Source organism: Hemitrygon akajei, chromosome 25, assembly GCF_048418815.1.
Source record: "Hemitrygon akajei chromosome 25, sHemAka1.3, whole genome shotgun sequence".
Taxonomy (NCBI): domain Eukaryota; kingdom Metazoa; phylum Chordata; class Chondrichthyes; order Myliobatiformes; family Dasyatidae; genus Hemitrygon; species Hemitrygon akajei.
Window position 1 is genome coordinate 17,513,788 of NC_133148.1, and position 72,089 is coordinate 17,585,876.

Sequence of the window (72,089 nt, forward strand, 5' to 3'; positions counted from 1 at the left end):
AATTATGATTTTAGGAACATTGGAAAATCAAAGTGTGCCATTAATGAAATAACTCAATAGACTCATTTGAAATGTCATCTAATAATCATCCTATAGGCATCAATCCAGAGGGCCTGATCCCACCCATTTTTGGTTCAACTGCTTGCTATCTCGCTGTCAAATGAGCTGAAATTTCATAAGAACATAAGAAATAGCAGGAGCAGGCCATCTGGCCCATCAAGCCTGCTCCACCATTCAATAAGAATCATTTTGAAGCCACGCTTTCCCGTTTTCTCTGTAACAAACTCCATTCTCCAAGTGTGGTGTCTCCAATCCCTGTTAGGACCATTGCACTGAACGCTTCTCCAAATTTAACAGCAAGCTTCATCATGTGTTCGGTGCTAGGTTTACTTCCAATGTCTTTCCAAAAACTCACCCAGCTTACAGTTATTTTGGAGATTGGTTTAAAATGTCATTTCGTGATGAGATCAGTTGCACCTTAATAATTAACTCCGATGTCTTCCAATGACTAAAGGCTAAATGGCCTTTCTTCTGCCTCTCTCCTTTCTTGAAGAACAGAGTGATGTTGTGATTTTCCAGTCCTCTGGTATGATGCCAGAATCCATTGATTCTTGAAAAATCATTACTAATGCCTCCATAATCTCTTCGGCTGCCCCATTCAGAACTCTGGGGTGTAGTCTATCTGGTCCAGGTGACTTATCTACCTTCACATCTTTCAGTTTCTCAAGCACCTTCTCCTTACTACAGGTTACATCACGGACTTCTGGCCCCTGACACTACTGAACTTCCAGCATACTGCTAGTGTCTTCCACACTGAAAATTAATGCAAAATACTTATTCGGTTCTTCAGCCATTTCTTTGTCCCCCATAACTACGTCACCAGCATCATTTTCCAGTGGTCTGATATCTATGCTTGCCTCTCTTTTACACTTCATACATCTGAAGAAACCTTTGGCACCTCTTTAAAATTATTGGCTAGCTTACCTTTGCATTTCATCTTTTCTTTCTTTTATGGACATTTTTAGTTGCCTTCTGTTGATTTTTAAAAGATACCCAATCCTCTAACTTCCCATAAATTTTTGCTCTATTATACATCCCCTCTCTTTGGCTTTCATGTTGGATTTGACTTCTCTTCTCAGCCATAGTTGCATCCTCCTGCCTTTAGAATATTTCTTCTTTGGGATTTATCTATCCTGTGCCTTCCGAATTGCTCCCAGAATTACTAGCCATTGCTGCTCTGCCATCATCCCTGCTAGCGTTCCCTTCCAATCAATTTTAGTCAGCTCCTCACTCATGCCTTTACTCCACTGTAATGCTTATAAATCTACTTCAGCTTCTCACTTCTCAAATTTCAGGGTGAATTCTATCATATCATGATCACTATCACTTAGAGTTCCTTTATCTAAACTCTCTAATCAATTCTGGTTCATTGCACAACAGCTCACCAAAAATAGCAGATCCCCTGGTGGGTTCAACATACAAAAAGCCATTTAAAAAGCCATCTTGTATGCATTCTACAAATTCCCTCTCTTGGGGTCCAGCACCAACAAAATTTTCCCAATCTACCCGCATATTGAAATCCCTTGTGGCTATCATAACATTGCCTGCTTGACATGCATTTTCTATCACCCATTGTAATTCATAGACCAAATTTGTACTACTGTTTGAAGGTCTGTATATAGCCCCCATCAGGATCTTGAAGTTTCTTAGCTCTATCCACAATGATTTTACTTCAGATACTATGTCACCCTTTCTCATGATTTGATTTCTTTCTTTCTTTTTTTTTACCAACACAGCTCCCCACCCCCCCCCCCCCCAACCTGCTTGACCTTTCAATACCATGTGTATCCTTGGATGTTAAGTTCCCTGCTATAATCTACTTTCAGCAATAATTCAATGATGTCTACAATGTCATACATGCCAAACTGTAGCTGTACTACAGATTCATCTACTTTATTCCATATACTGCGTGCTTTCAAATATAACACCTTCAATCCATATCCATCACCTTTTTCAATTTTGTCCCACTTTTACTACAATGTTGCCCCATCATTAGCCTCTCCTTGCTAGTAGTCTTGCAACACACTGCTTCTCTTTGTAAACCAACTACCCCATCCTCAGCCCCATCACTCTAGTGCCCATCCCCCGACAAATTAGTTTAAACCCTCCCAAACAGCTCCAGCAAACCTACCCACAATGATATTAGACTCCCTCAGGTTCAGGTGTAATCTGTCCATTTTGTACAGTTGTACCTTCCCAGAAGAGATCCCATATTCAGAAATCTGAACCACTGCCTCCTGTACCATTTTCTCAGCCATACATTCATTGGCCAAATTATCCTATTCTTACCCCGAGGGTTCTGCTTTTCAATTTGCAACTTAGCTCCCTAAAATCTCTCTTCACCTCACCTTTCCTACCCATGTCATTGGTGCTAAATATACTAAGATTTTTGGCTACTCACCGTCACCCCTTAGAATACAGTGGACCCAGTCTGAGACATTCCTGGCCATGGCACCTGGGAGACCCTATACCATCCGGGTGTCTCTATCATATCCACAAAATCTTGTTTCTATTCCTCTAACTATGGAATCTCCTACGATTACTGCTGTTTGCTTCACCTCTCTTCTGAGCCACAGTGCCAGACTCAGTGTCAGAGAGATGATAGAAATATTAAAATTATAAGAGACATGGACAGGGTAATCTGACTTGTTTTCCTAGCACAGATATATTGAAATGGGAGGTGGGGTGTTTAAGTATGATTTATAGATTTTTATTTATTTTTTTTGCAGTGAGTGGTAGGCTTCTGGAATAACCTGACAGAAAATGTGATGGCAAAGGATATGAAAGCAATATTTGCCAGCATTCAGACAGTTAAGTTCAAAGCAAATTTATTATCAAGGTGTATATATGTCACCATATACAACACAGATTTATTTTCTTGTGGGCATACACAGCAAATCCAAGAAACGCAATGGAATCAATGATGGTCACAACCAACAGGACAGGCAAACAACCAATGAGCAAAGGACAACAAACAGTGCAAATACAATAGGAAAAATATTCATATTACAATTATGAAAATTCTAATTATCAAAAATGCATAATAAATAACAGAAAAAAATACAAGATGATAAATGCAGAAAATGCCAAGAGAAGCTAAAGACAATCAAAAACATTACAGGATTCTGCAGCAATTTAATTCAATCCGAATACTTACACAGTGGCAAACATCAATCACTAAAATCTTGCTTTAAAATGTAAGACACCATACCTGACTATAAATAAAGAGTTGATCCAGTTTTTAAAGAGTCAGAATCCTACAAATTATATTATGTCTGATTGATTGATTATTATAGATAAGACAATCCATCTGGATATAATATTACAGAATAAACAAGCAAGATCAACCTTCTTAGTAGCTATTCCAAATGCACATAACATACAGAAATCAATAAGTGAAAAACACCAGAAATATGGTGAATTAAGAGGAAATTAAAACACTATGGAACATGAACAGGGTATATATTCTCCCAATGAAATATCTACAACTGGTATCATCCCAAAGTCACTACACAATTAGGCCTACATAGCAATATTTATGCAAAGCCACAATCCTTAACACCACTAGAATAGTCCAAAGGTTTCTAGCAGATAAGAAATGAATGTGCTTGCCTATGCCCATACCTCAGGTTTTACCAGCATTAGCACAGAAAATATAAAAATACAACAATTATAATAATTTAAATCATCAAAATAAATAATTCATGTTGATATATTGCCTACCAAAAATGATTTGCTTCTGTCTCACACACACAAACTACACCACATATTTGGGAAATTTCTGCAACATTTAATGAGGCATTGGTGTACTGTAATTACCCTGCCCTAATGATGAAAAAGAACCACCGTTATCAAAATAAACCGAGGCATTTTCGAGGGCAACTCTGTAAGCCCACGATGTTTTTGTCTAGTTTTAAACTTGCTCTCGAACTGACTGAATTGGATGAAAATAGGAAGTCAAAGCAGAAACAACCAAACAAACCTGACACACCTTCTATGCATAGAAAATTTGAAATTAGACACACATGCATCAGTAAAGATAAAGCAATTAGTTCAAATATTAGAATTAGTTTTGAAAGATATAATCATAAATTTTGGATGAGATAAGTGCATAATCTTAAACATAAGGAAAGGTGCCAGCAGGATACGATACAACTGATGGATGAATTTGAAACATATTTTTGGGATATCAATAACCAAATAGATCATACTGTGATAAAGGGAAAACCTTCAACTGAATTTACTTTAAGGCTTAAGAAAATCTGCCAAACAGAGCTCTATAGTAAAAATTTAACAAAAGCAGTAGACATTTTCACTATACCCATATTTTCGTATTCTTTTGGCAGAATATCTTTGCTCTGAAATTGGTCTGGAAAACTTACAAAAAATAAGAACCAAAATGACAAATATTAGAAAACACTGTACACTTGAATGCACTTAGATTAACACTACCTAGGACAGGAGGAGGAAGAGAAATAACAGACATAGGAAAAAACTACACAGTCAGATAAAACTTCGAAGGATATACTTTCATCAATGAAAAGAGGATTCGGCACTCCTTGCAAGTAGCTGCAATTCTGATAAGAAATACATACCACTGAACTTAAATGAAAGCACAACCCAGAACAATGAAGAAAGTACCACTATGGAAGTAAGAGCATGAACCACCATGGAAGACATCATCACGATCTGAGCAGACTAGATGTCAACAAAGATGCATTGAATGGCTAGCTCAGAGTTGGAAAGCTCTTCCCAGATGCAGGGCTTCCTTGTTGTAATACAGGACTAGATGGTTAATAAAAAATTTTATAAAACAAAAAAATGACCAACAAGAAACTAAGATGGTGCCATTGGGCACCTCCTCCAAGTCTACCTGCAAAACAGCTTAAATTCTTCTCTTTACTATCTCTTCTTTCCTTTTTGAGGATCCTGGGGATCTGTCAAAGTCCATGATCAACACCTGGACTCAAAGTACAGTTCTTCACGGCGGTGGGCTCCCGCAACTCACCAACTAGTCATTCCTCGATATCTACCGCTCAGAGTTGGAGATCTCTTCCCAGAAACAGAAGTGTTCCTCGTGGCAATAGAGGAACAGGTGATTTACACAAAAAATTATCAAAAACACATTCAAGACAATAAATGCAGAAGATACCAAGAAAAACCAGACACAATCCAACACATTAGAGGATACTGCGGCACTTTAACTCGATCTGATTACTTACACAAACATGTGGCAAACATCATTCACCAAAATCTTACTATAAAGTACCAACTCATAAAAGAAATCATACCTTACGATAAATACAAGCCTGATCCAATTTTGGAATCAGAATCTGACAAATTGTATGGGCGAGGTATGACCTGTTCAAAAGTGATGGGTTGCACCTGAACCCGAGGAGGAGCAATGTTCCAATATTCTTACGGGCAGGTTTGTTGGAGCTGTTGGGGAGGGTTTAAACTAACTTGGAAGAGGGTTGGGAACTGAAGTGAAGGGACTCAGGAAAGGACAGATGGTAAAAAGGCAAAGATAATGAGCAGTCAGATTGTCAGGAAGGGCAGGCAGGTGATGGAACTTAATTGCAGCCCAAAGACTGAGTGTCAAATCATTAGGGATGCAGAGTCAGAAAGGACAGCAAATACAATACTCAAGGTGTTGTATCTAAATGCACGTAGTATGAGAAATAAGGTGCATGATCTTGTTGCAATATTACAGAATGTTGTGGCCATCATTGAATCAGGGCTGAAGGATGGTTGTAGCTGGAAACTGAATGTCCAAGGTTACACGTTATATTGGAGGGATAGGAAAGTAGACAAATGGGGTGACATGGCTCTGCTGGTAAGGAATGGCATCAAATCAGTAGAAAGATGTGACATAGGATCGGAAGATGCTGAATCCTTGTGGGTTGAGTTAAGAAACTGCAAGGGTAAAAGGATGTTAAGGGCAGTTATATACAGGCCTCCCAACAGTGGCTGGGAGGTGGATCACAGGTTGCAAAAGGAAATAGAAAAGGCAAGTCAAATGGGCAAACTTATGGTAGCCATGGGAGATTTTGCTACACGGTCATGCTACATGGGTGTGCTTAAACTGAGTAGTGGGGGAGGAGGAGACAAACTGGAAATATAAGGATGGAGTTAAAGGGCAAGAGAGAATAAGAAAAGTTAAGAAAGACAACAGAATTAATGGGGCAGAAAGCTCAGGAAGGGATCGGAGAGTATGACCATCAGGCCTTGGGAATTTATCAGCCTTCAGTCCCATCAGTCTACCCAACACCATTTTCTGACTAATGTAAATTTCCTTCATTTCCTCCATTACCATAAGTCCTCTGGCCACTATTACATCTGGGAGATTGTCTGTGCCTTCCCTAGTGAAGATAGATCCAAAGCTACCTGTTCAACTCATCTGCCATTTCCTTGTTCCCCATAATAAATTCACCAGTTTCTGTCTTCAAGGGCCCAACTTTGGTTTTAACTAATTTTTTCCTCTTCACATACCTAAAGAAGCTTTTACTATCCTCCTTTATATTCTTGGCTAGCTTACCTTCGTACCTCATCTTTTCTCCCCGTTTTGCCTTTTTAGTTATCTTTTGTTGCTCTTTAAAAGTTTTCCAATCCTCTGGCTTCCTGCTCATCTCTGAAATAGGTGGCTTTGTTGCCAAGTTTGTAGATGATACGAAGATTGGTGGAGGGGCAATTGGTGGAGGGGATGAGGAAGCAGGTAGGCTGCAGAAGGACTTAGACAGATTAGGAGAATGGGCAAGAAGGTGGCAAATGAAATACAATGTTGGAAAATGCACAGTCATGCACTTTGGTAGTGGAAACAAATGTGTGACTATTTTCTAAACGGGGATAAAATCCCAGAATCTGAGATGCAGAGGGACTTGGGAGTCCTTCTGTAGAACACACTGAAGGTTAATTTGATGGTGAGGAAGGCAAATGCATTTTAGCATTTATTTCAAAAGGTCTAGAATACAAGAGCAATGATGTATTGCTGAGGCTTTATAAGGCACTGGTGAGGCCTCACCTTGAGTATTGTTGACAGTTTTGGGCCCCTCATCTTAGAAAAGATATGCTGACATCTGAGAGCATTCAGGGGAGGTTCACAAGGATGATTCCAGGAATGAAAGATTATTATACGAGGAATGTTTGATGGCTCTGGGTTTGTACTCACTGGAATTCAGAAGGATGAGGGGGGATCTCATTGAAACTTTTCGAATGTTGAAAGGCCTAGACAGTAGATGTGGAAAGGATGTTTCCCATGGTGGGTGAGTCTAGGACAAGAGGGCACAGCCTCAGGATAGAGGGGCACCCTTGCCAAACAGAGATGTGGAGAAATTTCTATAGCCAAAGGATGGTGAATTTGTGGAATCTATTACCACATGCAGCTATGGAAGCCAGGTCATTCGGTGTATTTAAGGCGAGAATTGATAGGTTCTTGATTGGTCACAGCATCAAAGGTTACGGGTAGAGGGCCAGGAAGTGAGGTTGAGGAGATAGAAAAAAGGGATCAGCCATGATTGAATGGTGGAGCAGACTCAATGGGCCAGATGGCCTGAATCTGCTCCTATGTCTTATGGTCTTATATTACGACCGATCCATTATTACCAATAGGACAATCCATAATAACCATCCAGATATAATAGTACAAGACAAAAAAGAACAATTTACTTAATAGATACAGCCACTCCAAAAATGCATAATTTACAGATATCAATTAGTGAAAAATATCAGAAATATTCTAAATTAAAAGAGGAAATTGAAAGTCTTTGGAACCTGAACAGGGTATACATTGAAAAAGGATCTAGTGCTTTTCAGTGTATACATTAGTATATATACATTATCCCAGTAGTAAGATCTACAACTGGTATCATCCCAAAGGCACTACATAATAGCATTAAATAATTAGGACCACACGTTAATATCTATGTAATTCTTTAGAAAGCCACTATACTAAACACCACTAGAATAGTCCGAAAGTTCCTAGCAATTGAGAAATGTGTGCTTCGCTATGCCCGTACCTCAGGCTTTATCAGCTTGAGTTGAGAAGTAAATAATAATAATAACCCATGAGGGGTTTTATGTCCACCATCAGGCATATCCCCAGGTGGTGTATTGGGAAATGCTCTGCAGATATGCAGGGCAGATGGGTAATAAAATACCACTGACAGACCAAAACAGAAACAAATCTGGGCAGGTCTGTTCCCAGACTGGGCAGTGCTCTGGTCAGCATCTGTTCTTCATGTTAGGGGTAATTAAAACCAAAACCTGGCTGTAGGTATAGAAAACAATAGCCTTTCACTTTACAAATGGAGATACTGCGGCTGCAGGATCACCTGCAGCTAGCGCTGGGCATCATGGTAACAAGATGCTAGTGGTGCACTGCTAAGTAGGTGGGCAGGCACTGGGAAACCCAAAACAGATACAGCCAGCATTCCAAGTAGCCCATTAACACCACAGGGTGCAACTCCTGCAGGTGTTTCTCAGGGGAGCAATCCACTTACAACTGAGACCACTCAGTTAAGAGAAGAAAGACACACATGAAATAGTCATTAGAGGTAAACACATTTGTAATGTGTGTATCTTATCCAGTAACGGAACCTGATACTGACGTGACATCATTTACAGTTTATAGCACAATATCTCTCCATGCAAGTAAATGAATGGCAGATCAACATAGAGTAATAGTAAAAAAAACAGCTTTATCCCTATAGACATGTTAAACCAAATTTAAAAATGATGAGCTACTTATGAAATTAACATTACTTCAACAGCTTCATAACCCAATGGTAACAACAAAAACACAGATGTGGAGCCTGCAAAGAATGTTGATGATGAAGCTGAGCTTACAGACAAAATAATCCTAATTTTTGACACCCCATTAACTGAATATATGGGCACTGACCACTGACCAAACAAAACTACCTTACATGCCAAAACAAAAGTCATCAAAATTTGCAAAAATTGTTGACACTTTCAACAACATTATATTACCACAATAATTAGAAAAACTTGAAACAATGGAACTACACAATAATAGCAGTGCAATGCATTGGCTCAAGAACTGAGGTACTCATTCATAGAAATCCAAAACTGAGAAATGAAGTGAGGACAGTGAAATGGCAGAAGAGATTACAAAACAAAATTGAGACCATAACAGCAGAAATAGCCCATTTAATAGAGTACAACATGAATAACCGAAGCAAGAAAGTTAAGAGAAAAGCCAAGAAAATACTAATGGAACATAATGTAACAAAAGCATTACAGAATTCATTGAAAGACTAAAGCAAAAGCCAGACTAAATAGATACATGAAACGCACCAGATGAAAACAGAATTATCAGTTCAGCAAAGAAAAATGTTTATACAGGGCAGTGAAACTAAATTTGACACCAAAATATTGCCAACCCCAGCACAGAATTACCAACAAACACAGATAATGAACTTTTGATCAAACAGAGTGATGAAAAATCAAGTAGTAAGCTGGATTATGGAGGGCAAATCAGACAGACACACAGCTGAAGACATGCAAGCACCTGTAGTTACAATGGATCTGCTAAAAGCAGCTGTAAAACATACTCACAATTGGAAAGGTACTGGCAGACATATTCGTAATTATTGCTCTAAAAACTTGTTGCCTCTATCAATGCATAGCATCCATTTTCTTTAAAATCCTGAAAAAGTGCCCAAATTTCTGACAGGAAGTCTCTTAACCAAGGAGACATTACTAATAACCTATTGTTGTTGTTGCTTTTTTGCACCTTGTGGCACATCCAGCAGCATTTTTGCCATTTCCATAGCATTAAACTTTTTTTTTTAAAATGAGGCAGAGTTGCTAGTTCAACACTCAACCTATGACAGATAGATCATGCAAGCAGCCGGCTGGATTCAAACTCGAGGCCATTTGCCTTAAAGTAGGGTGTTGATGCCAGTACACCACAGGCAATTATCTTGAAACATCGTGCATCTCACCATTCCAAATCAGGTCAATATAATTCCTTCCCTTCTTGTTTTACCCCCTTCTCCCACCAACACAACAGGTTTACATATTCTGTAAAGGTGTCTCTGCTTATGCACAAGCCTTGCCATAATCCCCTAATTCTTAGCCCCACCAACCCCTTAGCTTCAGATTTTTTAAGGTCTATATCAACAGTTGAAACTTAACAGCTTTTTTAGCCAAACAACCAACCTGCTCATTCCTCTCAACACCTCTATGTGCAGGGACCCATAAGAAGAGGCATGCAAACCAATACTTTGAATATCAAATAACATTTGAAGAGCTTCCAGCAGTATATCTGACCTGCTGCTAGAATGACCTGTTTAAAGACTAATTAAATTAATTTTGCAAGGACAAATTTCCTTCACCCACTGTAAGCCCAAAATGATGGCAACCCAGTGATGGCTGTATATACTGATAAATGGTTAGTAAGACATTTCCTGATTGTTACCTGTAATTCCGGCGCAATAACAGCCACACCAACATTCCCAGTCAAATTATCTTCTGGTCCATAGTAAAAATGGTTCACATATCAGAATAATTTTCCTTAACATATTGATAAACCAACAGATCCTCAAGCAGATCAGGTCCCTTGGACTTCATTAAACCATGCAACCTAACATGAACTAAAGTCATTGAGAAATAACCAAGGCGGAGTTGCTGAGAAAGCTACAGTGGGATACATTGCATAATCCAGCAAGCCCTTATTCCTAGCGCGATAAGAAACCAGCCACCCAAAACTAAAAACACTCTTATGTTCCCAACAGTCTTCCAGCATTTAACAGGGTGATCATTTCTCTGTGCCCTCAAATTAATCCCACATGTTAACATCAACTTCAGCCTCTGCAACTGTAAGGGTAATTATTCCAACTCAACCAGTAAAGCCAAAACTGGAGAGGACCTTACTGCACCACAACGCATTATAAAGCCTGTGCTTGTATCACATCCAAACATCTTAAATTTGAAGATGAAGCTCATCCATAAGCCACACAGCCAAAATCAAGTACAGGTCTAATTAAACAAATTTAAATGGTCAACGGAGAATTTTGTGTAGCACTCCAAGAATACCCACCTGAGAATAATTAATGCTCCTTTACATTTATCAGTTATTTTACTGATATGGTGTTTCCATGTCAGCTTATTATCCAGCCACATGCTGAGAAATCTTACCACTGACACTTCAAGAGTTTGACCATAAAATTTCAAATCAAGTGCATGTCTGTTTATTGTCTTTGTAAAACACACAACTTGTGATTTAGCTATTGAAGGCTTAAACCCCATTTATTTGCCCACTGTTCAACCTTATTAATCACTAATTGCATCCTATATACAGTTAAATTGAAATTTCTACTTCTAATCCATAAAGTTCGCTCATCTACAAAAATTGATTTACCCACTCCAGTACCTATCTCAGAGAAGTATCATTAATCATAATATTAAACAAGACTACAAATACTGCCTTGTGGGGTTTTATTCTCTATCTCATAGAAGCCCAAATATTCCTTAGCTACCCTTATCTGCATAAACTGTCATAATAAAGGACCTGTATAGGATCCTGGTCAAGCCCCACTTGGAGTACCGGAGTACTGTGCTTGGTTCTGGTCACCTCACTACAGGAAGGATGTGGAAACCATAGAAAGGGTGCAGAGGAGATTTACAACAATGTTGCCTGGTTTGGGGAGCATGCCTTATGAGAATAGGTTGAGTGAACTTGGCCTTTTCTCCTTGGAGTGATGGAGGATGTGAGGTGACCTGATAGAGGTGTACAAGATGATGAGAGGCATTGATCGTGTGGATAATCAGTGGGTTTTTTCCAGGGCTGAAATGGCCAGCATGAGAGGGCACAGTTTTAAGGTGCTTGGAAGTAGGTACAGAGGATATGTCAGGGATAATTCATTGATTTATTTTTTTTAAGTGCAGACAGTGGTGAGAGCATGGAATGGGCTGCCAGCGATGGTGGTGGAGGCAGAAACAATAGGGTCTTTTAAGAGACTCTAGGTACATGGATAGGTACATGGAGCTTAGAAAAATTGAGGGCTATGGGTAATGCTAGGTAATTTCTAAGGACATGTTCGGTACAGCTTTGTGGGCCAAAAGGCCTGTATTGTGCTGTAGGTTTTCTGTTTCTATAAGAACCCAAAAAAAATTATCTAGCTCTATCTCTGATTATCTATCCTCACTCCTAATTTTGATAATTAATCAAAAGACCCTCCCTCCATAACATATGTTTTTCAATATCAAAAGTATTGCTATTACAACTTCTTCATTTATCTGTGTTTTCCTAATATCATCTTCCAGGCATAAAACCAAATCCAATGCCATTCTGCCCTTCCGAAGTCCACTCTGATAAAACACTACATCACCCGTCTTTTCCAAAATATAATTCAACTACTCTATTACCATATGTTCCACAGGTTTACACAAATGAGACATTAATGATATTGGTCTATAGCTAGAAAGATCCGATTGGGGTTTCCCGGGTTTTAGAATAGGCACTACTACTGCCATTTTCCATGGGGGGGCAGAAAGATGGGCTAAACTCTAAATACCATCCAAAAGTATTACCTCAAGAGAGTTGTCAGCTATATGTTTAAGCATACAATAACATACGTCATCCTTTCCTTGAACCATCTGGCCTAAACTATTAATAGTTTTCTTAAATTCACACAAAGTAAACTTTACATCACTAATACTATCATTGCTACAACTGGCTTCCAACACATCACTTAAAACATCCCTACATTGTTTAGCCACTGCACACTCTCCCTAACTGCCTCTGCACACTCCTCAGTCCACCATAATAGCCTTTCTCCTATATATGCTCTTTTTAATAGGAATCAATTCCACCGCAGTTTGATGAATAATGTGACCATAACGTTTCATTGCAGAAATCCACACCATCCTCAACATTCAACTTTGACAGACATTTATCACATAAAACCTTAACCCTTCTTGCAATTTGCTTTACATAAATTACTCTGCCTAAAAGTGATCTCCTGTCCTCTATATAAATCCAAAGTCAAGCTTCTAAATATAGGATAATGATCACTCCCCAATGTTTCATCTCCCATGACATCCTACTCACTCATTTCAGCCAGAATGTTTGAAACAAAAGTTAAATCAAAAGCAGCTTCAGAACTATTATGAACATTAAATCTCATACCCCTCTCATCATTAAAGCACACAACATTGGAAATATCCAAAAATTCTTCCACAATCAAACCATTATCATTCTGTGAATAACCCTGGTAGTGAACTATGTGTATTAAAATCCCCACACCATGCAACCCTTAGTGAGCTAGAGCTACAGATACTGTCTAAACTTCATAGTTCTTCTGTTTTAAGATGGCACTGGTGAACCTCTGCAACTTCTGGATGGTGGCTAACAAAATAAAGCTAGTGACTAAACACTTTGTTAACCACACTTTTTTGGGCAAACGATCATTGCAAGTAATAGTCTGTAACTTCCTTATAAACTTGGAGGTAACTCGATCCGGCAGAACCCAGGCAGTGGGCCCATCACCAGGAGCGTGGAAGAGCAGGAAAGCACGGGCCTAAGCTGAATCAACGCCACAAGGTCCAGGCCCCAGAGCGTATCGATGAGTTTTACAGGCCGAATCGAGACAACGATGTCCAGCCTATCCAAGCGGCAAGACCCATTGTTCAGAGAGTTAAGTACCAGGCCAGATCAAAAAGGTCAGGAGCCAGTTCAAATGGGGCTCGGACTATCTTGTGGACTTAATTCAGAAACTATTTGTGTGCAGTTACTGTTTGAACATTAGGTGTTTAATGGTCTTTTTAAATGGGTTATGTGATTCTTTTATTTTTTAATGGGGTCTTTTATAAGGGCATGATGTGTTTTTTATTTTCTGCACATTGAGTCTTAGACAGTCCTCTTTATAGATATATGTTCTTTTTTAGGGTGTCTTAGTTTGGTGGCTATATGTTAAGAGACAAATCTCAAGGTTGTTTAGTGTATACATATTTTGATAATAAATGTACTTTAAACAACTAGATGGCTTAGCATTAAAACTCACTACATCCATTATAAACATCACAAACTGCAAACCCTAGTATCTTAGTAAGAAAGCTGTGATGCCAACATATGCATTTGACTTCACATTCTGCTGACTGGTAATTCTTTATCAACATTCAACTTAACTTTTTGCAAGGCCTCTACATGAGACACACCTAACTGTATATTAACCTGTTCAACTTCAGCACCTCACATCCTCTATAAGCTCCACTACATTCTCCTCTGAAAGTACAATTATACTTTATACCTTCACACTTATATTCCCCACCACACTTAACTCATCTTAGTTTCCAGCAACATGCCCAAATCTCTAAGCAGAGGTAGAATACAAGTTTGTACATTATAACTAACATACCCCAAACTATCAGGGAGTGTCACTTCATCAAAATATATTAATACTGATAATCTATCCATCCTTTCCCCATTTCTGACTACTTGCAACTTTTTACCTCCTTAACCTTGCCTCCCAATAAATAAGATTTAATTTATTCTATCAAAATTTCCACCAGGACACCCGCTACAACACCCCTAATATCTCTACTTTCATCACGCAACATGAAAGTAGAGATTATCTTTTTGTCAAGTCTTCAAATGTACTGTCTTCCCACACTGTTTCTTACCCTTACAAACGATTAACACATTACCTCCTCTTAAAGTACGAATACAATCTATATTCCCTATAGCCAATTTCAACATTGTAGTCAACTTAATGGGATTGATAGAAGGCAGCTGCTCTGGGTCAAATTTAAACAATAACTTAAATTCTTTTTTTCTCCCCCAAAATATTCCATACTTCCTCTCCATCACTTGAAATCATTCCAATAGTCTCTTTTTTCCGTTTTCCAGATTCAATTTCATTCCAACATCCTGCCAACGCGCACTTACCCGAACCTCCCACCTACAGCTTCTTTGCTAGATGCTCCTTACCTAAACCTGCACTATTTCCCAACATCCACAGCCAGCACCACTCCCGCCGGCGCACGGACCGAATGGAATTCGTTTAATTAGACGCCATTAACTAATTATTTCGCACAATTAAATGAGACGAAGGAATATTCAACATTCAGACCTTTATAGAATCTAATTAAGGAAGCTCTGAGAAGAACAGAAGAAAAGGGGTATGTACTAAAATGAACAACTTAACGATTTGATTGAATGATTACTCTGCAGTCCTGGGAGTTATTCTAGATTGCTCGATAACATTATTAAGGATCTAACTAAAACTCATGTGCGCCGATTTATAAAGCAAATCATCTCCTTTTTCGATGAATTATTTCTCTTTTTTGAGGGGTGTGGTGGTTGTGTTCGATACTAATGGTAACAGTAGGAATCTCATAGTATTTTTGGTCCTGTTTCAAGTCTCGATTTTGCCGGTGTAGGAACGAATTGGGCAACGACTCTTGCATACTTTAAAAAGTTATTTCAGCTGGAACTCTTTTTAACTTTCTATTGCGGCTGGTTTATCATACTTGCCGCGACCTTCGTTGGAAAGGAGAATCGTTGATAGTGCTATTTCTTTACAGATTAAACTCGATCACGAGAGGTCCCTCGACCGAGAAAGAAGCAAACATGGAAAATAGAGCCAAAATAATTCTGCCGGTCGGTGGGGCAAAACGCGCAGTTCCGATGGTTGCCGTGAACCCCACCCTTCGAATTGAAGAAGATGATGGTATAACTTAAAATAGCGTTTTTAATCGTTAAATTTCTAATCACTTTCTTGATTAAACGTCTCCGTGTTTAATGTAAACAGCTGAGTGATACAATACTACCTCACATATCCTTGTCGGCGTGGACGGGTTGAAGGGAGAGTTTCTGTGCTGTACAATACTATTTCTAAAGCAGTTTAACATTTCTGCAATATTTTTACTGTAATTTTGCCCTTTAGTATGTATGGTTTACAATAACCTGTTTCTCGAGAATAGGGAACTTCCGTTAAGATGGCGGCGCGTATACGCGCAGCAGCCTCGCAGAGGACCAACCAAAGGTTTTTTCTCTATTGTTACATATTTCTCTCCACAGTAAGACTCCAATGACTACACGTACGGCAGGTCCACCGTATCAGTGTGCTGCTTGTTGTTGGGAGTAGCCCAGGCTGGCTCTGCAGTTCAGAGAAAGTGAGTTCTCTGGCGAGTGGCCCAGTGGCCCACTGGGCTGAGAGAATCACTTTGGGCCAAGGAGGTCAGGCTACAGGAGGAGATGGATTGGGCTCAGAAGAGCTGACCTAGGTGCTTCCTGCTACTGGAAGGCACCAGAGTTGGTGTGTAGTGAATCCATGAGTGACTGTCTTGGACATTTCCTTTGCAATTGCAAGACCATGTTGGACATTGATTGCTGCAACCCTGCCTCCCTTATTTGGTGGAGAGACAGGCGGCAAGGTAGCAGTGTTGTCTCGGTTATATTGAGGACTAGGCCTCAGTCCTTGGGCTTGTGTTGTACTGCAGTACCTGGGCTTGGTTTGGGGGTGGGGTTGGCCTCTCCCTTCACTACTGCCCTCCAGTGTTAGGTCAGTAGAATTACAGGCTGGACTGCCAGGAACCATCACTTTGCGGGACTTGAAGGGTCTTGGCCTGAAACATGAACTGTACTTTTAGATGCTGCCTGGCCTGTGGAACTCCTCCAGCATTTTGTGTGTGTTAATTTGTGGAACTTGTCGCTTAGGGTCTGGGATTAAAATTGTGTTTTCTTATGTGACTCTGTTCCTTTATTTTCCCTTCTTTTGAGTGTGTGTTTTTGCACCTTACCTGTCTCATTCAGCTGTATCCATGTATGGTTTGAATAACAATTAAACTTGGTTTGATTCTACTAAATAACTTCCAAAAGTTACCACTGTCTTGGACTGAGTCGTGTTGGAATTGACCATGGTCAGCTCTCGAGTGCTGGAGCTCTGGTTAGCACTTAACCCCTTAATGTTTCAGTCAGGTTTGACTCTAAGTTTGCTGACCCCATTTAAATTATAATGCACTTGAAAGGATCCCATGTATTTTTCCCCCTCACACAAAGCTACAAATAGGCATATTTAAAAAGTAGCATCTATATAAACTGGGGAAAAATGAATATTGATTTCTAATAGGAATGTCAACTGATTCTACGGTAATTTCTGGAGACTGGAATTGTACTGGTTGAGGTTAGATCTTGTATAATTAGTGACCTGGAACTGCAGCAGACATCTACCCTCGCCCCATGTTCCCATTGCCATAACAGAGATGGAGTTCCTCTTGTTCTCACCTACCACCTCATGAGTCTTTACACCCAACACATCATCACAACTTCTGCCATCTTGAACGGGATCCTACTGCCAAACAAATCTTCACCTCCCTACCACCCGCTTTCTGCAGGGATCAGACCCTCTGTGATTCCTTTGTCCTTTCTTTCCTCCCCACTGATTTCCCTCCTGGCTGCATATTGCTGCAAGCAACAAATGCAACACCTGCCCATTTACCCCCCCTTGCCTCCAATCAGGGCCTCCTTTAACACAAGGAGGACAATCTCAGGGTGTCCTCGTGTTCCATCTAAGTAGCTTGCAGCCTTGTGTCATGAACATTGATTTCTCCTTACTGTAATTTTTCCCCTTGTATTCCCCACTCTGGCCTTTAGCCTCTTCTATTCACCTGCCTATCACCACCCCCTGGGCACCTCCTTCATTTCTCCCTTTGACCACTCTCTGCTCCGGCCCTTTTTACTTTCCTACCCACCTGACTTCACCTATTACCTTCTAGCTGTCCTCCGTCCCCTCCCCCAACTTTTTGTTCCGGCATCTTCCCCCTTCCTTTTCAGTCCTGAAGATGGGTTTCAGCCTGAAATGTCAACTGTTTATTCACTTCAGTAGAGGCTGCCTGACCCGCTCTGTTCTGCAAGCATTTTGTGTGTGTGTTGCTCTGGATTTCTGACATCTGTAGATTCTCATGTGTTTATAATATTCTAATTATGCTGTCTCCATTTTTAAACTCAGCTTGATTAACCGCTCCCTACAGTATTTATGAGAAGTAATGTGCTCATACAGTTAACAACCCTTGCCCTAACACCAAACTGGTATTGATAGCAGAGGAAAATTCACTTGGCTGTTCTGTTACATCCTGGTTTTATGTTGGCTTCATGCAGCGATCATTTCAGGGAACTGACACCTAGTCTGGGAAATTGTGTCTGGCCCTGAGTGGACGTCTCCTGTAAGATATTTGAGTAGATTAGAAGTGTGACATCTTGTAGCAGTACAAAACAATTAGTTGTGCTTGTATTGTAAGGAGTCTGTCTTTGCTGATGTGAGGAAACTGAAGTGATGTGACAGATATACACGCAACTGAGGCATATATAGGATAGACATTCCTTTAATCTGAAATGGACTAAAACTAAGGGTTGTAGGCTTAAGAAAAATGTGAAGGAGAAACTACAAACAAAATATTTTAATATCTGTAATGGGCTGCTAGTGGTAGTGGAGGCGGCAGGAACAGTAGCAATTTATTCGGAGAATTGCTTGAATGAGCAAGACGAAATTAATGCAGGGAAGTGTGATTAATATCGTTCAGCATAACGTGGCATTGACGGATTGGACCAAAAGATCTTCCTATGCAATACAAGTAACCATTTTAGAGATCTGGAGTGGTTTAATCCTGGTAGCATGTTTACTTAAATAATGCTGTGCATCTCCACAGTTTATTGTTATCTTTGAAAATTATACCATTATCTAGCCTGCCAACATTCTAAACCTGCCATAGATTTAGGTATTGCATATTTTGTAACTGTTAAATCTCCAAAGCAGTGCCTTTGAAACTTGGGCTCTTGCCAAAATCACTGCTACTTGCAATCTAATATGTTTTAGAAAATGTCAGTCTATTGGCTTCCCCTTCCCCAATTGTTTTCACAATGAAATGAGCTCCAAGATTAAATCCTAAAGTGAACCCGTACCTTGTTCAGATGAGGCCCATTTTTGTCACTGGCCTGAAGGTTGGTAGGCCACCAGACACATGTTGGTGCAGGTTTTAAATTTGGTCTTGACATAATATTTCATAACTGGCTACTTGCACTCCCTCAGTCACAGTTTGACTAATCATTTTGTGTTTTCTTTGCAGACGACGCAGCAAGTGTGGACAGTGAAATGTCTTTTGTCCGTGTTGACTCCCTGTCATTTACATCCTCGGCAGAAGTCACAGAAAATTCCTTCTCCCACTTTGGCAGTGCTGCATTGTCTCCAGACTTATTGGATGCTGAGGATATTTCAGACTCTGGGTGAGAACTAATTGGCCAGTACTTTTTCTGTTAGCCAAGTGATTAGCTGGAGCCTGTTGAAAGGATTGAAGAAAATTAGGCCTTCACAAAACGGGGAGCATAGATTTTTTTTTTAAATTGAAGGAAGATTTCTGTTGCTTTGTGTTCTTCTCTCACTGGATATTTCAAAAAAAAACTCCCCACAAGCTCTAACTCCCCAATAAAGTTTAATGAAATTACCCCTTGATGTTACTTTGTGTTGAAACATCAGAATGAAACTTCTCTGCACTAAGTATCCCCATTCCTTCCCACAGATCTTCCCACCACCAGTAAGACAATCGGTTTAACCATCTCCTGTAGGGTCCTTGCACAATCGCTGTAAGATATCATTGTGAAATATCAGTATATACATTTCCTTCATTGCATGAGGTCATGTTGGCCTTCTGAGCACAATTTAAAGGGACACACCAATCCTTCTAAATAAACATTACCTCATCTGTCACCCATTCCCACTGGAAGGTAATTGCTTTGTTCACCAAAAAATGGAGAATATTTTTTACAACCTGCAACTGTATTGTATTTGTTCTCCTGGTTGTGGTTGTCACAAGATACTTGTACAGTGGTCTGAGATTCAATTAGGGCTGTAGCAAATGTTCATAAATGAACTAGTCGCCCTTGCTCTATACTGAAAGCAAGCTTTCTGACCTTTCTGCTGGACTTGAGAAACTGAGTTACAGAGAAAGGTTGAATAGGTTAGGACTTTATTCCCTGGAGTGTAGAAGAATGAGGGGAGATTTGATAGAGGTGTATAAAATTATGATGGGTATAGATAGAGTGAATGCAAGCAGGCTTTTTCCACTGAGGCCAGGGGAGAAAATACCAGAGGACATGGGTTAAGGGTGAAGGGGGAAAAGTTTAAAGGGAACATTAGGAGGGGCTTCAAAGTGGTGAGAGTGTGGAATGAGCTGCCAGATGAAGTGGTAAATGCGGGCCCACTTTTTACATTTAAGATAAACTTTGACAGGTACCACTCTCATCCATGTATGGAGGGATATGGGCCAGGTGTAAGTCAGTGGGACTAGGAAGAAAAATGGTTTGGCACAGCCAAGGAGGGCCAAAAGGCCTGTTTCTGTGCTGTAATGTTCTTTGGGTCATGTTGGCCTTGTTTCATTTAATATTTGAATATCCTGAACAAATTAGTACTTGATGGTAGGGCTCAGTTTCTTCAACACTGATTTATTTATATCAAAAAAATCAAGCCCCATGAAGTGTTTGTTTCATCTCTCATCTTATTACTACTGTCAGGGAAGATATCCAGGAGCCTGAAGAGCCAAACTCAACAATTTAGAAACTGCTTCTTCCCCTCTGCGATCAAACTTCGGAATGGTCTATGAACACTACCTCTTTTGCACTGTTTTTATTTCAACTTGGAGATTTTGTTATGCCTGCACTGCACCAGTGACAGAAACCAACAAATGCCATGACTTGTACCAGAAACATTAAATCTAATTGTGGAAATCCTGAAATAAAAACAGTATCAGAAATATTCAGCAGGTAAGGCATAATTTGTGGAAATGAACATGATTAATACTTCAGAGTTCAAAGTAAAATTTGTTATCAGAGTACATGCATATTACCACATACAACACTTTTTTTTCTGTGGGCGTACTTAACAAATCTGTAGAACAGTAATTGTAAACAAGGTAAACTATACAAATGCAGATATAAAGAGCACGAAACAACAAAACACTCCTAGTGAGACCATTGGTTGTCGGAACACCAGAAATACAATGAGTGTAGCTATCCCCTTTTGTTCACGAGCCTGATGGTTGACGGGTAGTTAATATTCTTGAACCTGGTGGTGCGAGTCCTGAAGCACTTGTGCCCTCTACCTGAGGGTGGTAGCGGCAAGTAAAGAGCATAGCCTGGATGGTGAGGATCTTTGAGTGCTGCTTTTCTATGGCAATGTTTCATGTCGATATGCTCAATGGTTGGAAGGCTTTTACTCGGTGATGTACTGGACCGAATCCACTATCTTTTGTAGGATTTTCTGCTCAAAGGCATTAATGTTCCAATACCAAGCTGTAATGCAGCCAGTCGACACACATTCCACCACATATCGATAGAAGTTTATCCAAGTTTTTGATGACATGCTGAATCTCTGCAGACTCCTGAGGAAGTAGGGGTGCTTTCTTTGCAATTTTATTTGTATGATGAGTCCAGGTCATGTCCATGAAACATATTTTCACCTCTTCTAAACTTGTCTGATTCCCAAATGTACATGCATGATTTGCGACCTCTGCTTTCACTCTGCACCCTGCTTTGCTGAATACTGTACTAAAATTCCAATGTTAACCTTTCTCTGCCTCAGGCTGGCTTCTTTGGACAGAAGTCTATGCTTCAGACTGCGGGACTTCCTCATCTCCCAGAATCACTTCTAGTATTTTGGTTTCTCACAATCTCGCCATATCTGTTGATTTATGATTTAGAACAAACTTTATTTGCTCCACAGATGCTTCCTTCGCGTTTCTGGCATCACCTTTGATTTTCAGTTCCTTTAATTCAGATGCCTGGAAACTGTTCAATAAATGTCTAACGTGGGAAGATTATTGCAATCAGTTGACCACTTCAACATCATTCTGAATTCTTGCTTTGATAAAAATAAATCCTATTTTATCAGGGGCACCTCAACTACTACATCAGGGAATCGTGAGGAATTTATGATACACCGAAGGCCAAGGCTGACACAACCCAAGACTCCGATGGTACTCAAGTAAGTTAAAGACCAAAATTCACTTGTTCTTTGAATATAAAGCATTGCAGTTAGCTAATACTAAGATTGAAACAAGTAGTTGCATAGTTCATCCTCTGAACACGTGAGCGAATTATCCTTTATACTTGACAAAAATTAGGTTTGTTTCTAATTAAAGTCTGCAGTAAATCTCTTGGTACAGAACAGCGTTGTCTTCTGAATAGGAAAGTAATTGGAATCAGGCTTATTATCACTGGTTTGTGTTGTGAAGTTTGGTAACTTAGCAGCAAAATGCAATACAAGATGATAATAGAAAGAATAAATAACTCCATTACACTAAGTATGTACAAACCCCATTTCCAGAAAAGTTGGGATATTTTCCAAAATGCAATAAAAACAAAAATCTGTGATATCAATTCACGTGAACCTTAATTCAACTGACAAAAGTACAAAGAAAAGATTTTCAGTAGTTTTACTGACCAACTTAATTGTATTTTGTAAATATACACAAATTTAGAATTTGATGGCTGCAACACAGTCAACAGAAGTTGGGACAGAGGCATGTTTACCATTGTGTTACATCACCTTTCCTTTTAATAACACTTTTTAATCGTGTTGGAACTGAGGATACTAATTGTAGTAGATTTGCAATTAGAAATTTTGTCCATTCTTGCTTGATACAAGACTTCAGCTGCTCAACAGTCTGTGGTCTCTGTTGTCTGATTCTCCTCTTCATGATGCGCCATACATTTTCAATAGGAGATAGATCTGGACTGGCAGCAGGCCAGTCAAGCACATGCACTCTGTGTCTACAAAGCCACGCTGTTGTAGCCCGTTGAGAATGTGGTCTGGCATTGTCCTGCTGAAATAAGCATGGACGTCCCGGGAAGAGACGTCACCTTGATGGCAACATATAGCTCTCTAAAATCCTAATGTACGCCTCAGTCAATGGTACCTTCACATACATGCAACTCACCCATGCCGTGGGCACTGATGCACCCCCATACCATCACAGATGCTGGCTTTTGCACCTTTCACTGATAACAATCAGGATGGTTGTTTTCATCTTTGGCACAGAGAACTCGACGCCCGTTTTTTCTGAAAACTAGCTGAAATGTGGACTCATCTGACCACAGTACACGGTTCCACAGTCTTTCGGTCCATCTGAGATGAGCTCGGGCCCAGAGAACTCGCCGGTGTTTCTGCATAGTTGATGTATGGCTTCCTCCTTGCGTAATACAGTTTCAAGTTGCATTTCTGGATGCAGCGACGGACTGTGTTAAGTGACAATGGTTTTCCGAAGTACTCCCGAGCCCAGGTGGCTATAATTGTCACAGTAGCATGACGGTTTCTTAGGCAGTGCCGCCTGAGGGTTCGAAGATCACGTGCATTCAACAGTGGTTTCCGACCTTGCCCTTTACGCACTGAGATGTCTCTGAATTCTCTGAATCTTTTCACAATATTATGTACTGTAGATGTTGAAAGACCTAAATTCTCTGCAATTTTGCATTGGGAAATGTTCCTTTTGAACTGACTAACAATTCTCTCTCGAATTTTGGCATAAAGGGGTGAGCCACGACCCATCCTTGCTTGCAAAGACTGAGCCTTTGATGGACGCTACTTTTATACCCAGTCATGATTCCTCACCTGCTACCAATTAGTCTGCTTAATGTGGAGTCTTCCAAACCGGTGTTACTTGAATATTCTGTGCACTTTTCAATCTTATTTTAACTCTGTCCCAACTTTTGTTGAGTGTGTTGCAGCCATCAAATTCTAAATTTGTGTATATTTACAAAATACAATTAAGTTGGTCAGTAAAACAATTGAAAATCTTTCCTTTGTACTTTTGTCAGTTAAATAAAGGTTTACGTGAATTAACATATCACAGATTTTTGTTTTTATTGCATTTTGGAAAATATCTCAACTTTTCTGGAAATGGGGTTTGTATACTAAATAGATTAAAAATAGTGCAAAACAATTTTTAAGTGAGGTAGCGTTTATGGATTCGATGTTCATTTCAGAATTAGATGGCAGAAGGGAAGAAGCTGTTCCTGAATCACTGAGCGTGTGCTTTCAAGCTTCTGTACCTCCTTCCTAGTACCCAAGATGGAGCTGATTAATTTTGCAACTTAATTTCTTTAAGTCCTGTGCATTAGCTTCCCTCCTCCCCTTACCAAACACTGATGCAGCCTGTCAGAATGCTGCCCATAGTTCATCTATAGAAGTTTTCAAATATTTTAGGTGACAACAAAATCTCTTCAAACTCCTAATGAAATATAGCCACTATCTTGCCACCTTTATAGCTCCATCGATATGTAGGAGATTCAAATTTTGTCATTGCATTTGGCTTCAGAATCCACTGTAGGAACAGACCCTTCAGCCGCTGAGTCCACTACCATTAGCATTCCTTCTGCATTCTTAATTTGCTTGCTCCATGTTCAGATTGTCAGAATAGCTTGCGCCATCGAAGGTCTGCTTTCCACTGTCACAGATGGCCCAACACACACCTCAATCATCTAGTATCGATCTGACTTTGTTTCAAGTATCTACATTGAGGATCTAGGAATACAACTCCTCTACCACCCATCTGTTGATTTGAAGTAATCAGGATTGTGCAAACTTGTCAATGTCTACATTGGAATTGCTCTTTTAAACATCTGTGTTGCAGCCATCACTTGACAAGATTCACCTTCCTTGAGCCAGAGCTCCAAACATCCAGTCCTTCATGCTCCCCTGCACTGGTGCATTGGACTCCGTTTGATTGCTGACTTAGATTGGCCTACTTGTTGTCTCAGCTTGAACTGCTACTCTGATCTCTCAAACAATTGTAATAGTATATACTTAATATGGGCAAATTGTATTGGAGCAGATGGGCACAATCATCGATTTCATGGACCAAAGGTCCCACTTCTGTGGTGCATGATTTTGATACCAAACTGCTGCCATAGGACAAGACTTTGAATGATTTGTGGGTTGAGACTGCTTTTTGGAACTAGTTTAAAAATTACAATTGATAGTCTTGGCATTTCAGGACATAGTTTCTTGAACAGGATGGTCTTTGGTAGACTTTGTATTGAATTACAGTTATGGCAGCTGAAAACTGGCTCTGAACCAAATCTGTCTCCTGGAATTGTAATTGTGCAGTTTCATGGTCATTCTGTGACTAGTATTTAAATTTTCAGGAATACACATTTGGGATGGGAAAAGTAGGAATGACCTGACTAGTCTTGATATAGTTGATGTCAATTGCCAGAGCATCGAAAAGCTGAACCATTATTTCTGTTGCCTTCAGGCGAAGCAAAACGAACCAAAGGTCAATGAGTTCCGAAGAACGAGAGCTGTTACTAATTTCTCAGTTACAAAGAGAAACAGAAGAGCACAGAAAGCTCAATGAGGCAATGTACCTTTCAATTTTTTTCAGAGGTAAAGCATTAGCTTACGATTGTTAACTACCTGCTCAGTTCTACCTGCAGTGATTATAAAAGTTATATGTGATATTTCACATTTTAATGGCATCTGTACTTGTTGCAGTTAAACTGGTCATCAGATGGGGGTGGTTGAGTATCTAGGAACATATTGACATAAAATGATGTCGTGAGCTTCAATCGTATGCAAAATTGAAATTGATGGTGTAATGTACTAGCTGAGATGCAAGTCCATTGTTCCAATACAGTATCTATTCCAACTTTCTGCTTTGCTGAACAAATTATTTGTTATCTGTGTTTTGACCTAGGTCTGGTTTAGAACTGTATTGAAGATCAAACTTGTGCTGATTTGCACTCGGTTATCGAGAGGCTAGTCTTCAAATAACATTGATTCACCATGTCCTCTATTTTCCATGGTTCCTCCTTTTACTGCCAGTCATCCTGTCAGAATAGGCCGGAAGAAATTTGACTTTGCGTTATTACAGAACCAATATGATAAATGCGCACAAACGATATAGGCCGCCTCTTGCCTTTTGCACCTATCAGTTTCTGACTTCATACCCGTCCCCACCCATCCAACTTCCCACTCACCTAGTAATCACCTGCTAGCTTGTACTATCTCCCCTGCTTCCAGCTTCCCCTACTTTTCCAGTCTTGAAGGGTCTCTCCCCAAGACATCAACAGCTTCTTCTCCATAGATGCTGACTGACCTACTGAATTCCTTCATTTTTGTGTGCTACTCTGGTTTTCCAGCATCTGCAGAACCTCTTGTTTATGATGTGCTAAATAGCTAGTTTGCTACGGTGGCAGTAGTTATACGATAGGTATTTTGCATCATTCTTCATTGCGGAAGACACTAGCAGTATGCCAGAAGTTCAGAAGGGTTAGGGAGCAGAAGTGAATGTAGTTGCTATTATTGGGGAGAAGATGCTTGGGAAAATGAAAGTTCTGAAGGTAAAGTCACCTAGACCAGATGAACTACAGCCCAGAGTTCTGAAAGAGGTAGCTGAAGCGATTGTGGAGCATTAGGAATGGTCTTTCAAGACTCACTAGTTTCCGGAATAGTTCCAAGGATCTGGAAAATTGCAAATGTCACTTCAGTCTTTAAGGGCGGGAGGTAGACGAAGGAAATGTTTGGCCAGTTAGCCAAAATTCAGTGGTTGGGAAGATGCTAGAGTCAATTGTTAAGGATGTGGTTTTGGGCTGCTTCAAGGCACATGATAAAAGCCAAAATCAGCATGGTTTCCTTAAGGGAGAACTTTTCCTGACAAATCTGATAGAATTCTTGAGGGAACAGCAAGTAGAATGGACAAAGAAGAATCTGGATGTTGGATTTTCAGAGGACTTTAACAGCTGCATGAGGCCCATGGTACTACAGAAAAGAAACAAGTATGGTTAGCATGGCTGATTGGCAAGAGGCAGAGTGGGAATGAAGGGAGCCTTTTCTGACTGGCTGCCAGAGTCTAGTAGTGTTCTATAAAGTTTGGTGTTGGGATTACTTTTTATGTTGAACGTCACTGATTATTGATGATGGAACTGATGGCTTTGTAGCGAAGTTTGTGGACAATGTGAAGATGGCTGGAGGGACAGGTAGTGATGAGGAAGCAAAGGCTGCAAAAGGACTTGGACAGATGAAAAGAATGGGCAAAAGTGGCAAATGGAATACAGTGTCGGAGTATATGGTCATGTACTTTGGTGGAATGAATAAAAACATAGACCATTTTCTAAACAAGGAGAAAAGTCAAGAATGTTTCTGACAGTGGTAGCAACCTTCAGCATTTTCTAGTTTGTGCATCTTGATATTGGGAAGGTGCATTTGGATCACCATTCTCTGATTAATCCTTCTAGTGCTCTTTGATCTGATCTCTCCTCTTGGTCTCCTCTAAAACAGCATCTGATGAATCCTCTGCTTTCATAATGCCATTGGCTCTTTTTCGGGCTTCTAATCATCCAGCTGGGCTTTGGTCTTTGCATCTACTTTTACAAACAGCTTTTTGTCTTGCACTTAAAGTTCATGCAATAACCTTAATGCACACAGAGTAGATACTGGTTCTTTATACTCACAGAAACCAAATGCTTGCAACTTCTCAAGTTCCTTGAACTCTTCCAGCTTAAAACCGAGCCATATTTTGCAAGTAACTGCATGATTAACATATCAGAAGCTTTCTGAGATATGTTGCCTACAAAAATAATTCTAGTCAGACCACCACTTTGTTACTTTCAAGTATTACGTACCCCGTCACTGGGTTAATAGACCAGCAGAAATTGAATGATACGTTGGAGTCTGGTGGTACTGTAACTAAAGGTGTTTATTAGTAAACTAAACAATACAGTATCAAAAATGCAAATATACGTAAAACAGGTTAGCAATAATAAAAACAAGTGTAGGAATAATCAACAGTGAAAAACAAGCTCTAAGTCTAGGGGTAAATGAATTGTCATAAGAGAATATAGTTCAGTTTAGTTCGTGCTGAGGTAGTTGTTGGGTTGCAATGTTGGAGAGAGCGAGAGAGAGATGAGCAGCTGCAGCAGGCAAACCTTCCGTTGTCGTCTTGTTCAGTTGTACTGATGTGGCCATTTGGTTGTGATCCCTCCGTTCGTGGCTAGACCGTTCTTCCGTGGTGGGCTCATCGCTCTGGCATGAGTGGACACACAAGCCCCCCACCAGCCCTGCCATCAGACTGAGCTTTGTGACCATTCTCCTGACTTAGTCCTCTAAGCCCCCACCTTCCTGTGGGTGCACAACATTCTTGCAGTATCTCGTGGCATGTCTGAGGGTGTCTCCCCAGATCCGTCTTTTATCCCCATTGACGGCGTATCAGCCATCCATCAACTCAATATGTCCATGTCCATCAAACTAGGCCACTCCCTGCTGTCTCAGCAAGAATGTTAACGAGCAAAAGAAGTGTCCTTGTAGCAAAAGATTGTTTACCTTTTCATCAGTGAAGACGCCATAATACATAAATCAGTCGTCTCTCTCATCTGTAGCAGATCCCTTTACCTCTGTTCTCTCTCTCTCTCCTCCTTCTTGTCCTCCTTCTCCTTCCTTCCTCCCCCCCCCCCCCCCCCGGGAAGCTCTGGACCCCATTTCCATCTGGTTTGTTCAGCACACATAACACAAGCATGGTCCAATATGTTTTCCAATCAGGCACAGGGGTTGCCACCAACACCTAGTTATTGAAAAATGCAGCACAAACAAGCCCTATGGACCATAGTCTGTGCTGAACCATTTAAACTGCCCACTCCTATTCATTGCACTGGGGTAATAGCCCTTCATACACCTACCATCCATGTACCTATCCAAGCTTCTCATAAATGTCAAAATAGAGCTCACATGCACCACGTGCTGTCAGCTAGTTCCACATGTTCATGTCCCTCTAAATGAAAATGTTTCCCTTGAACTTTTCGCCCTTAACCCATGACCTCTAGCTGTAGTCCCACCAACCTGCTTGCATTTAATCTATCTATACCCCTCTTAACTGTGTATACTTTTATCAAATCTTCTGTCTTCTATGCTTCAAGGAATAGTCTTAACCTATTCAATCTTTCCATATAACAAAGGTCCTCCAGACCCAACAACATTCTTGTAAATTTTCTCTGTACTTTATCAAACTTGCATCTTTCCTGAGGGTAGGTGACCAAAACCACACACAATTCTCCAAATTGGGCCTCACCAATATCTTGTACAATTTTAACTTAACATCCCATCTCCATACTCAATTTGATTTATGAAAGCAATGTGCCAAAAGCTTTCTTTACAACCCTATAAAACTGTGCCACTTTCAATGAATTATAGACCTATATTCCCAGATCCCTTTGTTCTACCACACTCATTAGTACTCATTAGTACCACACTCCTCACTGTGTAAGACCTATTCTGGTTGGTCCAACCAAAGTGCAACACTTCGCATGAAATTCCATCTGCCATTTTTTCCAGCTGATCTAGATCCCTCTGCTAACCATGATAATTGTCTTCGCTGTACATTGTACTCATTTCTTGGTGTCATCAGCAAATTTGCTGCTCCAGTTAACCACATTATCATCCAGATCATGAATATAGATGACAAACCACAATGGACCCAACACCAATCTCTGCGGCACTCCACTAGTCACTAATTAATGCCCTTCCTTTGGACAACATTGGTGGTGTGGAGAGGGGAGACTTGTAGCTTGGGCAACTGCCGGTCTTCCTTTTTTTTAAAAAAAAAAAAAAAAAAAAAACAAAACCTTCCCCAGGCTTGCATCCTGGAAACTTTGCAAATTGCAAATCCGTGAACTATAAAGACTAACGGAGGCCTACTACTAGTCACTGGCCTCTAGTCAGAGAGGCAATTGTCTACTACCATTCTCTGGCTTCTCCCACAAAACCAATTTACCAGACAGACAGACATACTTTATTGATCCCGAGGGAAATTGGGTTTCATTACATCTGCGCCAACCAAGAATAGTGTAGAAATATAGTAATATAAACCATAAATAATAATGTTAATCATGCCAAGTGGAAATAAGTCCAGGACCAGCCTATTGGCTCAGGGTGTCTGACACTCCGAGGGAGGAGTTGTAAAGTTTGATGGCCACAGGCAGGAATGACTTCCTATGATGCTTAGTGTTACATTTCAGTGGAATGAGTCTCTGGCTGAATGTACTCCTGTGCCTAACGAGTACATTATGGAGTGGATGGGAGTCATTGTCCAAGATGGCATGCTTGAATCTTGAATGCCAAGTGACTGAACCACCTTCACCAACCTTCTCAAATGCCTTGCTAAAGTCCATGTACACAACATCCACTGTCTTGTCTTCAACTTTCCTGGCAACTTCCTCAAAACTAAGATTAATTAGACATGATTGACCACTCAAAGCCATGCTGCCTGACCTTAATCAGTCCATGTCTATCCAAATACTTGTATATCCAATCTGTTAGGATACCATCTAATAACTTTCCACTACTGATGTCAAGCTCACTGGCCTATAATTTCGTGGTTTATCATCTTAGAGCCTTTCGTAAACGGCAGAACAGTACTGGCTATCCTCCAATCCTTTAGTACCTAAACTGTCACTAAGGATGCTTTGAGTATCTCTGCTAGGGCCATGACAATTTCGATACTTGCCTCCTGCGGTGTCTGAAGGAGCACTTTGTCGGACCCTGGGGGTTTGTACACCCTAACTTGCCTCAAGACAGTGAACGTCTCCTTCTCTGTAATCTGTCATCAACGAATTTAATGCCATTTTGCTTGCTTCTGTAGACTGTCGGCCAGATGCAAAAATGTATTTAAGATCTCCCCCAGCTCTTTTGGCTCTGTACATGTATTACCATTCTGATTTTCCGGAAGACCAATTTTGTCTCTTGTAATCCTTTTGATCCAACATACCTGTAGAATCCCTTAGTATTCTCCTTCACCTTGTCTGCTAAGACAATCTCATGCCTTCCTGATTACTTAAGTGTTCTCTTGAATTGTATTTTACAAGTACCTCATTTGTCCTATCTGTCTATACCTGCAATGCACCTTTTTTTTTTCTTAAGCAGGTCCTCAATATCTCTTGAAAACAAAGGTTCCCTACACCTAGGAAAGAAAATCTGCAGATGCTGGAAATCCAAGCAACACATACAGAATGCTGGAGGAACTCGGCAGGCTAGGCAGCATCTATGGAGGGATTTTTTAAAAACTATTGTTGACGCTTCTGAGACCCTTTGATAGGACTGGAGATAAAAAGATGAGGAGTAGATTTAAAAGGTGGGAGGGGAGAGACAAAGTGATAAATGTGACTGGGAGGGGGAGGGTTGAAGTAAAGCTGGGAAGTTCATTGGTGAAAGAGATACAGGGTTGGAGAAGGGAGAGTCTGATAGAGAAAAGAAGGCCATGGAGCACCCAGGGGGATGCATAGATGAGTTGAGATGAAAGTGGGGGGCAATTACTGTAAGCTCAAGAAATCTATGTTCGTGCCATCAGGTTGTAGGCTACCCAGATGAAATGTTAAGGTATTGTTCCTCCAACCGGAGTGTGGTTTCATCGCGATCGTAGGGGAGGCCATGGATTGACATATCGGAATGGAAATATGAAGTGGAATTAAAATGGGTGGACACTGGGAGATCCTGCTTCTGGTGGATTGAAAATAGTTGCTCAGTGAAACGGCTCCCTACACCTATATCTTGCATTGTTATTCTGATAGGCAAATAGAAGCTTTTGTACCTTTGAGTGCCTCCCACTTCACAAGTACATCTTTGCCAGAAAGCAGCCTGCCACATCCACATTTGCCAGATCATTTCTAACCTATCAGCATTGGCCTTTCTCCAATTTAGAATCTGTTTGTCCTCTGGGCAATGGTTCATGGAGTTTGAGAAGGAGAAATTTGAGGCATGATCCAGTACCTTAATTCATTTTCAATTGGCTTCATTACAGGGAATTGTAGCATGCAAATTGTGGATGGATCTCTAATCAGGTGGTTGTTGTCTCAGCCAATCAGGCCCTCCCAATGCTGAACTTTGTTTTTGCCACAAGCTCAATGTGACTTGTTGGTTCTTGTATTTCACTGTCATGACTGTTGTTCCAACAGGAATTGTCTTTTCTCCAGTACAAGTTCTTAGCTGGATATTTGCAGGCTTCAGTTTAGTATCTTTGAAATGCAGCTCATTTGTGGAATGTGTGAAATAGTGGAACCAGAGTCTACTTCCCCTCTAATTGCCATTCACTTCTGCTGTGCTTGTCTCCTGTTAGTTTTCAAATTGTAAATCTCAACACTAGCCAATCCTGTCACCCATCATTATCAGGTTTTCTCTTCAACAGCATGAACTTTTTGAAACTGCAGCTTGACTTTGATCTTCTGTGCAGTCCATTTATTTTTTTTATCTGCCCAATATGCCCTTTTGTATGCGACCTACTTTGTTGTATCTTCAAGTTTCACCATTTGTTGGGTGCCATATGATGTAGGTGGTCATAGCCTATCCATGACCATTACTGGCAAATTTTTCTACAGAAGTGGTTTACTGTTGTCTTCTAGGCAGTATCTTTAGAAGACAGGTGGCCTTGAACACAAAATTGTCAGTAGCCACATAACCTTGATTTGTGATGTGCACCAGAAGTTCAAACAACCACCCACCACTTGCTCCCATGGCTTCAAGAGATCCTGATCAGGGGCTGACGGGTGCTGCACCTTGCCCAAGGGTAACTGACACTTTAGCAGAGGAATGAGCATCTTCTACCTCCTTTGGCAGAGAAGAATGCTTTCTTTTAAGACTAAATGATCTCTTATTTCATTAGTCTCATTACCCGAACTGACAATAACTCAATCACTTCAGCTCAGCCACAATTTTTTGTTTTTGATTCTGCTTACGAAACCCAAAGCTTTCTGCAATCAACAATGGCTTTGGTTCTAAGTGCTTCTGACAGTATTGGCAAAGCTCATTTCCATTGGCTTCGTTGGAGTAGTCAAACTTTGAAGAAAGCTGTGCTTTTTAAACCCAATGCACTTAGTAAAATTGGTATTCATTTCTCATTTGCTTCCAATAGCTCGGTATGTATGAACCAATTACCTGTTGTGTAATCAAATTCGTAAATCTTTCTGACATAGCCAGCCATTTTAGCTTTTATCTGATTATCATCACCCAGTACTCTTTATAAACCCATGAATTCCTCCCTCTACTGATTACTTTTTTTTAAGGCTCAATCATGCCTTCCCTTCTGACATATAAGCACTGTGCTGCTTTTTTTAAGCTTGACCCATCTCCGCATGCGCTGGATTTTTTGTTTTAATTCAGCCATTCATCACTGAATGTCTTTTTCAAACCTCTCCCGGTGCTTTAACAAGCTTGTTAATGGATTCATTTTAAAAGTACCTTTCCACCAATGTTATGTTTTGTAACTTCAAAACATTAAACTAATCAAAAGGAAGACCGGAGTCTGAAATGCAGGTCTTAGTTTGCTTAAACGAGGCATGCATGATTCACTTGGTGGCACGATAACATGTGCAATGTGTGTATTTGTACATATAGTCTGTAATGAATTATTTAAACAAGAATTCTTGATCAAACAATATAAATATGGTTACTCATATTACTGGAATGTTACACAACAGTAAGGAGGGTAAAGGCAATTCTAGCATTCTTTTTGAGAGGACGAGAATATACAAAGCCTCTGCTTTACATTTTTGCTTTTAAGGTACTGGTGAGACCTCACTTGGAGTATTGTGAGCCGTTTTGGGCCCCTTAAAAATGGATGTGTTGATCAGGGTTCAGAAGATGTTCATGAAAGATTCTGGGAATGAAAGGCTTATCATATGAGGAGCATTAATGGCTCTAGACCTTCCTTGCTGGAAGTTAGAGTTATGGCATCTCATTGAAAGGCCTAGATAGTGCATGTGGAGAGGATGGTTCCTATTGTGGACAAGTCAAGGACAAGAGGACACAACCTTGGATGAGAGGGATGTTCATTTAGAAGGTAGATGAGGAATATCTTTAGCCAGAAGATGGTTTATCTATGGAATTTGTTGCCACAAGTGGCTGTGGAGGCCAGGTCATTGGGTATAAGGTGGAGATTGATAGATTTATTGATCAGTCAGGGTGTGAAAGGTTACAGGAAAACAGGAGAATGGAGTTGAAAGGGAAATGGATCAGCCATGATGCCATGACTCAATGGACCAAATGGGTTAATCCTGCTTCAGTGGTCTTGCTGATTGTTGATTAGACTCCTGAGATTTGAAGTAGGAAATGTTACAATAACGTTAATCTTCCACCCTTTACCATACTTTGACCCTCCCCCAAAATTATTAGGTCACATCATAACAAGATCTTCAGTTCCAGCTGCTGACACTCTATCTAAAGCCAGCTTACCCAGAGTGCAACAAGAATACAAAGAGTTTAACTTTGTCAATGAACTCCGCAAATATCCACTATTGGTGAGTAATCTATCACGTTCTATAATAACTGGAACAAGTTGGCTTACTCAGGTGCCAATTGCTGTCTGAGGGTTCATTCCTCAAGTGTGGATTTACAGAACATCTCATTGATTTTATAAATAAGATTGCATTTGACTTCAACTCTCGTATTGGTTTCCTATTTGTAAATATCGCCAGTAGGTATACAAGTATTATGCTCTTAAGAATAAATCATTATCACTTCAAGGAAAATCACTGAACAGGGTTCTGATCATTAAACCAAGTCAGCAATACATTCCAGAATATCTAAGGTGTATTCTCTTATCAACTTGCAGAACGATGGGCTGACCCAACTGATACAGTGTAATGTAGTAGTTGTCCAATGGCCAAAATGACCTTTTGCGAATAAATATCATCCTCAAATATTAAGTGCTCACTTTATTTCATGCAAAAACTGTTTTATTGACCATAAAAATTAAGTGGATACTTAATGTTTGATTCAGGTTTCCACATTCCTTGCCAAAAAAAATCTTTTCTTAAAAATCTGTCAAACTGCACTATTGGAGCAAAAGGTTTGTTTCTGCAGCTTAAGAATCTAACATCTGTAGTTTTCTCTATTGTAATTCCTTGTGCTCCTTTAAAGCTTTAAGTAAGATGCCTGTGTAGTGATGAGAGGCGATAAGCTCTCAACCTTCAAGTCCCAGAGTAGTTGTACTCCAATTGCAGGTGTTCACACTTTAAGAGCAAACATTCCAGGTCAATATTTGAAGTGACAATACTTTATTCTGAGCAAATTTGGTAGTTGGAAATATGAGTGCAGGCATTAAAGGTATCTCAGTGAACAATGTGCGATTAGACTTGACATTTTTAAGAGTAATCACAGTGAAGAATTGTTTGGAAGAATGTTCCCATAACATCTTATTGAACCTTGAATTAAGCTTCTGTATTATTTGTTCCAGACACCAATGAAGAAAGAGTGCACAGTACCAAAGCCATTCTCCCTGTTAACAAGTGCAAGGAAAGAGTGCAGAAAGACATGTGTCGACCAGTATGTCTCAGTGGCAGAGTACATTAACAAACTTCAACACTATACACAACCAAGAAGCCGCAGACGGCCCATTTGCCAGGAAACATCAGCTACTGTACTTGACTGTATCCAGGCTCCAGTTCCTGATACGCCATCTGAAATCTGATCTAACTAGTCCTTCCATGGTTTGGTCCTTTTCAAAATCTGGTTCATTGATGAATACTTGAAATGTCTGGATTTTTGAATGAAATTACATCACACTATTCAGGTTAACTAAGTTGGGCGTTTTACTGGGCAGTACTGAAACATTTTATAGAGTGTGCTATTTTTACCCATTGCGTGAATTCACACTGCATGACCTGAATTGTTAGAGCAATAGATTTTTTTTTCTGACAATAAGACATTCACTGTTGTAATGAATTTTAAGATTAAAAACATTTGAATAAAGATAATATTAGACACTATAGCTGGGATTTGTTTTAAGCTGTTAGAAATTTGTACAGTGATTTAAGACATGCAGACAAATGAGTCCCAATTAGTATAGTTTAACTTGGATCATGTTGCAATTTTTGAGGCAATTAATCAATCTTGCAAGTAGAACAGTTACACTTACCCCCACTGGCTAAGAGGTGTAGAAATTAACTGTTAAGTTATCAAATATTTATAGTTGTCAGTACAGTCTGACATGCAAGAAGACCAATGATGAGTGTAAACAAAAGTACACTCCAGATGCTGTGGTCAAATCAAGACGTCAAACAAGTTGGATGAACTCAGCAGGTCGGGCAGCATCTGTTGAAAGAAGCAGTCAATGTTTTGGGTCGAGACCCTTCGTCAGGACTAAAGGAGGAGGGATCAGGAGTCCTATAAAAAAGGTGGGGGGAGGGTGGAAAACCAGTCAGGAAAGATCAAGGGGAGGGGAAGCAGGGAGGGGATAGGCAGTAGAGGTGAAGAAGGAATGTAAGGGAAAGCACTATGCGTAGTAGAAAAAGGCAGAGTCATGAGAGGTGATAGGCAGCTAGAAGAGGAGACAGAGTGAAGGTGGGATGGGGGAATGTGGAATAGAATAGAAATTGCTAGAAGAGAGTCACTTTCACAGCGTCTGTGGAAAGAGGAACCAGGGACTCTTCCTCATAACAGTGGGAGTTTGGAAATTTTTTTTTGGCCATGCAAGCTCACCTCACACTGTCCAGGGTAGTACATGGGCTTCTTTTGCGTTGAGAGGGAGCAGTCTGGGTTTGGGCTCCATTGTTGGAGCTCTGCTTGGAAAATTCTCTCAAGGAACTGAAATCAGAAGCAAAGCAAAATGAACAGGCTGTCCAGTTCTGCCATTTAATTGTGTCAACTGTTCAAATTACACACAGATCACTAAGTAATGAATTGACAAATTCTATCTCTCATTTGGAGATTTCTAAATGAGACTGTTTACCACAATAACTTTTTATCATATACAGATCTTGATTTCCACTAATTTCTTTAAGAAGCAGTTTCTGACTTGTGGGGAAAACTGCTTTTGACTGACTTATCAATGAAATTTGATTTTTAAACTGCAAACAAAAGGACCCATTTCATAATGCACAAGAAATAAAAAGTATAAATTGCATATCATCCAGGAGGGTTATATTACAACATAATACTGTTCTATAGCCATATAGAGTGAACATACTTCCATACACTGGTGATGTGAAAGGCGTTAAATGTGCCATAAAATTGTAGACTTGGTATTATTACAGAGCTGCATTAAATCTTTGCTGAATAATTACCAAAATTACTTTGGAAGTTTAAAGTCTGCTGTTTCATGTTAGGAGCTCATTGTAGTTTTATATCTCCCAGGATTTCAGTATATTCCCTGTATTTGCATTGGCCTTCCTGGTTTCTGTAAGTCTTGTGCTACACGTGTAGGATCTCTCAACTGGCACAAGACTTGCCTGTGTAAGAACTTGCTGTCGCTGAAGGTATAAAATGTCCCTCTTCACTATGGCCTAAGCGTACTGTGATACTAGATGTCATTTGGCCCATTGGCTCCATTCTAGCTCCTAGTAAAGCAATCCCAGCAGTCCCTGTTCTCCGATTTGCAATCTACACATTGAACAACCAGTTGTTTTGCAGACAGTTTTTCCTAATTATATTTAAAGGTGATTTAGTTGACATATAAAGAATATCCCAGAGATATTGATAATAAGAGGGTTTCATGCTTTTTAGTTCAGTCCTTGATGTGATGAATGGTAAAACTGCAAATTAATTTTTACTATATTTACTGTCCCATGCTTGGAGCAGATGAACAGCTGAGGTATTGGTGCTTCAGAAATGCCATTGTGCAATTAGATTTTTTAGGTAATTCATACATTTGAATGTGTTCAGTGTGAACAAGCTGGTGTCTTTAAAAAGTTGGATAATTAAGTGAATCTCCATAGCTGGATCAAGTGAGTGATCTCTCCACAATATGAACTCATTGGTGGGCATAGATGGGACAGACAAATGAATCCCCACAGTCAGAAAAAACTGAATGGACTCTCCCTTGTGTGCAGGTTACAGAGGATTGTCTTGACATTCAATCATATTTCAGATGACACTGATACTGAATGTTTTCCACAAATGAACATCCTTGACCCAGTGTGAAATCATTGGCAATTTAACAGATTGATTCTATCACCTGTAGCCCTTTGTTGCCTCCACCTACTATCTCCACCCCCCCCCCACCTCTCACTATTTCTATTAAATCCTCTTACCTATGCCTATCACCCCCTCCTCACGTGGATCCACCTATCACTTGCTCCACCTATCACCTTTTTTATGTTGTCTATCAAAAGTTCTCAATCAATATAAATTATTGATTTCCTCACATGGTGCCTGCCGTACTGAGATTCCCAAGCAGTTTGTTTATTGCTTCGTATGCCAGAATCACAGACAAACAGCTGCAGGACTTCAGCAGGAAAACAATTGATGTTACAGACTGACACCCTTCGTCAGTGAGAATGGCTCCAGGGGTTGTGGTGAGGTGTGGAAATTCACCGAGACCTCCAGCCTCCGGAATATTTCAACCTCACCAGGTGCACAGAGCTGCATCTCCTCAGAGAACATCTTAAAGAACTGGAGCAGCAGCTCAATAAACATATGCTCTTCCAGGAAACTAATTGGGTAATAGGAGCAACAGGGAGATAGTCACACCTGAGTTGCAGGAAGCAGGTACCTATCAATGGAGAGAAGGGAAATGGGTCGCCAATGCAGAGTACCCTTGTGGCCGGTTCTCTCAATAATGCGTACAGTATAGCACTTTGGAGACCGTTGGGGGGTCAGCTTACCGAAGAGGAGCCACAGTAACTGGGAAGGGGAGGAGGAAGAGGGCTGCAGTAGTGATGAGGGATTCCTTGGTTAGAAAAGACGACAGGAGATTCTGTGGGCGTGAGAGAGACACGCGGGTGCCAGGGACAAGGACGTCTCGGATAGGGTCCATGGCATTTTAGAGGGGGAGTCTTAGCAGATAGAAGTATTGATACATATTGGCACAAATGAGGAAGTAGGAAAAGGGGTGGGACACTGGAAAGTGAATTTAGGGAGTTAGGTGGGAAAAAAACCCTTCAAATTGCCCCGTGAATAGACCAGGGTTAAATCGGGGTTTGCTGGTGGCGTGGCTTTAAGGGCCGGAATGGCCTACTCTGCGCTGTATTTTTAAATAGAACAACAAAATTTTCAATAGAGAAGCAATTACAAGAATGGCGAGGCGGTGCAGGGCAGTTAAACGTAACCTGTTGCTCCGCCTAAAATATCAGCCTAGCAAATGAAACTTGAATGTATGAATACATTACGCTTAAAATGGTGGGTATCGCTACCCAGAGTGCTCTGCGGCGTAAACGGAACCCTATTGAACTAAAGTGGACCACGTGTGCAGACTCAGCTCCGGGAAGCAGAGCTGATTTCGGATCAGAGCCAGACGGTGAGTCGGTGTAGTTCTTCTTTCCTGCTACTGCTAATTCTGCGCTGCACAAAAAAAACATCGCTCTACACCGCGGCCACGGTGAGTCTGCAGTAGGTATACATGCACTGAATAGAACCATTGCTGTGCCGAAGAGAATTGTGGGTTCTCAGGCCGCCATCTCTTAGGCACTTCGCCAAATATTCAGTAAACTGCAAATGGAGCAGTAACGACTGAACTTAATCTGTAAAGTAGTTTTCAACCGAATTCAAGTTACCAGTTTGGAAATGTATTATGATTATTTATAGCGTGATTAGATTGCTAAACAGATTATCGATTGGTAATGTGTAAGGGTCAAAAGGGTTTCTGAGCTATAAGTTTCTGTGTTCCAGCATCTGTAGCCTCTAGTCTGTTCTCTCAGGAATCTCACAAGCTTGCTTTGAGGGTATTGACGCTAAGTGTCTATTTATTTCAAAGATTGAAATATTTTCTGACAATTCTGCAATGATGATCGCGTGCCTTTATTTACTCATTATTATCCACAATAGCTGTAAAGTCCCTCTTGTCCACAACCACGAGAAAATCTGCTGATGCTGGAAATCCAAAGCAACACATAGAAAATGCTGGAGGAACTCAGCAGGCCAAGCAACATCTATGGAAAAGTAATGAGTCGACGCTTTGGGTCGAGACCCTTCATCGGGACTGGAAAAAGAGAGGTCAGATGAAGTTGATGGCCAGAGGGGAGGAAGAAGTACAAGGTGGTAGGTGATTGGTGAAACTGGGAAATGGAAAAGCTCTTTACTGCGTCCCCCCCCCGCCACCGTTTCACCTATTGCCTACCATCTTATATTAATTCTTCCCTCCCCCCACCTTCTTACTGACTTATCTTTTACCCCCCCAGTCCTGATGAAGGGTCTCATCCGAAAGCATCAGCTGTTCACTCTTTTCCATAGATGCTGTTGCCCTACTAAATCCCTCTTGCTGATTGGTTAGGGTATGTATGTGATAGATTCACAGAATTATAGAGCACAGAAAGTGTGGCCAATCTTTTTACCATGTACAGTAATTACTTTTTCCTTCATTAGGAACACAGTACCTTCCTACTTCATGCATACAAAATGCTGGTGGAACTTAGCAGGTCAGACAACATCAATACATAAACAGTCAACGTTTTGCTTGAGACCCTTCTTCAGGACAAATAAGCATCTATGCTCTGCTTATTTATGTGTCTATGTATATGCATCCAAACTGACTCCATAACCTCCTCTTCCAGAAATCAGCCATTCTTGGGGGTGGGGTGGAGTGGGGGGCAAGCCTCAGGTTCCCTCTAAAACTCTCTCCATACACCTTAACTTTATTCCTGTTGTTTTTGATACCCCTATTGTGGTAAAAAAATTTCACGACCTTCCCTATCTATGCCTCATAATAAGTTGGGTAGAAAGCTGAAAAGCAGGAGTTTCAATGTAGTAATCTCCAGATTTCTGCCCATGCCACGCACCAGTGAGGGTAATCATAGGATGATTTGGCAATGAATGAGTGGCTGAGGAACTGGTGCAGGGGGCAGGGCATCAGATTTTGCGATCATTGGGATCTCTTCTGTGGAAGGTACGACCTGTACGAAAGGGATGGATTACACCTGAACCTAAGGGGGACCAATTTCCTTGCGGGCAGGTTTGTTGGAGCTGTTGGGGAGGGTTTGACAGGGGATGGGAAACAGTGATGGGACTGAGGATGGGGCAGTTGGTATACAAGCAAATGTGTGTCAGGAAGGACAGCAGACGATGGGGCAAAATTGCAGTCAGTGGGATGAGTTGCAGTGTAAAAGGTGATAAATACTGGACTGAAGGTGTTATATTTGAATGCACGCGGTATACAGAATATCGTGGTAAAAGTTTTTGATGGACCTTTCCTGTCCATTCCTCCCATAACCTTGTTTACTTGTATCTGTTCATTCTCCTTTTACTTGAGAGAACTCAAGCTTGGCTATCCAGTCTCTCTCCACAACTAAATTAATTCAATCCAGTCGACATTCTGATGAATTTTCTCTGCACTCTTCAGTGCAATCTTCCTATAGTCACAGAGTCATAGAACACTACAGCACAGAAACAGGCCCTTTGGCCCATCTAGTCCATGCCAAACTATTAATCTGTCTAGTCCCATCAGTCCCAGACCATAGCCCTCCATACCTGTCTCATCCATGTATCGATCCAAAGTTCTGTTCCATGTTGAAATCCCACGTCTACCACTTGTGCTGGCAGCTTGTTCCACAAGCACCACCCTCTGAGTGAAGATTCCCCCTCAGGTTCTCCTTAAGCATTTCACATTTCACCCTTAACCTATGACCTCTAATTCTAGCCTCACCGAGCCTCAGTGGAAGAAGCCTACTTGCATTTACCCACTTACAGTTTCTATACGCCTCAATTTTGCATACCTCCATTAAATCTCACCTCTTAGCATTCATTTCAAAAGGATCGGAGCTGCACACAACACTCCACGTGTGCTCAGCCAGTGTTTGGTAAATTGGCAACATAATGTGATATAACCCTTGTATTCTGTGGCCTGAGGGGTGAATGCAAAATCCCAAATACCACCTTCATCGTTCCAACTCTGTGTTGCTGCTTTCTTAGAGTTAGGGGGTTAAGGCATTAGGCTGCTACACCTCTTTGTTCAGCAACATTATTCAGTGCTGTACTGTGTATATCCTAACCCTATTTAATTTCCACCCTTGGGGAAATCGCGTTTCTCTCGGGAATAAATTCCATCTGCCTAACTTCACCTCATCTGTATCTCACCATAGCCTCAGACAGCGTCCACAATTTTCACATCATGTGTAAATTTCCGAATCTTTCTTGCAATATTCACATCAGAACTATATAACGAAGAGCATGGGTTCCCACACCAATCTCTGTGTTGCATCTGTAGCTACAGACTTCCAGACTGAATATATTCCTAATACTACCCTCTTCCTCCTCTTGCCTTGTCTCTGATCAGCCAACTCCCCTTCGCTCCCATGTGCCTTACCCAATTAGATCCAGAGGTGTACTCTGCAGGATCTTGCTCTGTGTGTGTGTTTGTGTGTATACGTACTGTATGTATGTGTGTACAGCTAGCCCTGTTTTCATCAGTCTCGTGGGTGTCTCTTCAGAACAAATACTCAACCAAATTAGTGAAACAGGACTTCACCTGCACAAAGCCATGCTAACTATTTTCAATGTCCCTGTCTTTCCAAATGAACATAATGCCCCTTAGAATTTTCTTCAATAATTTCCCTACCAATGATGTACGGCTCACAGACCTGTTTACTGGAATTTTATTCACCATATATATTAATTTATTGGAAATTTGTGCTGTTGGCTGCAACATTAAAACAACATTCAACTATAAAGCATTATATATAAGGTACAATTAGAGGTTAAAGTACAGTATAGAATAAAATGTGCATACATACCTGAAAACACAAGGAAATCTGCAGATGCTGGAAATTCAAACAACACACACACAAAATGCTGGTGGAACACAGCAGGCCAGGCAGCATCTATAGGAGAAGCACTGTCGACATTTCGGGCCGAGACCCTTCGTCAGGACATACTTGAATACAGTTATAATATAAGCAGCATTATAAAAAATAATTTAGAGTGTTTGCAGTGTAGTGACTGTGCAATAGATAGATGAAGGTGGGGTTTAAATTAGAATGATTGATCAGATTAGCTGCCTGGGGGAAGATGTGTTGTGGTGTTTGTTTTAATAGCCCTAAGGGGTTTCCAGAAGGGATCCTTTGGTGGAGGCGGGGGAGAGAAGGGAGATTGCAGGCTCGGTAGTGTCTGCAATATTTTTTCTTGCCCGCTTCTTTGTTCTGGATATGTACGGTTCTGCAGTGCTGGTAGACTGCGGCCACTGACCTTTTCTGCTGACCTGACAGTTCATCGCCGTTCTTGAATATTGTGAGAGGACTCTGTACCAAACCAGACAGTAATAGCTGATGTGAGGATGCTCTCTAAGACGGCAGTGTAGAATTGTAACAGTATCCTCTGGGAAAGATGGAATTTTACCAGTTGCCACAAGCATATCCTCTGAGAAACTATTTTGTTAATGAAGGAGATATGGTTCTCCCACACGAGGTCATGAGAAATCATAATGCCTATCATACTCCAGACTAATGTACCTTGCCATCCTAATAAATTTCTTGAGAACTCTCCAACATTTTTACATTCCCCAGGGGCTCACTTGATTGCAGTTGCCAATACCTGTCAAATGCTCTTATTCTACCCCCATCTTAAATCTTCAAACATTTGCCACGCAAGATTTCCTAAAGTTATCATTTCCTGCCACCCTAACCACAATGTGCTGACCCTAGCACATGTCGACAATAGCAGCGACAGGTTGCTATCGATGCAATGCTCCTCAGACAGGATGAAGAGATCAATACTCCCCAATGCCATTCGGCTTTACAATTCAACCGCCAGGAGCAAGATATGTTAAAGTGCCGGGGTTAGGACTCAATGTATTTAAGTAAACTACTTAAGAACTTGTTAAAAGCTATTATTAATGCTTTTTGAGAGGGTGATTTTAGATGCATATCATATTTTTACTGAGTTAAGTATTGTATGTAATTAGTTTTGCTACAATAAGTGTATGGAACATTGGAAAAAATGTTGAATTTCCCCATGGGGATGAATAAAGTATCTATCTATCTATCTGAACTGTTGCTCTTAAAAGACTAACACTAATCAGAAGTTGTTTTGCCCTCAAGTATCTCCTTCCAGTCCACTTCCACCAGGTCCTCTCCCTGCTATCAAAGTCAGCCTTCCACCAATTTAGGACCTTAGCTGGAGATCAGCATTAACCTTTCCTTTACTACCTTGAAACTTGCATAAATAAGGTCATGGTTCCTAAAGTGTTCCCAAATTAATGCTTTCACTATAACCATGGTTTTGCCTTACTGTCACGCACTGAATTCCGGAGCTGTTGAGTGATTTTTTTTTCATGTTCTGTTTTTCCCTCTATCTTTCAATGTGGATACCCTAATATGGTATGATGCAGAATTCAGCAAAGAATTTTCATTTGGTTTAGAACAGTGATAGAATACTTTATAGTTAGTAAAAATCTTTTGAATCTCAGAGTATATATGGAAGTTATTTTATAATATCCACTCATGGGCTAAGAATATGGTAAACAGCATCATTAATGCTGGTTGCCAGAGTGATTAGTCATGTGTTGTGAAGCACCTGTCATGTGATAAGAAATTGTTCTTGTTCTGTGGATATGGAGGGCTTGGTCCCAGTGTAGGTTGACGGGAGTAGGCAGTTTAAATGGTTTTGGCATGGACAAGATGGGCTGAATGGCTTGCTGTGCTGTACTTCTCCGTGACTGTGCGCTTTATTTCTTTCTTTTTTTTTACAGCTTGCTTTCCCATCTTGTTGGGTATCATACACTATGATTTTATCAGCCCATCACTACAAGCTGTGAACAATTGAGGGTCTGCTTCTGGTTCCTACCATATCCAATTCATGACACCATGCGTGAATACACTCCAAACAGGTATGTCACCCCAACGTTATAAACCTAGATTTTGTATAACAACTTTTTCTCTGATACCTTTTCAAATGTGTTCTCAATATTCATGTGTGTTGGGCTAGAAATTCCTTCCTGCAGCAAGCTATTCATTCTTGTCGTTCACCTGCTCCGCAAGTACATACTTACACCCTGAGGATTCAACTTGCTACCAAGAGCTGTTCTAATTCTAATGGCAAGGTCTGTTGTTGGTGAGGTGCTGAGTAATGTGACGAAGGCACACCGGTGGTCCAGAACAAGATACTGCCAGGAATAGATTACAAGGCAACCATTCACCTGATTCAGAGCAACTCACACAAAACACTGGAGGAACGCAGCAGGTATCAGGCAGCATCTATGGAGGGGAACAAGCAGATGACATTGAGTCTCCACCCGAAATATTGATTGTTTATTCCCCTCTATAGACGCTCCCTGATCTCCCTAGCACACATCCCTGTGTGTGTTGCTCTGGACTTCCAGCATTGGCAGAATCTCTTGTTTGGCAAAAAGTGTAGACAAATTTTAGTGCATTGTCTAAAGAGTGTACACTTTGAGTAAAGGACCACCAGTGAGGCAGGAGTATTGTTCCATTGAGTTTATAACTTGTCTGATTCTCTGTTCATTTGAGACAATACTTGAGCTACAACCTGAGGTCTGGCTGCAATTTTTAGGGTAAGCACTTCCCTACCAGTAATTGGAAGAAAAGCCCTGACAGGGAAAGATGGTCTTTGAATATCTTTATGACTGACAGTCACTTCTCTTTCTCTATGTGGCATCTCCATATCCTCAATAATGTTGCACTAAAGCATTCAGCTCATAAATGGACCAAGTACATTTGGCTCCAAATGCCAATCTCACACCCCTATGAGTGATTAAACTTCCTGCTGCTGTGGTTGGAACATGGGAAGCTTCCTAGGTCCTCACAGGTCACTGGATGTTTATTTCACTCGCGTGACTTGCCATTCCTTACCGGCTTCTTGCTTAGATGGGCTGGCAAAGCAGAAATTAATTTGAATATGATGCTGGACCAATGCTCCTGCCTCATTCGTGTCCCTTTACTCAAAGTATACACTCTTTAGACAATGCACTAAAACCTGTCTACACTTTTTGCTAAACAAGAGATTCTGTCAATGCTGGAAATCCAAAAGGACATGCCCAAAATGCTAGAGGAATTCAGCAGGTCAGGCAGTATCTATGGAAATGAATAAACAGTTGATGTTTTGGGATGAGATCCTTTATCAGGGCCAGAAAGTCAGGGGGAAGAGGCCAGAGTAAGAATGTGGGGGGAGGGAAAGGAGGACAAGCCAGAAGTCAGATGGTGGGGGGTGGGGGGGGGGGCTGGTTGGGGTGGATGAAGTAAGAAGCTGGAGGTGTTGAGTGAAAAAGGTAGAGGGCTGGAGAAGAAAGATTCTGAGAGAAGAGGAGAAAGGAAGGAGGAGAGGCACCAGGGCGAGCTGATAGGCAGGTGAGGAGCAGAGGCCAGAGTGAGAAATTGAAGAAGAGGAAAGCTGAAGGGGAAATCTATCGGAAGTTGGAGAAACCGATGTTCATGCTATCAGGTTAGGTGGAATATGAGCTGTTGTTGCTCCAACCTGATAGTGGCAGAAGAGGCTGTGGACCGACATGTCCGAATGGGGATAGGAATTAAAATGGTTGGCCACTAGGAATTTTTTTTTGCAGATGGAGCAGAGGTGCTTGACAAAGTGGTCTAACCTCACCAATGCAGAGGAAGATTCATCGGGAGCATCAGATACAATAGACAACCCCACCAGATTTGCAGATGAAGTGTTGCCTCACTTGATAGATCTGTTGGGACCTTCAGAGATGAGATGAATGCGCAGGGTGTTACGTACCCCGTAACTGGGTGTCTGACCAGCAGAGAAAGAAGAATCCGTTGGAGTCTGGTGGTACCAAACTATAAAGGTGTTTATTAACAAAAATAAGCAAAACCATATCAATAATGCAAATATACATATAAAACCAGTTAGCAGTAATAAACCTAAAAGTATAGGAATAATAATACTCAATAATAAACAAGCTCTATCGATGTCTAGGGGTAAATAAATTGTCATAGAAAAGTATAAAGTTCAGTTCATGAGTGCTGATGTAGTTATGGCTGTTGTATTGTAATCGTTGGAGAGAGAGAGAGAGAGAGAGAGGTAACAGCTACTGCAGCCAAACCTTCCTTTGCTTTCTTAATCCGTCGTATCTTTGTGGTCACTCAGTTATGACCCCTCCGTCCTTCTGTTAGACCGTTCTTCTGTGGTGGACTCGTCACTCTGGCATGAGTGGACACGCACACAAGCCCCCACCGGCCCTGCTTTAATACTGTGAGCTTTACTGACGAATCTCCTGGTTCGGTCTCCGATGCCCCCACCTTTCCTGTGGGTTCCAACACTCAATCAGTGTCCACTGGCGTGTCTGGAGGGTGTCTCTCCAGACCTGTCTTTTTATCCCTACTAACGGGGACTCAGCTATCCATCACTCCTGAATAACAGTGTCCATCAAATAAAGCCACTCCTTCAGTCCACTGAGGAATATTTATGAGCAAACTATTGACCTTGCAGTAAAACAGTAAATAATTCAAAAAGAAGTCACCATACAGTTAATCAGCAAACTCCCTCTCTCTTATCTGTCACAGATGTTCTTGCCTGTTTTTCGTCTCTTTCTCATGGTCAGCATAGCAACAGTAATAGTTTGTGTTTCTCGGGGGGGATGGTTAACTCTTTAGCCCATTGTCCATCAGGTCTGTTCATCACTTATAACAAGGGGTAGCAGTTTTTCCACTTGCAGGGATAAGATCAGTGCGGAGGGACGAATGGACAAAGGAATCACAGATAGTTCCACTATCAACTCTGCCCTCCATCGCGTCTCCCGTATTTCACGCACCTCTGCACTCACCCCATCCCCCTGCCAGCCCACCAGGGATAGAGTCCCCCTGGTCCTCACCTATCACCCTACCAGCCTACAGATCCAACATATAATCCTCCGTAACTTCTGCCACCTCCTACGAGATCCCACCACCAGCCACATTTTCCCCTCCCCCTCACTCCCAGCTCTCCACAGGGATCGCTCCCTACGCGACTCCCTTGTCCATTCATCCCCCATCCCTCCCCACCGACCTCCCTCTGGGCACTTATCCCTGCAAACGGAAGAAGTGCTACACCTGCCCCCACACTTCTTCCCTCACCACCATCCCAGGCCCCAGACAGTCCTTTCAGGTGAGTCACCACTTCACCTGCGAGTCAGCTGGGGTGATATACTGTATCCGGTGCTCCCGATGTGGCCATTTATACGTTGGGGAGACCCGCCGCAGACTGGGAGACCGTTTCGCCGAACACCGGCGCTCAGTCCTCCAGCAGTGGCGGGATCTCCCTGTGGCCACACACTTCAATTCCACAGACCACTCCCACTCCGACATGTCTGTCCATGGCCTCCTCTACCGTCAAGATGAGGCCACACGCAGGTCGATGGAGCAATACGTTATCTCCCGCCTAGGTAGCCTCCTACCTGCCTGTACAAGTTGTTAGTGAGGAGTACTGTGCACAGATTTGTTTGCCCTATTATAAAAAAGTGAGATTAAAAGAATGCAAAGAAAATGTAAAAGTATTATAAGAGCATAATATATAAGACCAACAGTAGGCCATTTGATCCATTGAGCATGGGCTGATCCGATTCCAGACAGCCCCACTCCCCTGCCTTCTTCCCATACCCTTTGATGTCCTGGCTGATCAAGAACCTATCTGCCTTAACTACACCCAATGATTTGGCCTCCACAGCCACTCATGGCAACAAATTCCACAGATTTACCACCCTCTGGCTAAAGTCATTTCTCTGCATCTCTGCTTTGTCCTTCAATCCTGAAGTCATGGCCTCTTTTCCTAGGCTCCCCTACCATGAGAAATAACTTTGCCATATCTAATTTGTTCAGGCCTTTTAACATTTGGAATGTTTCTATGAGATCCCCCCTCATTCTCCTGAACTCCAGGGAATACAGCCCAAGAGCTGCCAGATGTTCCTCATATAGTAAACCCTTTCATTCCTGGAATCATTCTCGTGAATCTTCTCTGAACCCTCTCCAATGTCAGTATATCCTTTCTAAAATAAGGAGCCCAAAACTGCACACAATACTCCAACTGTGCTCTCACCATTGCCTTATAGAGCCTGTAATGAAACCCAATTTTCCTGGGGATCAATAAAGTATGTCTGTCTGTCTGTCTCAACATTACATCCCTGCTCTTATATTCTATACCTCTGGAAATGAATGCCAACATTGCATTCGCCTTCTTCACAACCGACTCAACCTGGAGGTTAACCTTTAGGGTATCCTGCACAAGGACTCCCCAGTCCCTTTGCATCTCTGCATTTTGAATTCTCTCCCCATCTAAATAATAGTCTGCCTGTTTATTTCTTCCACCAAAGTGCATGACCATACACTTTCCAACATTATATTTCATTTGCCACTTCTTTGCCCATTCCCCTAAACTATCTAAGTCTCTCTGCAGGCTCTCTGTTTTCTCAACATTACCTGCTCCTCCACCTATCTTTGTATCATTGGAAAATTTAGCCGCAAATCCATTAATCCCATAGTCCAAATCATTGACGTACATCGTAAAAAGCAGCGGTCCCAACACCGGCCCCTGTGGAACTCCACTGGTAACTGGCAGCCAGCCAGAATAGAATCTCTTTATTCCCACTCTCTGTTTTCTGCCGGTCAGCCAATGCTGCACTCGTGCAAGTAACTCCCCTGTAATTCCATGGACTTTTATCTTGCTAAACTGCCTCATGTGCGGCACCTTGTCAATGACCTTCTGAAAATCCAAGATCCTTTGTTTACCCTGCTTGTAATTTCCTCAAAGAATTGCAGTAGGTTCGTCAGGCTGGATTTTCCTTTCAGGAAACCATGCTGGCTTTGGCCTATCTTGTCATGTTCCTCCGGGTATTCTGTAAACTCACCCCTGATGATTCCAGCAACTTTCCAACCATTGCTGTCAGGCTAACAGGTCTATAGTTACCTTTCTGTTGCCTCCCACCCTTCTTAAATAGCTGAGTAACATTTGCAATTTTCCAGTCATCTGGTACAATGCCAGAATCTATCAATTCTTGAAAGATTATTGTTAATGCCTCCGCAATCTCTCCAGCTACTTCCTTCAGAACCCGAGGGTGCATTCCATCAGGTCCGGGAGATTTATCCATCCTCAGACCATTAGCTTCCTGAGCACCTTCTCAGTCGTAATTTTCATTGCACAAACTTTACTTCCCTGACACTCTTGAATGTCCAGTGTACTGCAGATGTCTTCCACTGTGAAGACTGATGCAAAATACGCATTTAGTTCCTCTGCCATCTCTGCACCTTTATGCCGGGATTAGAAAACCTGAACCACTATAGCGCATCTTCAACATGAGTCTAGATCAGAGAAGAGTACCCAGACAGTGGAAAACATCTTGTATTGTCCCGGTACCGAAGAAACCACAACCAAAGGAGTTGAATGACTTCAGACCTGTTGCCTTGACGTCGCACGTGATGAAGACCATGGAGCGGCTGATAATACAGAATCTGAGGCCACAAACCAGGCACGCCCGGGATCCGCTTCAGTTTGCGTATAAGGAGAAGGTGGGAGTGGAGGATGCTATCACGTATTTGCTGCACAAATCACTCTCTCACCTAGATGGGGTCAGTTGTGCTGTGAGGATTACATTCCTTGACTTCTCTAGTGCCTTTAACACCATCCAGCCCAAGATCTTAAAGCACAAACTAACGGAGATGGGAGTAGACTCTCACATGGTGGATTGGATAGTGGACTACTTGACAGATAGACCTCAGTATGTGCGGTTGGGAGACTGTAGGTCTGACACAGTGGTCAGCAGCACAGGAGCGCCACAGGGAACCGTACTCTCTCCGGTCCTGTTCACCCTGTACACATCTGACTTCCAATATAACTCGGAGTCCTGCCATGTGCAGAAGTTCGCTGATGACACGGCCATAGTGGGGTGTGTCAGGAATGGACAGGAGGAGGAGTATAGGAAACTGATACAGGACTTTGTGATATGGTGCAACTCAAACTACCTGCGTCTCAATGTCACCAAGACCAAGGAGATGGTGGTGGACTTTAGGAGATCTAGGCCTCATATGGAGCCAGTGATCATTAATGGAGAATGTGTGGAGCAGGTTAAGACCTACAAGTATCTGGGAGTACAGTTGGACGAGAAGCTAGACTGGACTGCCAACACAGATGCCTTGTGCAGGAAGGCACAGAGTCGACTGTACTTCCTTAGAAGGTTGGCGTCATTCAATGTCTGCAGTGAGATGCTGAAGATGTTCTATAGGTCAGTTGTTGAGAGCGCCCTCTTCTTTGTGGTGGCGTGTTGGGGAGGAAGCATTAAGAAGAAGGACGCCTCACGTCTTAATAAGCTGATAAGGAAGGCGGGCTCTGTCGTGGGCAAAGTACTGGAGAGTTTAACATCGGTAGCTGAGCGAAGGGCGCTGAGTAGGCTACGGTCAATTATGGAAAACCCTGAACATCCTCTACATAGCACCATCCAGAGACAGAGAAGCAGTTTCAGCGACAGGTTACTGTCGATGCAATGCTCCTCAGACAGGATGAAGAGGTCAATACTCCCCAATGCCATTAGGCTTTACAATTCAACTGCCAGGACTTAAGAACTTTTTTTAAAGCTATTATTAATGCTTTTTGAGTTAGTGATTTAGATGCATATCATATTATTACTGAGTTAAGTATTGTATGTAATGAGTTTTTGCTACAACAAGTGTATGGGACATTGGAAAAAATGTTGAATTTCCCCATGGGGATGAATAAAGTATCTATCTATCTATCTATCTATCTATCTTATCGGTAGATGTTGGCCAAGCTAGGTCCTTGTTCCTTAAGATATAGGAGAATGAGGGGTCATCTCAGAGAAATGTTACAAAAAGCATGGATAAGGTGGACAGTAACATCTTTTCCCCAAGAGTCCAAAACTAGAGGCATAGTTTGAGGGGGAGAGGGGAAAGATTTAAAAAATATCTGAGGTACAAACCTCTCACACAGTGAGTGGTAAGATGGAGCGAGTTGCCTGAGGAAGTGGTTGAAGCAGCTACAATAGTATCATTTAAGAAGCACTTGGATAGGTAGATGGAAAGGCGGGGCTTGGAGGACTATGGGCCAAATGCAGGAAAATGGGCAGCAGAGTCCTCATTGGGCCAAAGGACCCGTATTCATACCCAATTGCTCTGTAACTCTATGACTCTGCCTCAGAATGAAAACATTGACAGCTATAATGATCAGTGTGCATAATTGTACATGGAACCCTATCTGCTGAAGCTAGAATGACAAATGAAAGATTCATGAGGAGGTTGATCAGGATGAGAAGGGCTGAGTTACAGGGAGAAGTTGAGCAGGTTAAAGCATTATTCACTGGAACAGGGGAATGATGGGTTATCTTGTAGTAGGTTTAAAAACATCATAAAAGTAATATTATAATAAAAATACCTTCCCCCATTAGAGTTGAGGAATCATGAATTAGAGGGTACAAGTTCTAGGTGAGAGGGGCAACATTTTAATAGAAACTGAGGGGCAACATTTTCATCCAGAAGGTGGTCTTTACATGAAATGAGCTGCCAGAGGAAGTACTTGTTGTATTTACATTTAAAAAAAAAACTCAGATATATGGATAGGAAAGGTCAAATGGGATATAGGCCAAACATGGGCAAATGGTACTATCTTAGATGGGAACCTTATTCAGCATGTCCTAGACAAGAGAAAGGACCTGTTTCTGGGCTGTTTGGAAAAGATCCTCAACATAGGTTAATAGGATAGGATCTGTGAAAAGAAACATTTGCTATTTTAGGTCCAGAGTCCTACCAGTAATGTTTTCAGATTTCCAGCAGCTACAGTTTGTTTTCTTTAGTATTTTGCTATCTAATGAAAAACCAGTTCTAGAGAATGTGCTTAAATCTTTTTATGGATACAGTAAGCTCTCTGGTGGTAAATGGATTCAGTATTGAGGTGAATGTGCATTGATTGAGACCTATGGGTACACGAACAGTTAAAACAGGGATTGAACAGTGGAATCAGAATCTTTTAACAAGGGTAGAAATGGCAAAGACGAAGAGGACATGTACTTAAGGGCAGAGGGGAAAATAAAGGAGATGTGCGGGGATAGTGGTAGAAACCAATATTCTATTGGGGTTTATGAGGCTGTTGGTTAGATACACAAATATCTATCCCAATAATAAGCCCTGGATCACTAGTCACATCAAAGGCCTCCTAAACCAGAAGAAGAGGGCCTTTAAAGATGGTGATCGGTTGGAGCTTAAAAGAGTTCAGAAGGAACTCAGAGTACAGATAAGGGGGGCAAAGGAGCAGTATAGGAGGAAGTTAGAACAAAAGCTGCAGGAAAAAAGCATGAAGGAGGTGTGGGATGGGATGAAGATCATCACCGGATGTGGTGCAAAGCGGGGGGCAAACATAAGTGGAGATGTGGAGAAAGCGAACCAGCTGAACAACTTCTTCAATAGGTTCGACAGCACAATCTCACCCTCACTGCAGAACTCCACACCAGGCTTACTTCCCTCACAGGAAAATATCCACTCACAGGAGACCTGGCCCACGCCCAGGTTTACAGCTGCACAGGTGGAAGGTCAACTGAGGAAGATCTGTACCAGCAAGGCGGCTGGACCGGATGGAGTTTCCCCACGATTACTGAGGGCCTGTGCGACTGAACTGGGAGAACCACTACAGCGCATCTTCAACATGAGTCTAGATCAGAGAAGAGTACCCAGACAGTGGAAAACATCTTGTATTGTCCCGGTACCGAAGAAACCACAACCAAAGGAGTTGAATGACTTCAGACCTGTTGCCTTGACGTCGCACGTGATGAAGACCATGGAGCGGCTGATAATACAGAATCTGAGGCCACAAACCAGGCACGCCCGGGATCCGCTTCAGTTTGCGTATAAGGAGAAGGTGGGAGTGGAGGATGCTATCACGTATTTGCTGCACAAATCACTCTCTCACCTAGATGGGGTCAGTTGTGCTGTGAGGATTACATTCCTTGACTTCTCTAGTGCCTTTAACACCATCCAGCCCAAGATCTTAAAGCACAAACTAACGGAGATGGGAGTAGACTCTCACATGGTGGATTGGATAGTGGACTACTTGACAGATAGACCTCAGTATGTGCGGTTGGGAGACTGTAGGTCTGACACAGTGGTCAGCAGCACAGGAGCGCCACAGGGAACCGTACTCTCTCCGGTCCTGTTCACCCTGTACACATCTGACTTCCAATATAACTCGGAGTCCTGCCATGTGCAGAAGTTCGCTGATGACACGGCCATAGTGGGTTGTGTCAGGAATGGACAGGAGGAGGAGTATAGGAAACTGATACAGGACTTTGTGACATGGTGCAACTCAAACTACCTGCGTCTCAATGTCACCAAGACCAAGGAGATGGTGGTGGACTTTAGGAGATCTAGGCCTCATATGGAGCCAGTGATCATTAATGGAGAATGTGTGGAGCAGGTTAAGACCTACAAGTATCTGGGAGTACAGTTGGACGAGAAGCTAGACTGGACTGCCAACACAGATGCCTTGTGCAGGAAGGCACAGAGTCGACTGTACTTCCTTAGAAGGTTGGCGTCATTCAATGTCTGCAGTGAGATGCTGAAGATGTTCTATAGGTCAGTTGTTGAGAGCGCCCTCTTCTTTGTGGTGGCGTGTTGGGGAGGAAGCATTAAGAAGAAGGACGCCTCACGTCTTAATAAGCTGATAAGGAAGGCGGGCTCTGTCGTGGGCAAAGTACTGGAGAGTTTAACATCGGTAGCTGAGCGAAGGGCGCTGAGTAGGCTACGGTCAATTATGGAAAACCCTGAACATCCTCTACATAGCACCATCCAGAGACAGAGAAGCAGTTTCAGCGACAGGTTACTGTCGATGCAATGCTCCTCAGACAGGATGAAGAGGTCAATACTCCCCAATGCCATTAGGCTTTACAATTCAACTGCCAGGACTTAAGAACTTTTTTTTAAAGCTATTATTAATGCTTTTTGAGTTAGTGATTTAGATGCATATCATATTATTACTGAGTTAAGTATTGTATGTAATGAGTTTTTGCTACAACAAGTGTATGGGACATTGGAAAAAATGTTGAATTTCCCCATGGGGATGAATAAAGTATCTATCTATCTATCTATCTATCAAATATACAAGCAATGGAGAATATGGATACTGCACAAATACAAGTTTAATTGTGTTTGCTGCAGACATCACTGACTAAAAGACCTGTTCCTGAGCTGTTCTATGTTAATAGGCAGCTAAAACATAAAGATATTTGAATCAATTTTTGATACATGCCGATGAAGGGTTGGGGAAGTAGGATAGAAATTAACCAGATTACAACTGGACACTGAAAGGTTCAAGATCAGAAGCAGAATGGTCTAATCTAAATTCTACAATTGTTTAGAAACTGTCCCAGGACGTCCTGTGCACTCAATAACTTACTAGCAGCAGGGAGCACTGTCAGATTTATCACATCAGGCAATATCTATTCACTAATAAATTACTGTTTGAGTTCTGACAGAAGTGTGTGGTTGCCACGAACTCTGGGTTTATCCAAATATGGAACAGAAGCCAACTGTTAGGTCATGGGAGAGGCTGCCTTTATATCCATGGGTCACTTAAACTCTTGAGAGCAGGTCAAGGGTCACTAAGTTTTGGTCTTTGATATTATATATGGTTTTAATTAATTGAATGCAGAGAGAACATTTTCACATTGGAGAAGGGAGAGTGAAAAAGAAACACTGAGAGGCCATAATAAAATTGAGTGGTGGTGGAGGCTGGAAGTCACATTTGTAATGAGGGGAGCACGGGAAATAAAAAGTTACAGACCAATCTCTGGTAAATAGGAATAATATGGATGATTGTTGATAAAGCCAAGAGGGCCCATTTGCCTTTATGGATAAGATTGCTATCAAAAAATCCAATAGAGAATTTGGAAAAGACTTCTTAAAAAGGAATGGAGGGTTATGGGCTGAGTGCAGGTCAGTGGGATTAGGTGAGAGTAAGTGTTCGCCACGGACTAGAAGGGCCGAGATGGCCTGTTTCCGTGCTGTAATTGTTATATGGTTATATAAGCAGTAAGATTGTGGTACTCAATACTGCAGGATGTGGATGAATCAAGGATTCACCTAGCATTGAGGGATTAAAAGTTGTGCCCTTAGATTTAAATGAGATTCTAGTGAAGCAAGAAGCATCAAATCTCAGCACTGGCTCTTAACCATCACAGTCTCCTTTCAATGGTCCATTAACAGTCCAGCCTAAAATAGTTCTGATTGCATAGGGCCCACCATCAACACTTCAAATCACTTGCAACAGCTCAAACACCTTAGGCACATTCATCCTTATCAGCAGCTGAATTTCTGAATCAATTCCCGGCAAATAAACAAGCTTCAGGTGAGACCTGGTGCTCCTGGCTTCTTCAAAGCTGCTCCATCTGTCTTTGAGTTGCTCTGCCTGATCTTCCTGATTTCTCCGAAGCTGTTCCACCTTTTCCTTCAAGGCGTGCTTATCCCTCACTATCTGTGTCTTGCGTATAACTCAGCCATATCACCTTCATTTTAATGCGTACCAATGTGCTATTGGATGCACAGGATGTCTTACTAACACCAGGACATGCTCTTCTTCATGTTAGACATGCTGTCCTCAGCGCACATGCCATCCTGTAACTTACCAGTTGTCACAGCCCCTTCTTTGTCTTGTAAATGTTTTCATTTCTCCCAGGAAAATGATCGACAACATTGCATGTTTAATTGTTTTCCTCAACCTCAAGGTCTCTGCTTGTGGCAGAACTCAATTTGTCTTCCAAGTGCGCACTGAGACAAAACAATGACAATTTCAATTCAGCTTTTCAACGCTAGAAGCAGTTATTTCAATTCTTCAGCATTTCAAACAGACCCTAGGGTCGAATACTTCAGGCAACCACCACTACAGCTTTTCAGTCCAACCCAGTTGGACACAGCAACATTTGACTACTTCAACTGCGTTTCAAATTCAAACACACACAGCGCACGCTACAAAAGGGTCGTACTTCCCACGTTGCTATTTGTTTGGTTATAACTTTTGAAATGTTTGCTTTCGAAATGCAGCCGCAAAACTGATTCCAAATCAAACAAAGCAATTGCCACCGGCCTGTTAACATGAGGATTTATGCTACACGCCCACAGCTCCATTGATTGCTCCAAAAGTCAAGTTCCTTATTTCCATCCTTTATTAACAGTTAGCAAACAGACAATTGAGCATTATCTCAGCAATCAGCAAATTATGACCTCTGCCAGCCCCAAGCTACAAATTGCTACGTTTAATGTGAATAAGTGTGAGGTTATCCACTTTGGGAGTAAGAACAGGAAGGCAGATTATTATCTGAACGGTGTAGAGTTAGGTAAGGGAAAAATACAAAGAGATCTAGGAGTCCTTGTTCATCAGTCACTGAAGGTGAATGAGCAAGTGCAGCAGGCAGTGAAGAAGGCTAATGGAATGTTGGCCTTTATTACAAAGGGAATTGAGTACAAGAGCAAGGAAATCCTCTTGCATTTGTACAGGGCCCTGGTGAGACCACACCTGGAGTATTGTGTACAGTTTTGGTCTACAGGGTTAAGGAAGGACATCCTGGCTGTAGAGGAGGTGCAGCGTAGATTCACAAGGTTAATTCCTGGGATGTCAGGACTGTCTTATGCAGAGAGGTTAGAGAAACTGGGCTTGTGCACGCTGGAATTGAGATTGAGAGGGGATCTGATTGCAACATATAAGATTATTAAGGGATTGGACAAGATAGAGGCAGGAAATATGTTCCAGATGCTGGGAGAGTCCAGTACCAGAGGGCATGGTTTCAGAATAAGGGGTAGGTCATTTAGGACAGAGTTAAGGAAAAACTTCTTCTCCCAGAGAGTTGTGGGGGTCTGGAATGCACTGCCTTGGAAGGTAGTGGAGGCCAATTCTCTGGATGCTTTCAAGAAGGAGCTAGATAGGTATCTTATGGATAGGGAAATCAAGGGATATGGGGACAAGGCAGGAACCGGGTATTGATAGTAGATGATCAGCCATGATCTCAAAATGGCAGTGCAGGCTCAAAGGGTCGAATGGTCTACTTCTGCACCTATTGTCTATTGTCTATTGAAATAAGCATAAGTACGTAACTTATTCCATTCACTTTTACCACGCCCCCTCTGATCTGATGAGTGGCCACAATAAATGCACAGCTCATGGCTTCTACAAGTTGTAAGGAGATTATGATATTTACCCTGGAAACTACGAGTCTGAGGGTTGACAGAGGAGGTTAAAAAAAATCATGAGTGACATAGATGAGAATTGCCTGACACTCCTGTGTTCCTCCAGCATTTTGTGTGTGTTGCTATGGAGATTAATCACCATTTCCCCTCGTCCCTCTTCCTCAAGTAGGGGAGTTTAAAACTAGAGGATATAGTTTAAGGCAAGTGGGAAGGAAACTTAAAAGGGAGTACCAGTAAGTGCAGGCACGTGCGCACACGTACACCAGACATAGGAACAGAATTAGGCCATTTGGCCCATTGAGTCAGCTTTGCCATTCTTGATTTATTATTCTTCTCAACCCCCTTCTCCTGCTTTCTCCCCACTGCTTTTGATGCCCTGATTACTCAAGAACAACTTAACCCCACTTTAAATATTGACTTTGCCTGCACAGCCATCTGCCAATGAATTCCACAGACTCACTATCCACTAGCTAAAGAAAATTTTGCAATGGCTATTCTAAATGGATGTTCTGTATTCTGAGGCTTAACCCTCTGGTCCAAGGCTTTCCCCCGCTATAGGAAACATCCTCTCCATATCTACTCCATCTTGGCCTTTCAATATTCGATAGATTTCAATGAGACCCCCCCCCACCCCCACCACCTCCCCATTCTTCAAAACTCCAATGTGTACAGACCCAGAGCCATCAAACGACCCTCGTATGTCTTTCCTGGATCCTCAGATGTTAACCCTTTCATTCCTGGGTTCCTAGACCCTCTCCAATCCTGGCATATATTTTCTCAGATAAGGGGGCCAAAACTGCTCACAATACTCCAAGTGCAGTCTGAATAATGCCTCGTAAGACTTCAGTATGACATCCTGGCTTTTGTTTTCTAGTTCTAGTCTAAGTGCACCCCAATATTTTATACAATGGCAATGACTTCCGGACTCTTATACTCAAAGCCCTAGCCAATAAAGGCAAGCACATTGGACAATTTCCCACCCATGCTTTGTTCCTTTCATGGAGCTATAGACTGATATCCTGTACCCAAAGGATTAGAGTCTTCAGGAGAGGGAAATCAGAGGTGGAGATGGTTAGCAACTTTAAATTCCTTCATGTTATTATCTCAGAAGACCTGTCCTGGACCCATCCTATAAATGTAATTGCAAAGAAAGCGCGACAGCTCCTCTACTTCCTTAGAAGTCTGCAGAGATTCGGCGTGACATTAGAAAGTTTGACAAACTTCTATAGCTGTGTAGTAGTACAAAAGCCTCAGGACCACCAGGTTCAAGAACAGTTACTACCCCACAACCATCTGGCTCTTGTGCGAAAGGGAACTACTTCACTCATCTATTGAGATGTTCCCACAACCACTTATCTTACTTTGTAGACTAGTTATTTTATGTTCTCATTATTTATTGCCATTTATTTTTTTTCTATTTCACATCTACTATGCTCTACTTGATCTTTCATTGATTCTGTTATAGTTACTGTTCAATAGATTTGCTGAATATGCCTGCCGATAAAAGAATCTCAGGGTTGTGGTGATATATACAGTATGTACCCTGATAATAAAATTACTTTGAACTTTGATATCCTACACTGTATACTTTTCTCTTGCATGTGACCTCCAAACATAAAAATTACTGTAAATAAAAATAACTAAAGTAACTAGTGTAAAGGAGGAATTGCACAGTGATGTTCATAGACCATTCAGGAAACTGATGCTAGTCTCACCCCGTATGGAGTAGTTTCTCACCCCTGGAACTTTGCTTCCTTAGGGAGGCCCTAAAGGGGATTTGTAGCCAATCAGAATAGCTAGGGAGAGAGACCACCATAGCTGTCTGCATTTGGAGATGGGTAAGATATTTAATATTTTTCAATGTTAAAAGATCAAGGAAGCCAAGGAACTGAGGTGAATAAGTTGTGATCTCTTGGACCACTGACAAATTACCAAAGATGTGCCTATAGGGGTCTAAAGTACTTTAATGCTGATAAATTCCCAGGGCCTGACCACATACCAGGTGTACCTCAACGAAGCATGCTTTGCCTACTGCTCTAACTTCTTGACACTCATGAGAGTGTGACTAGGCATAACTCAAAGAGCATCTATAGATTCACCAATGTTATTGGTAGAATCTCAGATGGTGACAAGGAGGTGTGCTGTTGCGAGATAGATCAGCTGGTTGAAAGGTGTCGTAACAAGAACCTTTCACTTAACATCGGTAAGATCAATGAATTGATTGTGGACTTCAGAAAGGGGAACGCACAATGATCCTCATCGAGGGTCAGCAGCAGAAAGGATAAGTAGTTTCAGCATCTGTGAAGATCAATACTGGACCTAACATATCGACGCAATGATGAAGAAGGCACAACACGAGCTGTATTTCATTGGAACAAATTTCAGTAGATGTATCGTGGAGAGCATTCTAACTGATAGCATCATTTTCTGGTATGCAGGTGCACATACACAGGATCAGAAGAGGCTGCAGAGCTCAGAGAGACAGATACCACCTGCATTTTGACAACTCACTACGTTCCAATCCTATGTATCTACTTCCACATAGACTCACTCAGTTATTCCTGGATGTTTTACTGCCTGAGCTGTGCAAGCACAGGAAGGGAAAACCCACTGTACATTGTGCTGAACTTTCAACCTACTCTAAGATCAATCTAACTCCTCACTTCAACAAAGTCCATTTTCCTACGACCATGTGCCTATCTGAAAGTTTCTTAAATGCTCCTATGATGACTGACCCTACAATGCACACAGCATTCTTTGTGTACAAAAACTTGCCTCTGACATCCCCCAATGATAAAATTATGCTCCTGTGAAGTAACCATTTCACCCTGGGGAAGAAGTGTCTGGCTGTCCACTTGATTTATGCCTCTTATTATCTCTATCAAATAACCTATCATTCTCCGTCACTGCAACGAGAAAAGCCCTTGCTCTCTAGTCCAAGCATCATTCTGGTAAATCTCATCTGTAGCCTCTCTAAAGCTTTGACGTCCTTCCTACGGTGAGGAAACCTGCCCAGTGTTTTATAGAGCTGTAACGTTACTTCACAGCTCTTGAACTCAATCCTCGAATAATGAATACCAACACATCATACAAAGAACATAGAAGAGTAAAGCACAGGATCGGGCCATTTAGCCCACAGTGTTGCGCCAAACCAGCTAAAAAAAATCAAAAAACACCCAAACACTAATCCCTCCTACCTACACCATAACCATATCCCTCCATCTTCCTTACATTTGTAAAAATCTGTTAGTAGTAAGATTGTGTCTTCAGTGGACCTAAGATCACAGCTTCCTACATCATGAATTCAAGATTGTTTAGTGTTAATTCCAGCACACAAGTGTAAAGGAGAACAAAATACTTGTTACTTAAGTCAGCTAATTGGTAAATGTGGTAATTGGTACTTCATAATGAAGTAGACATAAGGCAGAGATTTTATTATGAGAACAGAAAACAGACTTGAGAAGGCTGCCCCAGTCTCTCTTAACTTACAAAGTCATCGACTATTCAGAGGCCGGAAAGGCAGGTGCCATATTGGATGGTGCTCTCTACATTCATTTTTGTGTTGGTGCACAATGAAGATCATGCCTACTGTGCATGAAAACAGTTTGAATTCACACTGCAACACACAAAATGCTGGAGGAACTCAGCAACCCAGGCAGCATCTATGAAAAAAGTACAGTCAACATTTCAGGCCGAAACCCTTCGGCAAGACCCTTTTGTGCCAAAACGTTGACTGTACTCTTTCCATAAATGCTGCCTGGCCTGCTGAGCTCCTCCAGCATTTTGTGTGTTTCTTGGGTTTCCAGCATCTGCAGATCTTGTTTGCGAATTCACACTGTAATGCAGGGGGCAGCTCTTTGACCACAAGGAGGAAGTGGTTAAAGAGGAGTCTGATCTTGACTTTATCTGTGGCAGGCAAAAAGAACATCCCTTTATGTGTTACCACAATCAAATTTGTCAGATTGTCGCAAGATAATGTTGAAGACCTAGTTTAAAGAGAACGACCAAGTGCAAATTAACGGCCAACACATTATGCTTCTGGATTTGAAACCCCTCTGCGGCTGAAGGAAACAGGAGGCAAGGTTGAGGTCAAACTTATTAATTAAAATTTAAAGAACAGTGGTAATGGGACAGCAAGTAGGATTACCAACAACCTGCTAATAACCTCACCGTGTTTCGAATATTGAAAGGTCTGGATATAGTGGATGTGGAGAAGATGTTTCCAACATCGGGGGAGTCTAGGACCAGAGAGCACACCTCCCTTTAAAACAGAGAGGTTTTTGCCTGCCACAGACAGCTGCGGAGGACATGCCAAAGGGTGTATTTAAAGTGGAGGATGATAGGCTCTTGATTAGTAAGGGCATCAAAGGTTACAGAAGGAGGCAGGAGAATGGTGTTGAAAGGGAAAATAAGTCAGTCATGATTGAATTGTAGAACACACTTGATGGGCTGAATAACCTAATTCTTCTCCAATATCTTATGCTCCAATGTTATGAATTTCTCAGCACTATGAAGACATTGACAGTCCATAAACATAAGGATCCATGCCATTGAGAGCCAAAACAGAACTGAACAGCATGGAGTGAAAAGCAATGATTGCTCACCGGAAGGAGAATTTTGAATAACTCCTCAAACACAATTCCACCTGTGACATGAGCGTCCTTGGTTACATTCCATGACTGCCCATCTCTTCTAACCTCACTGTAGCCTAAGACTATCCACCTCACAATGTGATGTAACCTTTCATTTGCCTAATGTTACTACATGAAAGCAATGGGAATTCAAACAATCTGAGCTCATGAGAACCACCAATAGACCAAGCTGTTCTGAAAGCTGCACTATCACCCTGACACTTACCTTAATCCTTCTTGCATTAACACTGCACCTTGCCCCAAACAGTTGCCCAGCTGCAATGAAACTGCGGAAGAAATGGGAAACTATTCAGTTACATTTCGTCTACAAAGATGAAGATGGAGTAAGGAAACCCAACTGCAATAAATTTCTCCTTCAGTTGATGGTAACCAGTACCAGAGCCAACAACACTGCAACAGTGGTTGTCAACCTGCAATATGCAGGTGACACTTACGTATGTACAATGCACACAGGATTGTCGCCAACTTGTTCAGTGAAGCAGTTAAGTAGACATCTTCTGCAAAAGTACCGCCACTACTTAACAACAGGCCCCTGACCATAAAGTCTGATGAAATGTCACTGGAAAATGTGATCTTCCTTCTATTTCTTGGGAGCCACCTTGAAGGGAAAGCAGGTATTGATGGTCGTCAGTTTCAGGACTAACACAGGCATTGTGCACCTGAACAAATGGGAGAAAAAGAGCAAGCCGTTCAAACTTTGCCGAAGCTCATGGTTTAATGGGCAGCAGTGCTCCCTGTCTTGTGTACTGTGAGATTTGTCTACTTACAGAGGGTGCCTTGAGGCATTTCCAATTCTGTCTTCACAATATCATCCAACTTCATCACCATTGTAAGAGAATCAATGTTGGCAGCCTCTTCCAGGTGAAGTACAGCACCAAGGCACTAATTTCATCATCCTGCTCCAATGGATAGACCCTATCAGCACCAAACTGCTAATATACAAACTTTGCTGCAAACTCTCCATTGTAGTGAGAGATTAACAAGAAAACAGAGGAAACCATTCAGGATTTATTTTAATTTATTGAGATATGGCATTTGAGCCACACTGCCCGGCAATCTCCTGATGCAATCCAAGGCTAATCATGGAAAATTTACAATGAGTAACCAGTACATCTTTGGACTGTGGGAGGAAATTGGATGAAAACCACTCGTACAAATTCCTTACAAGCAGTGTTGGGAATATTCTCAGAGTGCAGTGAGGTAAAGAACATGTGGGAAGAGCAAAGTATTTGAGAGTGTTGTCATGCTGAGGGATAAGGGGAAATAATGGAGAGCCAAGCCATAAGGCGTTCCATAGTCATGGGACAGACAAGTATTTATTAATCTCTCAACCACTGGGAAGTGAGGTAGGGTAATGTTACAGCTGATCAGAAGAAGAATAATAGCAGTACAATGTCTTTGGATCAAAAATAATGCAGAGGGTCAAACAGAAATCTAACAGAACTCATCTGGAGGAAGACTATCTTCAATAGTGTAGTGAACTAGCTTTAGAACTAATCTGTAGCACATAATGTGATTCTGGTTCGTTATTGTGACAGATACTGCTGGTTTTGTTGTGATGGTGTCTTCGAACCAATGCAGCTCCTTTCAACAGATGGAAAATGACAGTGAAATTCCACTTCTAGGTACATAGCCTGGAACTTTAACCAAAACTGTGACACACTTTCCTGAGACAAACACAGAAACCCAACTGCTTCGACCAGGAGCAGGCTCTCTATGTAAGGTTCTTCCTCTCCCTTTTTATCAGGGAGGAACCCAAAATTCTACAGAACAGAAGGATTTCAGTCAGACTTGAACCAAGAAAAAATCTTAATCCCAAATTTAATTTGCTCATATACTGAAGCACATCTACAGGGGAAGGAAATGGAAGTGACAGACAACCAATTCACTCCCAGAAAATGGGATTTAATAGGGCTGTGTGCTTTGATTCCTTTCCTTGGTTCTAGGCCTAATTCTGACCATTTAGGCACCCTGATACGCCTCTGCTCTGTTGGTGAACAGACTCGTGAGAAAAAACCTTGCCTGTGAGTCTGCTGATGCTGGAAATCCTGAGCAACACACACAAAATGCTGGAGGAACTCAGCAGGACAGGCAGCATCTATGGAGGGGGGTAAAGCTATCAATATTTTGGGCCAAGATCCTTCTGCAACCAAAGGTCATCGTCTACAAACACCACCTGAGCCTCTGCCACAAGAACACAAGTAAGTACACAGAACATAGACCAGTACAGCACACAGTACACAGAACCCATGACAAGCAAATTTTAACCAATCCCATCTGCTTGTACGTGGGAAATTCCTGTCTGTTCATGTGACTGTCTAAATGCCTTTTTAGTTGTTTTTAATTGCATCTGTTTCCACCACTAACCCTGGCAATGCATTCATCCGTGTAAAAAAAAGCCTAAAAAGATAAAACATCTTTAAAAGCTAAGCTTTATTTGTCACAGGTACATCACAACATACCGTGAAATGTGTGGTTTGCAACAATAGCACAGTCTACAAGTGTTACCGTGTTTCCAGTACCAAGATATGCCCACAACTTATTAACCCTTACCCATACATCTTTGGAATATGGGAGGGAACCCGTGTGGTCAAGGGGTAACCACACACAGCGACAGAACTGAACTCAAGTTGCTGGCACTTAATAGTGACAAAATTTCTTTCAAAGTTCCTTGTCGCACATTAAAGTTATGCCCTCTACTGGCTGACATTTTGATCATGGGAAAACCCTGAGTTTATCTACCCTATCTACATCTTTCATATTTTTGTGTACTTCCATCAAGTCGTTCATCCACCTCCGACGCTCCAGAGAAAACAATCCAACTTGTCCAAACTCTACTCTTTGCAAATACTCTCTAATCAAGACAATATCCTGATGAACCTCTTCTGGATCCCCTCCAAAGCCTCTACGTTCTTCGATGTTCAGAACTGCATGCAAAACTGTAAATGTAACCTCATCAAAGTTTTGTACAGTTGCAACATGACATCCCTACTTTTATACTCAGCTTCCCAAACAATGAATATAAGTATGCCTTTTCCGATTTTACCATCTGGTCTATTTGTGATGCCACTGTCAGAGAGCTAAAGCCATGAATCCCAATATTCATCCGTATATTAATTTTCCTGAGAGTTGTGCCATTTACTGTATATTTTCCTCTGATATTTGACCTCACAAAGGACAAAATCTCACACTTTTGACTTAAACTCCATCTGCAATTTCTCTGCCCACTTTTACAATTGGTCTACATCCTGCTGAATACTTTGATAAATTTCCTCAATATCTGAAACTCTGCAAATATTCAAGTTATCTCCAAATTTGGCTGTCAGCTTACCTATTATGGCAGTCCAAATTATTTACATATAATGTATATTACAAATAACAGAGGTCCTCGCAGAACACCACAAGACACAGACTTCCAATCAGAATAACACCCTTCCAACGAGACTTTGATAGTTCATACATTTTTGAATCTAACCTATCCATTTTCATGGACACCATTTGCTTTCATCTCTGGATCAACCTACCATGTGTCCATCGGCTTCTCCAGTTTGTCAGAATGACTATTCCCAAAAAAGTATACTGACTATCCCTAATATGTCTATGCTTTCCCAGATCCTGTCTCTAAAATCTTTTCTTACGTACTAGCCTCAGCGCCCTACAATTTTATATTTTTCATTTACAGATACAGTATGGGACAGGCTTTTCCTGGTCAATGAGCTGTTCCAGCTGGGAAAATGGGCTGAAAAAGGGCAGATGGAATTTCATGCAGACAAGTGCGAGGCGCTGGAGTTCGGTAGGACAAACCAAGGTATGTCTCATACAAGGAATGGTAGGGCACTGAGGAGTGCAGTAGAACAAAGGGATCTGGGAATATAGGTCCATAATTCATTGGAAGTGGTGTTTTAGAAAACTTTTGCACATTAGCCTTCATAAATCAAAGTATTGAGTACAGGAGATGGAATGTTATATTGAAGTTCTATAAGATATTGGTGAGGTGTAATTTGGAGTAACAGGAAAGACGGAAATAAGTTTGCAAGAGTATAAAAAACACTTACAAGGATGTTGCTGAGTCTGGAGGACCTGAGTTATAAGGAAAGATTGAATAGGTTAGGGCTTTATTCCTTGGAACTTAGAAGATTAAGATGAGATTTGATAGAGGTATGCGAAATTATGAGGGGTTAGATAGGTGATGCAAGCAGGCTTTTTCCACTGAAGTTGGGTGGGACTACAATCAGAGGTCATGTGTTAAGGGTGAAAGGTGAAAAGTTTAAGGGGAACATGACAGGAAACTTCTGCACTCAGATGGTTGCGAGAGTGTGGAATGAGCTGTCAGCATAAGTGTCAGGAACGGGGGCAGGATTGGACCCAAATGCAGGACGCAGACACTGAAGTACTAGGGGTAGGACAGGATGGGGATGCCATGGCATGCAAGGGGTAAGGCAGGTGGGGCTGGATCCCAGAGTTCAGGCGGGGCAGGAGGATTCCACATGGCGAGCCGCATGGATCCTGGGCAGGGCCACCACCCAGGTGGAAACATGGAGGCCTGGGCAGGTGCGGGGCACAACTCTCAGGGAGCAATAGGTGGAAAGGGCAGAACCCCTGCTGGGCAGCGACAGTCCGGCCGTACCTGCCCGACGGAGGCAACGGGTAGGAAGGGGCAGAACCCCCACCAGGCAGCGGCAGTCTGGCCAGATCCGCCCGACAGAGGCAACGGGTAGGAAGGGGCAGAACCCCTGCTGGGCAGCAGCAGGGTACGGCTGGACGAGCCCGACGGAGGCAATGGGTAGGAAGGGGCAGAACCCCCACCAGGCAGCGGCAGTCCAGCCAGATCCGCCCGACAGAGGCAACGGGTAGGAAGGGGCAGAACCCCTGCCGGGCAGCGGCAGTCCAGCCAGATCTGCCCGATGGAGGCAAGGGATCAGAAGGAAGCTGGGTCCAGGGCGAGCAGCAGTACTACCATGATACACCAAGTACATTGGTAAAGGGAACCGACAGTGCGGGCAAGGTGAATTAAGCGGAACAGCGGGACCAGTGCACAGGAGAGAAGCAGGGGAACAAGACCAACCGGATAGAGCATATACAGAACAGGCCGGCAACCAGGATAGAACAGGATTCCGAGCGGGCGAAACAGGTACATAGCATGATTCAGAGCTGGCAGACCAGGTACAGAGCGGGTTAAACCAGCTTCGGAGCAGGACAACCCCACAACCAGGCTCAGTCCCCAAGCCCCTTATAAACAACTGCCCCCCTAATAGGCAAACAGCTCTATTTCCATCTTTAATACTTTCATTTTTCCCTTTCAGGGTCCTTTTGAAAATCCCGACCTTGAGTTTTCGCTGGCTTCGGCTCTTCGGCGGAATGAGACCCGTTCTCAGAGTTTCAGGACTGGCTATTGTTCGGCATGCGAAGGGTTCGGCCTGAGAGTCCGGTTCGAATTCAGAAGCCTAAGATCTCAGGGCTCTGGAGACGGGTGGATCAAGGGATGGTGTCATGGCAGGAGACCCGTGTGTCGTTGGGGGAGTCGGCAAATCTTCTGCTGTGTGCCCAAAGACCCGAGATCTTCACGATCTTCAGGCACAGAGCTCGAAAAAAGTGACATAACGTACTTTTAACATCGTAAGCCAGCAAGTTGTTCGTTATGTCTCCCTGCTTGCTGGGAAAATGGAAACACCTCCCTCTCCCTTATTGGGGAGAGAGAGAACCTGTGGTATGTCGAATGCTGGTGTGAAACGTGAAGTCTTTGGGGGTAATTGCAAGTCTGTGTCTTTGCTGATACTCAAGTGCAACTCTTGCTTTTCTTTTGCCAGTGGGGGAGGGGTTATTGTTGCTCGCTGCCGCTTACGCACGGGAGGGGGGAGCTGGGGGAGATTTGGGGCTCTCACGTTTGGCTGTCGTTCATTCTTTGGGGCACTTCTCTGTTTTCATGGACGTTTGTGAAGAAAAAGCATTTCAGGATGTATATTGTATACATTTCTCTGACATTAAATTGGACCTTTGAATCTTTGAATTGAAATCTATTTCTCCAGCTTCGGTTTGCGCGATGAATGACTTGTTGTCTGCAACTTGTTGGTATGTGTTTTTAGTTAATAGGATGGTAACTGTGTTTTGGAAATCCTTTATGCATTATGCTTTGTGCTTTGGAAATGATTTATGATTTGGAAATACTTCATAATGTTTCAAGATAAGTTGGGTAAGGGAGTAATACAAAGAGATCTCGGAGTCCTTGTTCATCAGTCACTGAAGGTGAATGAGCAAGTGCAGCAGGCAGTGAAGAAGGCTAATGGAATGTTGGCCTTTATTACAAAGGGAATTGACTACAAGAGCAAGGAAATCCTCTTGCATTTGTACAGGGCCCTGGTGAGACCACACCTGGAGTATTGTGTACAGTTTTGGTCTCCAGGGTTAAGGAGGGACATCCTGGCTGTAGAGGAAGTGCAGCGTAGATTCACGAGGTTAATTCCTGGGATGTCTGGACTGTCTTACGCAGAGAGGTTAGAGAGACTGGGCTTGTACACACTGGAATTAAGGAGATTGAGAGGGGATCTGATTGCAACATATAAGATTATTAAGGGATTGGACAAGATTGAGGCAGGAAATATGTTCCAGATGCTGGGAGAGTCCAGTACCAGAGGGCATGGTTTGAGAATAAGGGGTAGGTCATTTAGGACAGAGTTAAGGAAAAACTTCTTCTCCCAGAGAGTTGTGGGGGTCTGGAATGCACTGCCTCGGAAGGTAGTGGAGGCCAATTCTCTGGATGCTTTCAAGAAGGAGCTAGATAGGTATCTTATGGATAGGGGAATCAAGGGATATGGGGACAAGGCAGGAACTGGGTATTGATAGGAATTGATCAGCCATGATCTCAAAATGGCGGTGCAGCTCGAAGGGCCGAATCGTCTACTTTTGCACCTATTGTCTATAATGATTCAATACTTGAAGATAAGATAGAAATCCTCTGAGTTTTTAATGTGCTTTAAGAATGTATGGAAATAATGTATATCACTGTAAACAAATGAACCATGTTTTAAACTGTGTATATTGTTAGCTGGAAGCAACTTCTCCCTGGGAAAGGGCACCCACCACTCGAATAGTGGGTACTGGCAGCTAAACTTGCCACGGAGCATAAACAGTGAATTAATTAGACTTTGTATATTGGGTAGTTACACTATAATCTCCCTATAGTGAGAGCACTTGTGGCTATTTATATTTATTAGGGCTTAAACGTTACAGCTTAGAAATTTGCAGTAGCAAACACAACATCATCACAACAGGGAACATGTACAAACTCCTTACCGACTGTGCCAGAATTGAACTCTGAACTCCAGAACATCCCAAGCTGCAATAGTATTGTGCTAGCCACAACACTACAGTGGTACCTCCTAGTTTGTTTCTACCACCTTTCTTAAATTGAGGAAAAACACTGCCTGTGCTCCAGTATTCTGGGATCTCACCTTTAGCTAAAGCAAATAAAAGGACCTCTAGCAAAGTCCCAGCAATCTCCAGTCTTGTTTCTTGGTGTTCTTCAAGAACCCCAATATCTTCTGCTTCTTGATATTAACAATAACTTCCTGCTCTTATTACCCTGCACGTCGTTCTCCTTGGTGAATACTCATTTAGTGTCTCACCCACCATCGCTGCAGATACAAATGCCCCCCTTTGCTTTGAATTACCCTATTTTTAATATACTTTAGAAATGCCCCAGTATTCTCTTTAATTTGACTTGCCAAGGACATTTCATGGCCTATTTTAGTCCTCCTGGTTCCCTGTTTAAGTTCTCTCCTACTTCCTCTATATTCATCCCAGGGTCATTCTGATTTCAGCACCCTAAACCTTACAAATGCTTCCTTTTAACTTTTGACTAAACAATTGAAACAAGGATTGAAGAGTTGAGGCCATAACATGATCAAAAATTCTAATCAGTTGCTTATGGTAGAATTTACAATTAGAGAAACCACATTGTCTTGCACAAAGTTTGCAATAAATTTGGAATTCTCTTCTTGTTTCTTCCCAACTTCAAGATTTTTGAAGTGACCAAGGTGATTGATGAGGGTAAGGCAGTGGATGTTGTCTACTTGGAATTTAGTAAGGAATTTGACACAGTCCCTTATGGTAGGCTGATCCAGAGAGTAAGAAGCATGGGATCCATAGTGAATTGATAATTCAGACCCAGAATTGGATTGTGCATAGAAGACAGAGCGTATTGATAAGAGTGTGTTATTTAGGCTGCAGGGCCCTTAACAGCATTGTTATCCAGAGGGATTTGGTGGTCCAAGTCCAGAAGTCTCTGAAAGTTGTCATATGAGTGGAGAGTGCGGGAAATAAGGTGTATAGCATGCTTGCCTTCATTGATTGGGGCCCTGATTATAAGAATAAGGAAATCATGTTGCAGATATAAAGCTTTGTATACTCTGCATGTGTGAAATTCAGAATGACTTTACAGGAACGATGTGAAGATTTTGGAAAGGGTCCAGAACAAGTTTACAAAAATGCTGCCTGTATTTGTGAATATGAGTGATAAAGGAGAGGTTGGACAAACTTGGGATGATTTCTCTGGAGTGTTGCGCTGAGGGGAGACTCCATAAATGTTTATAATGTCATTAGAGGCTTAGATAGGGTTAAGAGTCAGAATCCTTTAACAAAGATAGAAATGTCAACGACAAGGAGGACGTATAGAATATCTAAGGGGAGAGGGGAAAACAAGCAGATATGCAGGTGTAGTAATGGAAACCAAAATGATAATTGTATGTAGATGAGACTGCTAGGCAGACACATAAATATGCGGGGAATGGAAGTATTTGGAGAAGACACAAGCAAAAGAGATTTAGTTTAATTCAGCAATGTGTTTGCTGCAGACATCACTGTTTGAAGGGCCTGTTCCTGAGCTGTTCTATGTTAACAGGCAACTAAAACATAAACATATTTGAATCAGTTGTTGATACGTGCAGATGAACGGGTGGGGATGCACAATGAGTAAGTGGAGGTAGGACAGAGATCAATGATATTGCAAATGGACACTGAAAGGTTCATGATTAGAAGCAGAATGATGTAATCTAATTTCTACAATTATTAAATGTCCAATAATTTACAAAACTGTCTCAGGATGTCCTGCGCACTTGATAACTTACTAGCAGCAGTCAAAGATTTATTGCATCAGGTAATACCAATTCACTAATAAATTACTGTTTGAGTTGTGACAGAAGTGTGAGATTTTCATCAACTCTGGTGTCAGGGTCTGGTCCGGTCTGGAATCCGCGTTCCAGGTCTCGATCTGGTCCGGGGGGTCCGGACTCCGGGTCCTGCAGTTGTCCCTCCCATCACCCGTGATCTAGTTAGGACCCTCC

General features: G+C 41.8%; 1 protein-coding gene across 2 annotated transcripts; it reads left to right on the forward strand.

The window, feature by feature from the left end:
- The first annotated feature begins 15,049 nt into the window (after positions 1–15,049).
- LOC140716419 (targeting protein for Xklp2-like) lies at positions 15,050–35,811 on the forward strand. Of its 2 annotated transcripts, none has more exons than XM_073029131.1 (7): positions 15,050–15,204; positions 15,610–15,755; positions 19,150–19,306; positions 21,966–22,058; positions 25,330–25,460; positions 34,227–34,351; positions 35,290–35,811. In XM_073029131.1, exons 2-7 carry the CDS (start codon positions 15,656–15,658, stop codon positions 35,521–35,523), a joined length of 840 nt encoding a protein of 279 aa, XP_072885232.1. In that variant the 5' UTR covers positions 15,050–15,204; positions 15,610–15,655; the 3' UTR covers positions 35,524–35,811. The 2 variants fall into 2 exon arrangements, with proteins under 2 accessions (XP_072885232.1, XP_072885233.1); XM_073029132.1 differs by lacking the exon at positions 15,050–15,204 and adding an exon at positions 15,376–15,403.
- Positions 35,812–72,089: the final 36,278 nt, after the last annotated feature.

What these genes read in the sequence shown, in the direction of transcription:
- LOC140716419 (XM_073029131.1), top strand. Translation starts at nt 15,656, where the DNA reads ATGGAAAATAGAGCCAAAATAATTCTGCCGGTCGGTGGGGCAAAACGC. An exon ending in AAGACTCCGATGGTACTCAA is followed by an intron (nt 22,059 to 25,329) that starts GTAAGTTAAAGA and finishes TGTTGCCTTCAG; the next exon opens with GCGAAGCAAAACGAACCAAA. An exon ending in CCTTTCAATTTTTTTCAGAG is followed by an intron (nt 25,461 to 34,226) that starts GTAAAGCATTAG and finishes CAAAATTATTAG; the next exon opens with GTCACATCATAACAAGATCT.